Below are 72,089 nucleotides of genomic sequence, written 5' to 3' on the forward strand. Positions count from 1 at the left end.
GGCTTAAACTGACATTGACCTACAGAGGTTTACAGACATCCGAGAACTATTCCAAGAGATAACTCAGCATCCTTAGCCATTATGCATGTCAGAGTTGATGCAGTAGCGAGGATGCCCGTTAGACTGACTTCAGAATACTGGCAAGAACACGCACAGAGGCTGTCCTCTGACCGAAGCATGTGTCCCCCGGCACGTGCACAACCGCACATACACTGCGTCTCCCCCACTAATACAAGAAGACAAAGAATATATGTGTAAAGGTGGTTACGATGGTGGATTCTCTTGGGGTGGCGTTAATCTTTTTATATCTCATTAGTACATATTAACTATACAAAATAAGTGGTTTCAGTGTGGCGTTTATATTTTGAGACTTTTAACCATGACTATATATTACACGTGTGTGTATATTATGTGTGTGTATTATATATGTGTATACACACACACACACACACACACACACACATATATATAATTTGTATGTGTACACATGGGTGTATATCTGCTGAATTTTACTTTAGGAGCCAGATTGCCACGTGTGTTTTTCTCAGGACACCATCTAACACTATGCTGGCATGATATTCAGTTGAAACGGCCTTGCTTATCAAGCAGTCCCTGTAGTCGTTAACTGGCAGACGTCTTATAAGAGACTTAGAACAATTGCTTGGTACCAGGGCAATGCTCGGGACTTGGCTGTGGTACTTCTGTTACTGCGGACACCTTTGTCCTCATCCCCTGTGGGTAGAATTCCTTCTACTTCCGGTGATGAGCTTCTCGCCAGATGAGGGCAAACATGCTTCCATGAGATGTGTACGGTCCCCACCCGGACACCCAGTGCCGACGTTAACCTCCTCTCGGGCATTTCCTGTTTCCCCCTGGTTTGACTTGTGCAGAAAGCAGGCTCAAAAAGGACTTGTTCCTCCCTGAAGACCAACCCTCCCCACAGACTTGCTGGTGGCACCGCCAAGCCCTCCCCTTCCCGCAGGTTTCTTGTTTGGTGATTTCAAGACAGGTGCGATGGGCTTAGCCACTTCTCGACTGCAGCAGAATGAAGGGGAAGAGAACACAAGGCGTCCCGTGCCGGTGCCCTGGCTTCATCGCCGAGAAGGTGGTCAGAGACTGGACTGAGCGGGTCCGGTCTTGACGGAAGTGTGAAACTCAAGTATGATTTATTTGAACCGAGGGAGCGAGAGACTGTTGCTTCATGTTTTATTGTGCAGTCATCATGCCAGCCACTGTGACCTTTAAGCCAGCAAACAGACAGATATTTTATTTTATGTGCATGGGTATTTTTTCCCCCTGCATATACATATGTGCGTCACATGTGTGCTTGGTTGCTGCCGAGGCCCGAAGAGGGTGTCAGGAACCAGAGTTACAGATGGCTATGAGCATCCACATAGGTGCTGGGGATTCAACCTGGGTCCTCTAGACGAGCAGCCAGTGCGTGCTCTTAACTTCTGAGCCATCTCTCTGGCTGGGTGTTTTCTCTGGATCATCAAATGAGCGATGTGTTAGACCACAACTAAGAATAAAAAAACCCCACACTATCTGGAACCTTCTATGAAGTTTTAACACTGTAGCTGGGACGACACCATGCAGACACACAAAACAAGGGAATAATAGTACGGACTAGAATTAACAAGCTGCGTGCTGCGACGTGGACTTCATGAAAGAGGTGAGTTGGAGACGAGGTGATGAGAAACGGAAGTGCTGAAAGTCTTCTCCATGGCTTTAGCGCGGCACTTCTCAACCTGTGGGTCGCGACCCCCTCAGACCCTTCCGTAGGGGTCACCGAAGACTATCGGGAAAACCGGGATATTTACATCATGGTCCCCAACAGTAGCCACATTACAGTTACAAAGTAGCAACAAAACTAATTTTACGGTTGGGGGGGGTCGTCACCACAGGGGGAACTGTGTTAGAGGGTCGCAGCACTAGGAAGGTCCAGAAGCGCTGCTTTAATGTTCTGCTACGCGGGGCTCCTGAAGTTCACCCTGAGTACCGACTGTGATTTAATTAGCATCCTGCTCCTCCAGCACCCAAGCTGAGCCGGACACAGTCAGCGGCAGTGTGGTGAGTATTTATAATGGCAGTCAATGAACTGTGGGCAGATGCGAGATTGATCAGTGTGACAGATAGCTGGGGGAGGGAAGGAGAATTCTCTTCAGCTTTTAAAAAGGCCCATTCATGAGCGCTCCGTGGCAAGCTGCTGTGGAAACTTCTGAACATTTTTTTTTTGGTTTGTTTTCATAAATGATGGGAATTCTGTCTGACGCCTAGGGAGATGGGAAGCGGGGGTTGTTGAGAAGAAACTTCAAAGGGCAAGTGAGTTCCTCTTTTTGATAATTTGCCTCAAAGTTGCTTTCTTAAAATAAAAGAGGAAGGAAGGAAGGATGGAAGGAAGGAAGAAAAAGAAAGAAAGAAAGAAGGAAGAAGAAAGAAAGAAAGAAAGAAAGAAAGAGGAAAGGAAGGAAGAAAAGAAAGAAAGAGGAAAGGAAAGGAAGGAAGGAAGGAAGGAAGGAAGGAAGAAAAGAAAGAAAGAGGAAAGGAAAGGAAGGAAGAAAGGATGGAACAAAGGAAGGAAGGAAGAAAAGAAAGAAAGAGGAAAGGAAAGGAAGGAAGGAAGGGGAAGAGTGGGGAAGAAAGGGAAGAAAAAGGAAGAAACGGAGACCAATGAAAAGTATGTAAGACTTTTGAAGCTCACAGGCCCCATATTCCTACAACCCAAAGCCTAAAGTTCTGAGGCAAGTTCAGAATTCGTGGCCAGGCTTTGTTTTTACCATCTCTTGGTAATATATGAGTGAAATTAACACTTGTTAAAAACAGTTGAGTAGCAATGAATCAGAGCCCATGTTTTAATTTCTTTGTCTTTCTATAATCGAAAAATGTATGCATGTGTTAGTACAAGTGTAACACAGTTCGGTCACCCTGACAAAAGCGTGCCAAGCCCTTTAAAAATGAAACACAGAGTTACCATACGATCCAACAGTTCCTTAGAATTGAAATCAGGGACTGGAATGGATGTTCATACACCAGCGTTCCCAGAAATCATATTCACAACAGGCAAAAGGTAAGAGCTACTCAACTGTGGCAGATGAATGAATATACAGAAGGGTCTTCATATGCATTGGGATATTATTTAGGCTTAAGAAATGAGATTCTGACATCTGCTACAATATGGATAAACCCCGAAGACATATGAAGTGAAATCAGCCAGACATAAGGGCAAACATGGTATGAATCCTTTTATGTGAGCTCCCTAGGGCACTCAAATCCACAGCTAAGCAGTAGGAAAGTGGGCCAGGAGCTGGGAGGACTGTGGAGTAATGATTCAATGGGTTCACATTTTAGTCTGTAAGGGTGGAAAGTTCTTGGAAATAGAGGGTGGTGACAATTAAATAGCAATGCAATTATGTGTAAGGCCACTGGATTGCATGTTCAGAAATGCCCCAAATATGTATCTAATCACAATAAAAACCCAGACCTGTTAAAAAATAGGCTGGTGAAATTGTCTCTTGGAGGAAAAAGCTTCCTTGTTTACCAAGCATAGTTGAAAAGAGAAAGAAAGTTTCTTCTAATTTAGTCAAGCTTTCATCGGCAATGCTAGCAAATGATATTTCAGTGTCCAGTGAAGCAATGGTTACTGTGGTAGCAGAGAAAGGAACACTAGGAATCATAGCATGGGCAAGGCCAAACCTAGAGGTGCTCAGGGTAAACGCACAACACCTTCGGGTGTATCTGTTTATGGATTCATGGATGTTTGAAGGATTCCAGGTGGACAGAAAACAGCGGGTAAAGGCATTCAGACAGGGGTAAGTGTGTCCTGGTGACTGGAGGGGGTAAGAGGGTGGTGGGGTAATTGGAGGGGGTAAGAGTGGTTGAGAAAGCCCTGCAGGGTGGGGATGGTAGATGACAAGTAGTGAGATAAATGTTGCATTGTGTGAGGTCAGACCGTGTGGAGGAAGTTTGGACTTCAGGATCAGGAATCCACAAGGACTCTTATTTGCATTGGAGATCTCAAAGCAGAAGGTTTTGGTTCTCCCTGGGTGGTGGTGGTGCAGGCCTTTAATCCCAGCACTCGGGAGGCAGAGCCAGGTGAATCTCTGTGAGTTCGAGGCCAGCCTGGTCTACAGAGCGAGATCCAGGACAGGCACCAAACTACACAGAGAAACCCTGTCTCAAAAAAACAAAAGAAGAAGAAGTTTTTGGTTCTCTGCTTTTTTTCTTTTCCTAATGTCAATTGCCTTCTTTAGGGAAGAGAAGTCTAGCCTTAAGTTCTCCATGTCATTTTATCAGAGGTCTGCTATGTGCAGAATTTCTTTAAAATGCCAAGCATACAGCGTAGAGAACGGAGTCATTGCACAGAAGGAAACTGTGTTTGCGTAGCGCACAGCGGCTCCACTCCAGTGAGTTTGGTAAATGACAAAACTGATAACTGGGCCCTTGAAATCCATTCTGCAATGAACTTGACACCGTTTCTGGTTATTTGACTTGTTTTCTTGGAAGCTGGGGTGAGGGTCATGATGTACTGCCTCGTGACATACATCATAATGTTTCCTTCCCCACTTACCTCCGCTGACCTTACTCGCTTGCTGGAGAACACGGAGATTTCTGTTTGATTTGGAGAAAGCAGTGTATTTACCAGTGGCTGAAGGTGATTAAGAAATAATGTCACGTCAAAGAGTATGTGGAGAGGGGCTGAGATAAAGATTGCCTGGATTGCCTCTTGATATTGTGGGAAGTTGACTTCGTTTCAATATGAACATGTTTTATTGGATAGGCTGTTGAAAGAAAAATTCCAACTCAAGTGTTGCTATAGTAAAAATCAGTGTCTCCAATGGCGTCCTTTGCATAGCTTAAGAGACGACCACTGCTGTTAGGATCTTGTATGATGCTGAGATCATGCATCCCAAGACCACAAGAAGGTCTGAGGCTTCTTTTGGATGTGTGTGAGGCAGGGCTCGCAATTATCAAATACCGAAATTAACAAAGGCAGAGTGACTCGTGTGGGCATGGGCAACAAAACTCACCCACCGACCATGGTGAAGCATTTCTACAGGGGGGGGGGGTATGTGTTGGGTCCCCCTGCCATTCCCCTCCAGGGCGTCCTGAGGAGGCAGCTGCATCAGATTCTTTTTGGGCTCACGATGAGCTTTCATGAATTATGATGGTGCCGAAAGAAAGGTCACGCTATAGTTTCCTTTTTTTTTTTTCCCAGCTAAGCCACAGAAACAAATGTGAACAGGGTCCAGAGTCCTCAGAGTGTGTCGTTTGTTACGGAGCCCGGGCTCTGTATGACACAGTCGGAAAATTTTTGCTAAAAAAGTCAAAAGGAAGCCCTTGGGATGAGGCTCACTTGAGTGTCCAGACATTGTTGGCACTGTCCATGACGGGAGTACCACCCCATGTGTGACTGTCGAGAACTTGGAATTGAAAAGGGCTATGATTTTGAAGACTTGGTATCTGTCCCCTCAAAAGGGGGTTAGTTCCTCATAGTGGTACATAGTGGTACATGCCAGCACACAGGAGGCAGAGGCAAGAGGAACTTGAGCTTGAGGCTGGCCAGCCTAAGCCACATAGTGAAATCTCATCTCAGGAAATCGAAACAAAACGAAACAGAGTGGTCAGTGGGACCGCTCTACAGGTAAAAAGGATTTGCCATAAATGCCTGACAACCTGAGTTCAATCCTGGGAACCATGGCGGATAGAGAGAGTGGACTCCTAAAAGTTGTCCTCTGACCTTCACAGGCATGCTGTGGAATGCCCTCGCTTATGTGCGCAAGCACACACACACACACACACACACACACACACACACACACACTCATACACCCATCCACCTACCCACCCACCCACACCCATTCACCCATCCACCCACCCCCACACACCACCCCCCCACCTCCCATACACCCCGAATTTTTAAACAAGAAATAGAAATTAGTCCCTTTAACTCCCGAATTACTATCCTTGAAATGAATTGTTTTTATCTTACAGTGGTTTTGAAAAATGTCCAAAGCAATTATCCTTCATATAATTTCTGCAGCATTTGTTTAATTATTTTAGTTCAGTATTGCTGTCATAATGATAACTTTCTATTGTTTGGATAAAAATAGATCAAATTTAATTATTTAGATCAAATAATTAAATCCCCCTCCAAGCATTTGGTGGGGCGGGGTGGGGGGAGGAGAGTCAAAGAAAACTGATTTGAATACGGAGAATAAATAATAATTAAACTGTAAATGTTGATTTTTTTGTTCCCCTTTGAAGTCGACTGGTGTGTTGGGTGTGCATAAAGCTCACATTGTCACTTATTATTTCTGTCACAGCGATGGTGCGTGAGAATCACTACAGCCTTGCGTTAAACTGGGGAGTTTCCCAGGGCAGCTGAACTGAAGCTTTCTTTGTTTACATTAAAGCTGGATTATTTTTTCCCCTTCAACAGTACACATTGGTCCTAGATAAAAATCTGAGAGGCTTTTTTTTCCCCCTCCTCTTCCAAACTCTTCTACTGCACTGTATTCTGGAGAGGAGCTCTACCCTCAAACCTGGAAACGGAAAGGGACTTGCTTATTTCACTCTGCATTCTCCGTTTTTTTGTTTTTAGACTTAGAAATAGCAATTTTGGTCCAGGCTGCTCATTAGACTCATCTGGGGAGCTTTAAGGAAATCCAGGGGTCTGGGATACACCCCCACCCAACGAATTGTATTGGAAGCTGAGCTACAGGATCAGAGCTCATCACCGCTCCGGTGATTCCAGTGCAAGGCTGAGGCCGAGAATCGCTGCTGTGTTGGGGGAGGCAGAGCTGTGTTAGCCAGTTTCCCCAAGAGAACTCACACACTCCGGCTTATGGTGTGTGGGTGATTTAAGTGTCTAAACAACATTTCCCCCATATGACCGGAGATGAGGCCTGGAGTTTCTCATTCAGAATACTCCTCTTGTGTTTGGTTATAAACACCTAAGAGAAATGCACATTTTCCTTATGCTTTGATAGATATACCAGTGATCATAATTCCTCGGTTCGGTTAGTTAATTGGGTTTGCTTCATTCAGGATGTGGTGCAGGGAGTTTGTCTCTTAAAACCATGTACACCCAATAGACACATGTGTACACATATGACGTCATGGTATTATCCTCTACAGATCCATTTTACAGGCTGTTCATCACAATAAAGAGGATGTTTGGGACCAGGTGGATATCCTACAGACTTTGTTTAATTATTTTGGGTTGAGCATTACTGTCTTCACAAGTATAATTATTATCATGGGACCCAAATTGTTCCATTGTGAAAACTAGCTGTTGCCCTCAGATCTGAGTCTATGAAATGCAAGGCCTTCACACAGATTCAGCAGTGAAAGTATTTTGTATATAAAAATGCATTAAAGTAAGTTAAATTATATGCCTTTTATGAAGTTTGAGGTTTAAAATTGGTATCAAATGAGACAATTCTTATTGTCAGTAACCAAAAACTGATGATTGATCTGGAGTTACTCTGTTTTTTTGTTTTGTTTTGTTTGTTTTAGTTTCTCAAGACAGGGTTTCTCTGTGTACCCATTGTGGTTGTCCTGGAACTTGCTTTGTAGACCAGAATGGCCTCCAACTCATGGAGGAGCTACTCTGCTTTGAAGTAATTGCAAAATGGTTAGAAAATACAGATTAAAATCATTGAATCAGAAAAATTTGTTATTAGAGATTTAGCCAAAAGCTCTGGGAGGCTTGCTCGTCCATTCATTCATTCATTCATTCATTCATTCAACAAAGATTCATTGATGGTTTGCTATTATCACATAATGCTCTAGGTGCTGGTTTACAGCAACATCCAAAGCAGATGGACAGAAACCCAATCCGGCCCTTGTGGGGTTTATTTCTACCCTTTGGCTGGTTGAGTTCCAGAATACATAGATACTTTCTGCTTGGAGAAAGATGTTTAGAGAGAGGAGGAATCTGATTTTGCACCACTAAGAAGCTGATGTTTGAGCAGATGATTTAAGTAGATGAGCAAGTGTAGATCACATGAATGTAAGAAGGGTACTCCATACAGCAGAAACAGGTCTAATGCCAAAGGGCCAGAGGTGGGGGGAGGCTGGGGCTTGCCAGATAAAATACAGTAAGCCGAGTTAAAGATGAATGTCCCATAGACAATACAGAATTTTTTTTTCTTGTTTTATTTATTTATTTTTTCAAGACAGGATCTCACTCTGTAGCTCTGGCTGTCCTGGTACTTACTTTGTAGACCAGGCTGGCCTCGACCTCACTTAGCTCTACCTCTGCTTCTCAAGTGTTGGGATTAAAGGCGTTCATCACTACTCTGGCCCAGATTGGTTAGCATAAGCATCATGTAATGTTTAGAACATGTTTATACTAAAAATTTACAGAGGGTCTCGTCTTCTCGTTCCCTCAGCCTGGCAAAGTTTGGTAGCTCTCGCAGAGTTAGGGGATTGAAAGGAGGCCAATGGCTGGGCCGGATGCAGGAAGCAGGCAAGACAGAGATGAGGCCTGAGAGGTCCAGAGTGGTGGAGTGAACTTGGAGGGCCTGTTAGACCATGGTAAGAACTTGAGGGCTGGTGAGATGGCTCAGTGGCTAAAGATGTTTCCCCCATGCCCGATGATCTCATTTCGATCCCTGCAACTCATGTGATGGAAGGAAGGAACTAATTCTGGCCAGTTTTCTTCTGACCTCTACATGCGGGCTGGAGCATGAGCACAAACACACAAAAGAAGTTCTTTTCAGCTAAAGTCAAAGAAAAACTTTAACTTTCCCCCTAGGTGACATCCTTGGAGAGTTTGAGATGACATGTTCTTGAAGTTGGGAAGCAACACTAAGTCTGTGTTGTATGGAGGACAACATGAGAAGAAGCAAGACCAGGTAGGGGCTATCACAATACCAAGCAAGAGATGGTGAGGTGCTAAGATGAGATGGTCTAGTTATTTTCTAAACAAACACCAGTAGCGTGTTCTGGTGGGCTGGGTGTGTACTGTAGGTAGAGTTGAGTTTGGAAAAGGGTGGAATTGCCAGTCAGTGGGGTTTTTTGTTTTGTTTTGTTGTTTGTTTATTTGGTGGTAGTGGGAGATATCAGAAAAATACATGCTCACATTTGACCTAAGTCAGAGATATTTAATAGCTAAGTGGAAACATCAAGTTGGAAATTCATGCTTTTTTTTCTTTTTTTTTATTTGTTTATTTTTAATTATTTGTTTGTTTTTCTACGTAGAAAAGCTAGGAATCCCATCACTGTATCCTTGTCAAAAAGAAAAAGAAAGTTAGGATGAGGGATGGGAGGTAAAGCCGTTAGGAAGAAAGTAAAGTTCTTTACCCAACACTGGGAGACTGAGGCCATCTTAGGAGACCGTGGGGGGCAGCTGTTGGCGCTTGTTCATCTCTTGGGTCTGAAGGCAGCAGACCGGTCTCCAGAGCTCTCAGTGTGTGGAAGAGCTGATCCGGAAACTTCCTCTCCAGGCTCTCAGGTGTCAAGGACTGGCTGAGTCACTCCATGCCGTCCCTGCCAGCTCCCTTCCCCCACTCCTGTGTGGTGTGGCAAGGTTAAATTGTACTTGCTCCGTCGTCTCCTCCTCATAAAGCGAGAGCGTGTGGGAGTTACATTTGCTCCAGATTACCTCAGAGGAGAAGAGAGTCTTCCCATGGAGAAGGGAAATAAATCCTTATTGTGTTACTGTGCACCATTGCCACCATCGGCTCAGGGTTGTGATGTCAGAGAGGCTGGTCCTGCCTGAGGCTGCTCCACATATCCTCCGAGGTGGGGGGGGGGTTGGGGGGGTCCTTCCTTTCCTCGGCATCTGAACAGACTCTTGGTTCTTCCATTCAGAGCTCAGCGGGCAGGATGTTAGCAATGCTTCTCTCTGCCGCCCACAAAAAACCAGCTTCTCCTCAAGGCACTTTCGAATTTCCCCACCGCTTCCTTCCTGATTTCCTGTCAGCGCCTGGGTTCTCTCCTCCTGTCGCTCCTTGGTCTTCTCTTGCTGGGTTATTTGCTTTACCGCCCCACCCCTGTGATTTCTTATGACTTGTCCTGTGGGGAAATTTGTTTTGCATTTGAGTCTGACTCTTATTGATAAGGCTCAGAAGGGGTGGTTGCTCAATGCTCACCAAGTTCCTGGTGGGTTTCCAGTTTCATTCAGGAAGCAGTTGCATACGTTCTTAATAATGAAACTTCGTTTAGACACGTTGTGGTGCCTTTCTGTGTTGTCTGTGACCTCCAGTGGGGTGAGATACAGGACAGTCGCCATTAGTGTTTATGTCGAGATTATCAAATGTTCCTCTGGACTTCCCATTGGTGTTGGTTTGCAAAGTCGTCACTTGATCTGGGTGTGGGAGGCCTAGAGGGTTCAAATCATTTGGTTCCAGTTTTGTCATAACTCTGGGCCAGACAGTAGCCTTTTCTTTATGCCTGTCACAACGGCTTTACCTTGGCATGCTGCCCCATGAGTATCCAGTGAAGGGCCGGCTCTGCTCTTCATTCCCAGATATCCTGGGTATTTTTCCTTTTCTGGTGTGTGGGGAATGGGATACGGGTGAACTTCCTTGCAAAGATGTGCCATGCTGATCACTGTGTTGTGTCCCAGCCCTGGCCGCTCAGATGCGAATACAATGACATCCCGAATAAAAACACCTACTGGACTGCGTAGCATCTCACTATGGGGAACATGTGCTTATTAAACCCAGACTGTTGAATGCTTCGGAACTTCTAGATGGCGACTGTCACAATCCTAATGCTTTTAGGGGCTGCTGCCAACACTGTTCATTGGTTGTTCAAGTTCAAATGCCGGTGGAAGGCGGGATCTTGTCTCGACTGCTGTTCACAACAGAAGGTCAGAAGATGAATTCTGAGTGAGAACCTGAGCTAAACTGGCCCCTTTCAATGTGTGCTTCGATGAGGTGTTTTGGATGGAGCTTTTATTGGTCAAGCTTGAAAGGTCAGTCTGTACTCAAAGGTCACATTTCCCATATTGGGGAATAAGGAAATAGGCTAGAAGCTGCTAGAAGGTTTGCTGCTGCCTTTCTTCCTTTTTTTACTTCTTATACAAAAGAAAGAAATTTTTAAAAAAATGTATAGGGCTGGAGAGGGGGCTCAGCGGTTAAGAGCACTGGTTGTTCTTCCAGAGGTCCTGAGTTCATGTCCCAGCAACCACATGGTGCCTCACAGCCATTTGTAATGAGATCTGGTACCCTCTTCTGGTATACAGACAGACTGTATACATCATAAATAAATCTTGTAAAAAAAAATGTATAGATGACACGGTGTTAATTGTACTGGCCAAGAATAAGACCACCGGCACAGTTTAAAGCCAAATTTGAAGCAAGCTTTAATTAAATACTGGCCAGATAGATGGGCTCTGGTCAGGTCCATACCCAGGTTTCCAGGAAATGGCCCCGAGTCATGTTTTTACAGGGACTTAAGAAGGCCAAACTCACAATTCACATTTCCCATCAGGTCCAATCAGGGCTAAGCAGACATCCTGACATCCTTTCTGCCTGTGAACCTCCCACCCGCACGTGATCAGGCACATCTGGTACAGATGGGTCAAACAAACTTGTTTAGGGGAGTGAGAAGATGTGGCTTGTTGTCTCCCCCAAACAATAGCCTCCAGCATTTCAGGAACTCTCTGTCCCTGGGCAAGAGGCTTGCACATCAGAGGCATTTTTGTTTCATGGATCTCCTAGGCATAGCAGTTAAAACTTAAAATGTAACTTTGGCTCTCGCGATGGAAACAAGACTTTTATTTTTCCCATCTATGTTCCACTATGGTTATTATGCACTCAGAAACAAGGAAAAGAGACAGAAATGGAGCTTGCAACAAATATACAAACCCACTCCTACCACGTCTACTTCCAGGAGTCCCTGGAACGGAAGGTGAATAGCCCTGGGCTTGAACTCTGGTTTCTTCACTAATTGGATTGATTTGGGGGCAAGTTATGTAAGCTAACTCATGATCGCCCATCTATTAGGAGGGATATAAACAGTATTTATCTAATATGATTACCATGAAATTAGAAAGACAGATGCTTGTAAAAACAAAAACAAAAACCAGCAGAAAACCTGATGTCTGATAAGTGTTGAGTAAGTGATGATAGTTACTTAAAATTTTTTTCTTTTTTTTTTTTTGGTTTTTCGAGACAGGGTTTCTCTGTGTAGCTTTGCGCCTTTTCCTGAGACTCACTTCGTAGCCCAGGCTGGCCTCGAACTCACAGAGATCCGCCTGGCTCTGCCTCCCGAGTGCTGGGATTAAAGGTGTGCGCCACCACTGCCTGGCTAAATTTTTCTTTTTTGAGCCAAGGTTTCATGTACTCCAGTTTGTTATGAACTTGATGTGTAGTGGAGCGTGACCTCAAACTTCTAAGCCTCCTGCCTCCAGCTCCTGAGTACTTGGATTGCAGGTATGTGCCACCATGCCCAGTTTAAAGAGGGCTGGTGATGGAGCCCAGGGCTTTGTGCACATTAGCAAGCACCCCAGGCTCTAAAAATGGCTATCATTGCAAAGAGAGACTATTTCATTACTAGAAAAATACTGATAGAAATGGGGTAGAGGGTCATAGGAGGTAGAAGGGGTTACTGGTCTTCTTGAATACTCACTGTATGTCTGTCTCTGAACTATGAGTCAAGGACTGAGGTAGGATAGAAAGACAGACAGGGTAATTTTATCAGATCAACGGGAGGGGAAGGAGCCCCTCACCTTGAAGTCAACAGTTTAGAAATAATATTTGCTTTGTACACAGATATTTTATTATTATTATTATTATTATTATTATTATTATTATTTGGTTTTTCGAGACAGGGTTTCTCTGTGTAGCTTTGCGCCTTTCCTGGAACTCACTTGGTAGCCCAGGCTGGCCTCGAACTCACAGAGATCCGCCTGCCTCTGCCTCCCAAGTGTTGGGATTAAAGGCGTGCGCCACCACCGCCCGGCAAGATATTTTATTATTTTAAAGTAACCGTAAACAGGACTTAAAGCGTGAATGTATATAACCTTGGGTAGAGCTTCATTTCTTTCCCTGGACATTTCCTGGGAATCTTAAATAAAACCTTAACTTTGTTTACAGTAAATGCAGTCTGCCTTCCTGCATTCCTATGATCAAACCAAGGGTTCTCAACATGCAGGTTGTGACCCCTTTGGGTAGCGTGGGGGCCAAAAGACTCTTTCACAGGGGTTGCATATCAGATATCCTGCATATCAGATATTTATTTACATTACAATTCATAACACTAGCAAAATCAGTTATGAAGTAGCAAAGAAATAATTGTATGGTTGGGATCACCACAACATGAGGAACTGTATTAAAGGGAATGTTGCTATTAAATGCTATTAAAGCATTAGGAATGTTGAGAACCACTGCTCTAGACTTTTGCTTTATCAGTTGTCATCCACGAGTGAGTGACCTCCCTTAGGGTTTCTTAGTAACTCTTTAAAGATACTAACTTCAACCATCCTCCAGATCCTATATATGAATATTATAAAGAAAATAAAGTACAACCCCCTCTCTAAGAAGCTAGATATGTCTTTTCTTCTGAGTGTTCCCTCTCTTAATGTCTGTATTAAAGTAGTCAGGTGATGGTGGTGCATGCCTTTAATCCAAGCACTCAGGAGGGAGAGACAGGCAGCTCCCTCTTGAATTCGAGGCTAGCTTTGGTCTACAGAGCGACTTCCAGGGCAGCCAAGGCTACACAGAGAAACCCTGTCTCAAAAACACAGACAATGGTAACAACAAAACAAAACCAACCCCAAATAAAATATAAAATACCTTCATTAAACCTCAATCCTGCCTCATACTGGCCTGTTCTGTTCTAGGGTTCTTTTCTGTATCAAAGTAATGAATCTTGGTTTGCCTGAGTTGAGATCTCTGAGAGGGTCAAGGAACTCCTGACGCTGCTAAGGGGGTCACCGTGAAGCTGCACCTCTGTTCCTGACAAGAGCCCACTGTGATTCTGTACTGGGACTGGAGGCTGAAGAATTTCCATTCCCAGCGATAAACGCTGAGGGTGAAGACCGATGAACGCTACCTGCCCTTACCGGAAGCGACGATGACCTCTGCTCTCTACCTTAAGGTAGTAGACTGCCATTGGAGGAGTAAGAAAAAGAAATGCATCAGGCCCTCTGAATAGGTGAGACAGTTGATTGGCTTGATCTGTTTGGGAGGCATCTAGGCAGTGGGACCGGGTCCTGTGCTCATTGCATGAGTTGGCTGTTTGAAACCTGGGACTTACGCAGGGACACTTGGCTCAGTCTGGGAGGAGGGGACTGGACCTGCCTGGACTGAGTCTATCAGGTCGATCTCAGTCCTTGGGGGAGGCTTTGCCCTGGAGGAGGTGGGAGTGGGAGGTGGGCTGGGGGGAAGGGGAGGGGGGCAGGAGGGGGGAGAACAAGGGAATCCGTGGCTGATATGTAGAACTGAATGGCATTGTAAAATAAAATAAAAGGAACCCCCCCCCCCAAAAAAAAAAAAGAAATGCAGAAGTATCCAGAGAGGGGAGGGGGGATGGAAGAGAGAATGCATCTAAGGCCAGGTCCAGGCTTCCATTTTGAGAAACGGCCAGAGCATCATCTAGCATCAGTGCCCCTGTACCGAGCACAGAAGAGGGCCGTGAACTGAGCTGTGGGGGCGTACGAGCACCCGACTCCCGCTCCCGAAACCGTGACGTGTCCTTAGTCCTGGTGAAGCAAAGAAGACGAAGGCCTGTGTGCTGCTTCCTGAAGGATGGTGTCTTCTTTTATTAACAGGGAGTTTAGGAAGCTGGGCTGCCATCCGTAGAGCCAGATGGGGAGAGAAGTGACATTCACAACCTACCTCTGGGGGAGGGAAATACTTCCGAACTCTAACTCAGCTAACCATTCTCCAAGTTGCGGTCTGGAGCCGAGGAGTTGAGCGCTCTCACCTCCACAGGGACTGAAATGGACTCGCACAGGCCAGTGAAGTGACAATTTAAAGATTGTCCTTTTGATCTTCACTCTTGGGTGCACTCTTTTGCTCGGTCTGTGCTTTTTGGACAAACCGTATTTAGCTTTCCTAACAGCATCTGGAAGACATTCATTCCGCTTTTGTTTAGGGCTCCAATCACCACGGCACGTGTTGGAGTCCTCTTGAGATGGCATTAATGCCCCTGCCTGGTTACTGGAAGCTCTTGGCCTTTTCAGAGGAAAGGCCCTGGGATTCCTTCTGAGCCCGTGAATCAACTCTGTCAGATGCCCTCCCACTTGCAAGCTGGCATTAGTTCAGTGGACTTCCTCTGAGCAAGCCAAGCAAATTCTCGAAATGCCAGATGGGAGATGGAAATGCAAAGGTCACCGTTCTCCTCGCCGCTGCCCCCGTTCCCACCCCAGCTATGAGTGTGAGAAGTTCAGATTACTGCAGAAGACATCAGGCCGCTGGGCCGCTCAGAACTACTGTGGTCTGTGCCCGCCTATAGGCTCTGTTTTCTGTATCATAAAACGAGTGTTTGTGTTTCCAACCCCGGAGCTCGCCTCTCCTGACCCCAGTCCCCAGCTCTCCACCGCCGATGAATGCACATCATTTCTGCGTGTGCCTTGTTGGACGGCCCCTTCTCCAAGCGTCTGTGGGTGGTTTCCCTGCGCAGAATGACAAGGGCAAAGGTCAGAAACTTCCATGATTCATTTCCTCTTTGCTACACGCAGTGGTTAGCTTTCTAGATGAGTCACTCAGATGCCCAAATAGGGGGGATGGGAACTCCCAAGGCTCCACTGTGCCCCCAGTTTGGACAACAGCGTTCTGAAGAGCGCCTTACAATTCTGTTTTCCTCCTGTGGTTTCATAGGCCGGTCTGTGCCCCTGGTCTCTGATTTGTGAAGGCAGCCTGTCTGCGTGGAGAACTTTCTTATTATCTTGTGTTCTCTCTCTCATTTCTGACTCCAGAATTGTTGGGCACGTTAAATAGACCCCAGGTACGCTCTCATATTAAAATACTTTCCAGGGGCTAGAGGAATAGTTCAATGAGTCAAGCGTATGCCACACTAGAATAAGGATCTAAGTTCAATCCCCAGAATGTACATTAAATAAAAACAAAACAAACAAACAAACAAACAAACAAAAAACAGATGTGGCTGGGCGGTGTTGGCACACGCCTTTAATCCCAGCACTCAGGAGGCAGAGGCAGGTGGACTTCTATGTTCGAGGCCAGCCTGGTCTACACAGTGAGTTCCTGGACAGCCAGGACTACACAGGGAAACCCTGTCTCGACCTGTCGTGTTGGGGGGGGGCGTCACCGCCCCCAAAAAAGCCCAGATGTGCTGGCTGGCACATGCCTGTAATCTCAGTGCCAAGAGACAGAGAAAAGGCGATCCTCGAGGCTTGCTGGAGAGCCAGCCTAGTCTAATCTGTAGGCTACAGGCCAATGAGAAACTTTGTCCCATAAAACAAGCTGGGGCGGGAGAGACGGCCCCAGCTTAAGAGCATGCATGGCTCTAGCAAAGGACTTAAGTTTGGGTCTCTCAGCACTAACTTGAGGTGCTTCATAATTGCCTATAACTTCAGTTCCAGGGCATCTGACACCCTATTCTGGTCTCCCCAGGCACCTACCCCACATATGAACACACCTATGCAGAGATACACACTCACATAATTAAAATTAAATCTTAGAGATAACAATAACAAGGTGGATGGTCCCTGAGGAATGATGCCTGAGGATGATTTTGGCTTTACACACACACACACGTATGTACATGGGTACACATACACATAAAATGAAATAAAATATTCCCTAATATGTTGTTTGAACTAGACTATTGAGGGCAGTGTAGTCATGACTCCTTAAAAATCCACCTTCTAGCCAGGTAGTGGTGGCGCACGCCTTTAATCCCAGCACCCTGGAGGCAGAGGCAGGTGGATCTCTGTGAGTTCAAGGTCAGCCTGATCTACAGAACGAGATCCAGGACAGCCAGGACTGTTTCACAGAGAAACCCTGTCTTGAAAAAAAACCCAACACTTGAGAAGCAAAGCCTGGTCTACAGGTCAAGTTCCAGGACAGCCAAGGCTACACAGAGAAACCCTGTCTCAAGAAACAAAAACAAAAACAAAATCCACCTTCCAGAATAACAATGTATGGGTGGGAGGGGTCATGGAGGAGCAGACATCAGCTAAGGAAGGTGAGATCTGAATCCCCAGCACTAAGATCTGTATCAGGGTGTTATTTTTCTCAGTGCGGGGAGAGGTTACTGTTTTGTTTTTGTCTTGGAAAATTATGAAATCAAATATACAAACAGCCAGCATAAATAAATGCATGTGCAAGAAATAATTACCAAGCGGACACCCTCCATCAAGAAGCAGAAACAGGGCCAGCCCAGAAGCCCCTCCTTTGTTTACCTTCCAGACCACTTCCTCGACACCCCTCAAGGCATCCCCATCCTGACTTCTGTGGCCGCCACTTGCTTGCCTTTGTTAGCGCCTCTGGGTTCCCGGTTGTTATTATTTTTAGAGTAATATCACCTCCTATCTCTCCCCATTTGGAGCCGCACTGTGTAATTCATCTGTGTTAAGTAATGACCCCTGGGTGACAGGGGGCTAGCACCGTGTGTGTGTGTGTGTGTGTGTGTGTGTGTGTGTGTAGTTCTTTCCTCATCTCAGAATTACGCTGGACTGCTAACCCCTGTCTCCAGCCATGAACTAACAGCACTCTTGTTGAGACATATACGTTTAGCATGATGATGGCCGGGAGGGGAGGCAAGCTCCATACTTGCCATGGTCCCAGCAAGACACTTCTGGTGGTCTTTGTCAAGTGTTCCGCAGTTTCTAGGCTTCAAGGAGACTTTAAATAACTCTTGGTAGGAAGACTCAAACGCTCCTTATCCTGCCTCTTTAATGTCGGTGGGAAATAGCCCCGTAGTTTCTAAAATCAGAAGAACTCGGCCGTGAAAAGGGTCCATTTCCTAATTCTGGGCTCCCCGAAACTTTCTAGTCGCTATTTTTACGTATTTCTTCTTCTCGGGTGCTCCCTAAAGGGACTTTTAGGCCTTTGGTCTGGCATATTCTCCACTGAACTAGGAAGAGCAGGTAAGTGGGATGGGACATAGAACCTGATTCTTCTCCACCTTTACCTCTGGGACTTTGTTATTCACTAACGCAGATTCGTGAAGGGGAAGACAGTTCACAGTATTTTACAGATGCCAACAGTACTGTGAGATCATGGCCTGCTGTCTGTCCTGTGCAAGTGAGGTCACTGCCACTCAGGGAGCTTCAGAAATGATCAAAGGCTGACCAAACTAGACAGCAGGAATTCAAAGGTGAGCTCAAAAGCTAAGTCCTTCCTCTTCCTCTTCTTCCTTCTTCTTTTCCTTCCTCCTCCCCTCCCACCACCCCCTTCTTCTTTCCAAGACAGGGTTTCTCTGGGTAGCCCTGGCTGTCCTGGAACTTGCTCTGTAGCCTAGGATGGCCTCTGCCTTCTAGTGCTGGGGTTAAAGGTGTGTGCCACCAACACCCACGGGGCAGCTACCCCACGGGGGCCCCCCCCTCCGTATTCATGTGTGTGAGGACCCTGGAGTTCCTTCACAACCACTTTACATTTTTTAAAATTTGTTTTAGGAGTTCTTATTTCTGTTTGACAGAAAATATGATGCTCTTGGGTTTGTTGGTTAAAAAAAAGGGGCCACGTTTTTGTGCTTGAGACACTGGCTTTGACTTGGGAATCTTTAGGATAAAGGGCCTCATGGTACGGTGGTTCCCTTTCCTTCCTCCCCTACAGGGGTGGGGTGGTGGGGGGCCAGACCTTCAGTCTTTGAAGCCCGTGGCTTTGATCACAGGCCGGTTTCTGTGTTTTCTGACAGGTCTGGCTGCCTCTGACCTGGTGCCCAGAGTCTGCAGTCCTGCGTTTTGAGCAGAATGGAAGGAAATCTAATTAGAAATCAAGGAAGGCAGTTGGATCACCGTGGTAACAAGGATGGCGCTACAATGTCGTTGACTATGGAGTTCAAACACCTGTCGACCTCGGACCTTATCCAAGCACGGAAATCAATGTAAGGCTGCCCTGCGTTGGTCTTGCCTGGAAGGCAGTCTCCCCATGTGGTTCCTGTGGCCAGCGTTTCCCCAGGAGAGGACGGGCCCCGGGAAAGGCTTTGCGCAACAGTTGCTCAGTTGAGGAGCAGGTGTTCAGAAAACAAATGAGGCGGGGATTTAATTTTGGAGGGTGTCTGGCGGTGGTATTTATGGAGCACGGAGAACATATTTTCAGAGGTGATTATGAATTGTCCCAATCTGCGTCACACTAAATGTGGAACCTGGACGAGACTCAGAGCCGGTCACAAGGGCGGGGATCCTGGGCCAGGAGTTTTCATTCATCAAGTGATTTTGGCTGAAGCGCTAAAGGGCATTTGCAGGGGAGGAAGCTCGGGGTGGGGGTGGTCGGTAGCAACCCTGCCCTACAACCTCAGGGGCTCTGACCCCACAGAGATGAGGATGGGTTTTCTGTCTCCTCCTCACTCCGGGCTGGAATGCACCTCTTCCAAGTGAGGAAGTGACTGAATTATTGCTGTCTTCCCACGAAACACTCCCTCAACCTGCCTTCCTAAGGAAAGAACTTCTGTGGGCATTCTTTAATAAACATTTCTTAAAGCTCACATTGTCAGGCACTATCTTAGACCCTGGCAATATTTAACAATCCAGCCCTATAGTGCAATTTGTTTAATTTAGGGAGACTTTCTTTTTTAAAAAAAAGTTGTTACATTTATTATTTATTTATTCTCTCTCTCTCTCTCTCTCTCTCTCTCTCTCTCTCTCTCTCTCTCGTGTGTGTGTGTGTGTGTGTGTGTGTGTGTGTGTGTGTGTGTGTGTGTAAAATACAAGCGTGCATACCATGGTGCACATTTGGAGGTCGGAGGATACCTTCTGGGGGTCAGCTCTCTCTTACCATGTGGGTTCCAGGGATTGAACTCAGGTCCTCAAGCTTGGTGGCAAGCCTCTTTACTTGCTGGGCCATCCTGCTAGGCCTTCACTTTTTAATTTTTTTTCATGAACTTTGAAAACACCATTATATAATTGGAAGTGCTATGAAAAAAGTGGCCTGTGTTGGTTATTAATAGAAATAATAATAATAATAGTAATAATAATATAATAATAAAAATAAATGTTTTATATATAAAAATTGACAGTAAGAAAATACTGCGGATTTTACTGAGTGATGGAGCCCAACCTGGGAACAGACACAGTCATCTCTCTTGTTCTCACAGCAGTATGGACACGGGAAGCCAATTCCTGAATTAGTTTCTTATGATGTTAGTTTCATCTCCAAGTCCCGAGGAAACACCGTGGCTTTGCTTCTTTGTTCCAGTGTGAGCTGTGAGTTATTTCCATAGATCCAGGATAGCACTGTATCTCCATTAGACATGGAAGCAGCAGCCCCCAGCATCCATCTCGGAGAAAACCAAGCTCCAGATGAAGAAATGATTGGTTGGTGCTCGGTTACTGGTAGAATTAGCCTTGATCTTTTTTTAATCTCAAAATGGGATTCTTGCCTGGTTTGTCTTCTCAGCCTGGGTCAGTGAATGGCCGTCCTTCACTGTGCCCCATCCCATCTTGGACTCTGACACCTACATTTCTGTCATAGTAATATGACATATTTTATTTCTCATGGCAATATATGTTGAGAATCTGTAATAAGCAATGGATTGAAGCTTATTAAACATGATATTTGAGGTTAAAACATTAAAAAAGAATTGTTCTTCAGTATCTTGTTTCTTTTTAAAATATCCAGATATGTAGGGTTAGGGACTAATTGAGCCCTACACTAAACTCATGTTTTTGACTGTATTTTCCAAATCCATATCCTCTTATTTATTTCAAATAGGTGGCATAATTATCTCACCCAACACCCTGCATGCAAGTATAAAGGCAGTGCCAGCCCTTTTGCTACAGAGAAACCTGAAAGTATAATTGCAAGGATGGCTACCGCAAAATAAAAGACTGTCTCAAGAATCTAATAATAGACACGCTTTGGGCTAAATAAAGAGTGACATCACATTTTTATGATCCCATGGTGGCAAAAAAAAAAGGCAAGGCCTGTGTAGTGTCTTCTTTCTCACTTGGCCAAGTCCAAATCCCAGATCGCTGCAGGGTCTGGCAATAAGTTTGCAGCAGTCTGGAAATACCCACCTTTGGGGGCGCTGCTTGCCAAGGGCGTGGCTAGGCAGGCTGTGAAGAGGGCTCTGTGCCCAAGCCTTCTTCCTTCTCCGGGACTTTTGTGCCAGGCACCACATCGATGCCTAGCTAGGAGGATGGTGACGGCACAGATCCCAGACTCCAGGAGACTTCCGTTTTAGTTTGAGTGGAGGTCTTGTGTACCGCTCCAAGTCGGAGGCGGGACAAATGAAAACAGAAGGAAGATTGCTGTGGGAACAGCAATTCAGGACTCCCCTAGAGAACCGACTTTACCCAGGTGTGACAGGCACGTTGATTTAGAGTGGGCTCAACAAAGTCCTTTTTGGTGACTAATGGATCTCTTCTCGATCTCATGGGTAGAGCTGTGGACTGAAAGCGGAGAACAGTGCTTTCTGCTCTGAATAAGAAAGTACTGGGAACTGGGGACCTCAAAGGCAGTCAGGAGCAAGGAGGAGTGGGAGGTGGTGGACGGCGTGCAGTACTTCAAGGCAGGAAACGTTTCCAAATGTCCCCGCATTTGTCAGGTTAAGGAGAACCTCAGAAAGTACCAAATTGATACTTTCATTAGCATCTCACCTTATGGTCAGTCCACCACAAACGGAGGTGAAGAATCAAAACACGACCCAGTAGAGTGGCACAGTCCCTAGAGATGGGACCCCAGAGTTCTGCCTAAAATTGATGGGGCTGAGACGGGGACTTGGAGATAGGAGGGTCACAGCACACATCGTGTCAGGTGTAGGGGGATGCAGCGTATGTCTAAGGCTTTCTCGAGAAAGGGCTCATTCTCTGCTACTCCTTTCCTTCTCCCCTTTAGCATTTTTTCCTTTGAATACATACTGTCCCCGCATAGGGCTCCTGGAAAATAAAAGTAAGTTCCTGGCAGGGTATTGAAGGCTTACAGCCTATATTTCAGAGAAATACTCTGGCTGAGATTTATTAAGGAAAAGAAAAAAAAAAACAACACACATGTAATATGACCCCTGTTTCTACCACTAATTTTGCTGACGTGGTATCTTATACAGCTAGAGGACCACAGGACAGTGAAGCATAAGGGTGTGTGTGTGTGTGTGTGTGTGTGTGTGTGTTGTGTACATGCTTGTGAATATCAAAATGGGAAACTGGATAAAAAAGACACTTGAATCAAATATTACATATGGAATCTGTTTTTTGACAAAATGGCTTTTGTTACCCTAGTCTAGCTAAGAGACAATTACTAATCGGACCATTTTAGGTAACTCCTACATTTAAAATGAGCAAGATGGAGAGAGAAAAATAGAGTGAAACCCCACAGTAAAATGGCTCATCATATAATCTACATATACACACTTTCTTATTTAAATGGTCTGCTATTGTATAAAATTGATACTTTTATTAGCATCTTACCTGAAGATGAAGAAACAATAAAGGGGTGGAGTAACTTCCCAGACCAGGGAAATGGCAGGGTATATCCTAGATCCCCAGAGAGGCTTGCAGCCACTGGCTGGCTCTATCTCTGCTACCGGAAAATTTAAGCTGAGATCTGGGAATAATCTCCGTGGTTGTATGAGCAAAAGATATCTCCTGTGAGTTTCTTTCTGGAAACAATTCTTTATCATGTTGGACCATCCTACAGAGAAGCACCAGATTTTGCTCATTGGTGGCCACTCACTGTTACTGCTTAGTGTGTCTACCCATCCCCCTTTCCCAGTGACTGCTGGGTAAGAACTATGGCAGGATCAACAAAGCGTTACTGGAATGACTCAGAGCTGGAAAACAGATCATGGGTTAGAGCATAGATCCTTTCCCCCTGGAAAGTAGTTCTAGACGTTTGCTAGAACTCCAAAACCTCCAGGCAAGTTTTTCAGGTGCTCTAGGTCAGTTTTCCTAAGCAGAAGAATGAAGTGGTTCCTCTGATCTCTTTGGATAATGGGAAGGGGTCAAAGACTCCTCTTACTTTGGGAACGCTTTAACATGGGGTTTGAGGTCCAACACAAAGAACAATATGGAGGAAGACTAGCAGACAGAGAACTCAGTGTAGCCAGGTGAAAGAGGTCCTCAGCCTATCACACCACAAAGTGACAGAAAGCTCGGCTCTACTCAAGAGCACTGCATGGTCAAGAACACTGGTGTCTTTGACCTGTTAACAGTGTCAGCATCCCAGGCTCCACCCCAGCCTGTGCATCACTCTGCCTCATGGGTGGAGTCTCAGGTAGTTCTCATGCACAGAATGTGAAGGCCTCTGGCAGTGAAGCCCACAGGAGGGCACATTGCAGTCACCTAGAGAAGGAAAGAATAACTCTAAAGGCAGGTGGGTTCTTTCAGCAGGCAGAGAGAGAGGAGGGAGGGAGGGAGGAAGGGAGGGATGTAGCTAGAGTTTTCCTGCCTTGCCCACAGCCAGGACAAATCTCTGTCATCCACCAGTCCCACAGCCACTCAGACCCAACCAAGTAAACACAGAGACTTATATTGCTTACAAACTATATGGCAGGCTTCTTGCTAACTGTTCTTATAGCTTAAATTAATCCATTTCCATAAATCTATACCTTGCCACGTGGCTCGTAGCTTACCGGCATCTACACATGCTGCTTGTCATGGCGGCGGCTGGCAGTCTCTCTCGCTTAGCCTTCCACTTCCCAGAATTCTCTTCTCTCCTTGTCCCACCTACTTCCTGCCTGGCCACTGGCCAATCAGTGTTTTATTTATTGATCAATCAGAGCAATTTGACATACAGACCGTCCCACAGCAGAGGGAGGTGGAGGAGTTTACTTACAGGAGCAGAAATGACTCAAAGACAGCTGCATCACCAAATCATATCCCAGCAAGGGTGACAAAAAATCTGGGGACCTGGAGACCTGGGGACACTGGGCAACCTACAGGCAGCTCAACAAGTTGGAGACTATGTCCTGGTGGCTCAGCTGGTTTGAGCCTCTTATCGTTAGCTCAGCTGGTCTCTACTTCTTCCAGGGACCTTGTCTGATCTCTCAAGTCTGCTTTTCAACCTGGCCTGTCTGAGAGTGACTCTCAGCAGTCTTTAGTGTTTACTACGCAGAGGGAGGGGCCCGGTGAGTCTGGTCAGTTTCAGGGACTTCCTGAAGCTCTTTTCAGTTGTTTGCTTTTGCTTTTAAGGAGCTTCCGGGCAGGATGCAATGGAATATTTCAATCTCAGAGGAAACTGCTACCCAACAATTTTTTTTTTTAAAAGATCATTTGAGATTGACCAGACTTACCCCATCAAGCATGATGTGGGCTCAGGTCTTGCTTCCTGTTATGTGGCTACAAAGAACATCTGCAGGAGGGTCAATGCCATCCATAGTGACACCTCAAGTCCTGAGCCACCAGAAGACTTTACTCCTCGTCTTTTTCATCCTTGCCTGGTCTTTGCTGGTCATGTGACCCTGAGCAGTCCTAACTCTCCAGGCTTGGGTGGCCTCACCTCTGCAACAGTGGCTGTACTATCATTGTAGCCTCTGTGAGGGTGCCGTCGGGATTGAGCAGACATGCTTGGAACAGCAAAATTGGAAAATCTTAGTTACTATCATTTATTTTTTAAGACGGCATCTCAGGTAGCCCAGACTGGCCTCCAACTCACTAGAGGCTGACTATATATAACCTTGACCTTCTTCTAATCCTCCTGCCTCCTCCTCCTGATTGATGTGACTGCGGATGTGTGCCACCATATCTGGTTTATGCTGTGCTGAGGCTTGAACTCTGGACTTTGTGCTTGCTAAGCTCATTCTACCAAATGAGCTACACACCCAGCTCCTCCTCATGATCATTTTTACTCTTTCCCCAAGTTAAAATTGAAACTGAGGCCGTGTAGGGAAGGTATCCCTCCGTGTCAGATCTAGACTGGGTTGGATTTGCACCGAGTTAAAAGAGAAACCGAGGCCATGTAGGGAAGGCATCCCTCCGTGTCAGATCTAGACTAGGTTGGATTTGCACCAGTTCCTGCTTTCTCCTGGCCCTCAGACTTGATAGAAGTTTGACTGGGTTGGTTATTAAGCCATGTAGACTAGTACAGGTGCGATACCTCTCATATGAACAAGACAGAACATGGGGTATGCGTGGCTAAAAATAATCTTTCCATTAAAAACAGCCCATTCTCTTGTTCCAAAACTTTTTCACACCTATCCTTAGCAGTCCAAGCTTCCATAGTCCGTCTTGGGTTTCTGTTATTCCCGCTGGTGATCTCTTTACAAGGGACACAGAGCGAGTCAGTGCAGCTATAGACATGTGTGTCTATCTTTTAAACCCTTGCGGTTGTTTGGAAATTGCCAACCACCCAAGTCTCTGATTTTTCTGTCTGCCGGGCTGGTTACTTCGCCGCTACCTCCCTTTTCCATTCCGTTTTCATTCCTGCTCATTGTACTTCTTCTCCCACGAGGCAAAAATAGGACACCTGCTGTGAATCTTGGAGGGCTTTGTTCTGGGTTTTCTTGGAAAGCCAAACCAGAACCCCCCCCACCCCCCCACACCCCCATCCCCCCACCCCCCGCTGGCAGAAGCAGCTGTGCTACATATTTAAAAGAAAACTCTAAAATGTCAAGGGAGAGGGGAGGCGACTTGGCCAATGAAAACATTACGCTTGGGGGGACAGGAATCTGTTTTTGAGATTTATGAGCCGAGAGCATGTCACACTTTAATGACTGGTAAGTGAAACCCGTCACATCTGTGGAAGCCAGGCTGCGTTTTCTTCGGAGCACCCCCAGGGAATGCATCTCTTCTGAAACTCGAGTGGTTGCCTCAAAGTAGTTCGCAGGTCAGCGTGTTACAGTCAGTCTGAGAACTAGATTATATAAGAAAGCTTAATAAGGAAATCATGCCCCCCCCCCAAAAAAAAAGATATGCAGAGTTTTATGTATGGGCTATATTGCTAGTGAAGAGCAAGGTAAGAAAGCAGTATTTTTGGTTTCAGTTTACATTGTCCTCAGCTACAGTATTTATTTAAGCATTTTGAAAGCTGCGTCTGAATTTCATCTGCTCAGCAGATGTGGACAATGTCTTTCCCTGTTGTTCCCAGCACTTTGCCCACATCCTCCATCAATTTTGCCTGCCATGTTGAGTCCTTTTCTCTTACCCCACCACTGAGTGTCACCAGGCAGAGATTCGACTCTTTTTTTTTTTTTTTTTTTTTTGGTTTTTCGAGACAGGGTTTCTCTGTGTAGCTTTGCGCCTTTTCCTGGAACTCACTTGGTAGCCCAGGTTGGCCTCGAACTCACAGAGATCCGCCTGCCTCTGCCTCCCGAGTGCTGGGATTAAAGGCGTGCGCCACCACCGCCCGGCGTGAGATTTGACTCTTAATGTACTCTTTGGTAAGACCATCTGCATTAGAAGCATTCTTTTTTTTTTTTTCGAGACAGAGTTTCTCTGTGTAGCTTTGCGCCTCTCCTGGAACTCACTTGGTAGTCCAGGCTGGCCTCGAACTCACAGAGATCTGCCTGCCTCTGCCTCCTGAGTGCTGGGATTAAAGGTGTGCACCACCACCACCTGGCAAAGATTTATTTATTTATTATGTGCCAGATCTCACTACAGATGGTTGTGAGCCACCATGTGGTTGCTGGGAATTGAACTCAGGACTTCTGGAAGAGCAGCCAGTGCTCTTAACCGCTGAGCCATCTCTCCAGCCCCATTTGAAGCATTCTTACCAAGAGCAGGAGGAAGGCTTGGTGCACCTGGGGGTACACAAGGGATTAGGGGGGGGGGTCTAAAAGTGTTGGTGGAGAAGGAGAGACAGATTCCTATGCCAGGAGCATTTTGGTATCCTTTCCCTGTGCCCTGAGGATGAGCAGGGCTGAAGCCCTGGAGAAAGAGGTGGTGGAGTTCTTCTCTCAAGAGTTCTAAAATCATCCTAAATGATGACCGCATATGCACCGGTCCATCTGGTCTGATGTGTGTGTGTGTGTGTGTGTGTGAGAGAGAGAGAGAGAGATACAGAAGCAAGTGTGGAGGTAAGTCAAAGCTAGTCTGACAAGGCAGTGAACGGGGACATCTGTTAGACGTACTGCCTGGGGCAGCTAAAGCACCGTCCCTCGGGAGGGGATGTAGTCAGCTCTTTGACACAAATTGATTTCCCCGTTAGCGCCAAATCCAAATTGAGCAGAACTTGACCGGAGAGGTCGTTTATTTATTTTTTATTTATTTGGCTGGCTGTGCTGGAACTCACCCTGTAGACCAGCCTGGCCTCGAACTCACAGATTGAAGTTAACTTCCCAGTTAGGCTCTTCTTCGGTTTGGTTTGGGGTTTGGGGTGGATATGTCTAAAGCTTCCTTTTTGTTTGCACAGAGCAATGCCAAGGGCCATCAGGCCATAGTGTCCGGGTGAGTCAGGTTGCTGTACCACACTGGACAGCTATTTGCTCTCTAATTTGGGAGTAGTAATTATGAAACAGGACATGCAGGTGGATGGAAACAGGAACCACTTCCAGCTTGTTAGCTGATAACCAGGACCTAGCTGTTTCTGGCATATAGATCATACTTGATAATGATGAATGAATGAATGAATCTGTTGTATGAATGAATGAACATTTTCACAATTTCAGAGCTTCTTATTTTACTTCCATGGCTTTGGACTGATGATCCATGCTCCTCGAGACTCTGTTTTCTTATTTTCAATATTTTATAGAGTTGTTGGAAGGAATAAAATGATATAATGTATCTTTACCCTTAGCATAGTGCTCCCTAAAGGCATTGGGGGAGTGTACACCATTATCCAGAGTTGATAGTGAGGGAGAAGAGGTGATTAAAGCTTGTATCGATCCTTGTGTTGATCTCTGTTGAGAGAATCACCAGAGAATTGTGAGAGAGAAGCCTGTGGGCAGGGATGAAGATAGGAGAGACTGTACATGCCTTGGTCCTGCCTAAGAAGGTAGACACGATTGGGGTAGAGTCTTAGCAAAAATGTCAATTTGAAGATTGGCCTTTGGGAGGTCACAGGTGCACCTGGTTTCAGAGCTCAGTACATCTCTACCGCATATACGACCCACATAAGGAAAGGATGCTTGTGGGCAGCACTCATTGGACTCGGTGAGTTGTAAGTAGAGGACATGATGGTGAAGCGGGGATGGGTTAGGAGTCTGGAGGGAGTGAGAGGGGAGAGTCGGGGTGTCTAAATGTAGGATACGGTCTATCCATGTATAAGACTGTCAGCAATAGATTTTAAAAGTTTTTGAAATAGCAAAATGAGTGTTAGATCCAAGAGTCAGGTGTGTATGTGTGTATGAGCACACGTGCGTATGTACATGTACCTACATACATGAGTTATAGGCCCCCAGGACGTTGCCTGGTTAATAATGAGAATAAAGGAAGTGATGAGGAGGTGTCGGGAGGAAGGGAAATGTGGTGGTGTGAATAGGGATGGCCCCCCATAGGCTCATATATTTGAATGCTTTTTCATTAGGGATTGGGAGGTGTGACCCTGTTGGAGCAGGTGTGGTCTTGTTGGAGGAAGTGTGGCCTTGGGAGGAAGTGTGTCACTGGGGGTGGGCTTTGAGGTTTAAGGGCTCAGGCCAGGCTTTGTGTCTTTCTCTTCCTGTTGCCTTTGGATCTGGATGTAGACCTCTCAGCTACCATGTCTGCCTGTGTGCGACATGCTTCCTGCCATGATGATAATGGACTAACTGCCTGAAGCTGTAAGCAAGCCCCAATTAAATGCTTTCTTTTATAAGAGGTGTCGTGGTCTGGGGGGGGGGGTCTCTTCACAGCAATAGAACACTGACTAAGACAGAGAGGATGATAGTTAAAGTTAATTCCTGCTTTCTCCATGCCGTCCGGGGCCAGCCAGCTCTGTGGTGTTACCTGTGGGAAACATGGCTGATACACTGATATTCTATGCTGTCCTAGTCAGGGTTTCTATCTCTGTGAAGAGACATCATGACTATGGCAATTCATATAATGGAAAACATTTAATTGGGGCCGGCTTACAGTTTCAGAGGTTTAGTCCATTATTGTTACGGCAGGAAGCATGGCTGAATGCAGACAGACACGGTGCTGGAGAGGTAGCCGTGAGCCCTACATCTGGATCTGCAGGCAGCAGGAAGAGAGAGACTCTGGGTTTGGAATGGACTCTTGAGACCTCAAAATCCAACCCCTGCCCTCCCCAGGGACACACTTCCTCCAACAAGGCCATACCTCCCAATCCTTTCAAAGAGTGTCACTCCCTAAGCATTTAAGTATATGAGCCTGGGGGGGGGCGCATTATTCAAACCACCATATATGCTGTTTCCTGTGTGGGATTACTCTTTCCGAGAAAAATGCCAATGTTTATCGTTTAAATGGGATTCTGAGGATGTATGAAAGGAAAATTAATAGGTAAAGTTGGTACCACACACGTCGCGTTAATAATGGTAAATTAGACATTGAACTAGGTACTATAATTGGAGAGATGGCTCAGCAGTTTAAGAGCACTGACTGTTCTTCCAGAGGACCGGGGTTTCCATTCCCAGCACCCACATGGCAACTTACAACTGTCTGTAACTCCAAGATCGGACACCCTCACACAGACATACATGCAGGCAAAACACCAATGCACATAAAGTAAAAATAAATAAAGAGGATACTTGGTGCTTTTCCAGAGGATCTGAGTTTGATTCCCGCATCCACATCGGGCAGCTCACAACTGTCTATGACTCTATCTTCAGGAGATCAGATACTTCTGGCCTCCATAGATGCTTGCTCTCATAAACACATACCCACATGAAGGCATATACACATGTACATCACTTAAAACAGTACATATCAATATTTACAAAAATAAACACAGTATATATTACTTTCCCAACCCCTTCCTTCTTTCTAGAGACGAGAACACTGAGGTTTACAGAGATCAAGTGACATAGTAAGTTGCAAAGTCAACATCAAAAAAGCCTTTCTCTGTGCTCTTCCTGACACTGACATGCACGTGAAATTCAAGGCTGTGCGTACAGTTAAATCCTGCATAGTATAGAAGGGCTAGCTGAATGACAGGAATGGACGTGTCCACGGCACGCAGTCCTCTGCTATTCCAGACCATGGTTCCAGCTAAACACAGTAAGAGCCGCCATGTTGGTGCTTTCCCTATCCACGGGTTACTATGGTTACTGTTCTCAGGTGGGACATTCAGCCTCCCACTTAATCCCAGCAAGAAACTCAGGAGCTGAGCAATCCGAATGGCATGCGGGCTGTTGGGAGGAAGCGGTAAATTAAACTGAGGACTTTTTCTGCTGGCTGCTGAGCTTCAGCTGGGTGAGGTCTGCTGCTCTGTGTTTCCCGTCCAGATGCTATGGAAAAAAAAAAAAAACGCAGCAGGGACTCTGGTTCCGCACAGCAGGGGCGTTTCTCCCCAGACCACAAACCCCTGGCACAGGACTTCTCTTCCTCCAGAAACAAATGAGTTAAGAGTGCAGATACAGTTCACCGACAGTCAATGTGGTCCATGGGGCTGGGTGGGACTGTGGGTTTTGCAGGCCCCTTCTCCTCCGGTTACCGTCTTCCTTTTCAATAAGGAGTCACAGTATTAGCTAATATTTGTTGAGCTGTTGCTAAGGGCTGGACACTAGCCCAGTCACCGTGCATGCGTTCACTGACTTAATCCACATAGCTCCTTTTGGAGGGTGGAACTGAGGCAGAGACATGACATCTATTTGCTCAATGTCTCACAGGTAGCAGACTCTGATTCGAACCAAACCATTTTTTTTGGGGGGTGGGGTGGGTTAGAGGCAAATGCTGGGTAAAGAGGGCCACAGCTGGGTGTCCGGATCACACCATAAATCCTTGAGGACCATGTCGTCTTATTCACTTCCTGACACCCACACAGATAGAGTACGGACCGGCGGTGTCATGGGTGTAAGGTATGGCCTGAGTGCTGTCTAGCCAGCTTGGATGATGGCCAGGATTCCTTGCGTTCCGTGTCTGACCTCTATGTGGTCCCTTTGGTTGGTTAGTGTCCGCTTTTATGGTGGCTTACATTTCCATTTACAACAGAACATAGATCCCTAACTTTCTACTCTCCCATCACTTTTACCCAAGTCTGTGTTAACAGCTGGTTAGAAAAACAGCTGTCACACCTCTTGCTCGTGTGAATGGGATTTGACTTTTCACACCGGGCACTTACCAGTCAAAGTGCCCCCCACAATGCATCTGTGCTGTGAAGAGCCTTAGTAGAGGAGATTTTTTTTTTCCTTCAAAAAGAACATATTTTGACACACTTAATTCATCTCTTGAAGTGATGCCAGTTAGTCATACCTCATTAGAGAGCCCCTTTGCTTAGACCAGTGGTTCTCCACCTGTGGGTCATGACCCTCTCGACGGACCTCTTATCTCCAAAAGCATTTACATCACAATTCATAACAGTAGCAAAATTATGATTAGGAAGTAGCAACGAAATAATTTTATGGTTGGGGGTCGCCACCACATGAAGATGGAGCAGTGTAGTAAAAGGTCCCAGCATTGGGAAGTTTGAGAACCACTGGCTTAGGCGTCTCCCGCCCTCCATCTGCTGCCCTGTGGTTAGCAGGTACCAGGTGTGTCCGGCAAACAGACCTGCCTGCCTTAGAGGCCTGCGCTTTCTGAAGTGCCGCCCCAGAATGCCACACTTCAAAGAAACCACCCTGCAGCTGTCACCTGGCTATCTGGGGGGGGGGGGGTCAGAGAGTTAATATGCAACCTTGCAACCCACCCCCACCCCCCCACACACACCTGGGACTCGGGGAAACATTTTTTTTTTTCTGGTGCAGAGCATTTGAATGCGCCATCCGATTCTGCTCACTATTGTTCCTAATTTGCCCCAGCAGGAGCTCGGGGCCTCTTGTCTTTAGATAAAGTGCAGTGTACATCTATCTCTCTCTAAACACAAAAGCAGTAACATTGAGGTTTTCTTCTCCGAATAAGAATTATGGAGTCTTTGCAGCTACTGTTGGCAGGAGTTTAATTATGGGACTAATTTGTTATAAGAGAGAGAGAGAGAAAGAGGTTTTCTAACTTGTGGCGCCTTTTATCTGAGGATTCCAGTGGTTCACATGCAAATAAGTCACTTCTTTCCTTGACTGTGTTTGTGTGCACTCAATTACAGTTTTACCTTGTCCTTGGGCATCCAGGTCTCTAGTTATGGGGTGGGAGGTTAAAGCTTATTTATAAGTTGCTGCCATATGGATGTAGATTAGATCTCCAAGAGGACTTCCTGGTTATGATGTGATTAAGTGAGCTGCTGGGGGAGTTCTTTCTCAAGAGTGGCATGAGAGGACTTCCTGCCTCTTTGACGGTGCCCTTTTTGGGATGAAAACCTAGCCACCATCCACTTCTCGTACAGAGGCTCGGGCTGACTTCCCCAGAGATAATAAAGCATCAAAGAAAAGAAAAAGAGGTTTGAAGCGAGTGACGAGGGAAACCCAAGTTCTGTGAGATTCTGCTTGACTCTTTGGGCCTAGACTCTTTGAAGCCCAGGGCTGCAGGCCAGTGTACCTCAGCTCAAAGGCAGCACATGAGTTTCGTCTGGAGTAGTATTTGCTGCTGTCCTATTCTTTTCAACTTTATTTTACTTATTGGTGTGTGCATGCCTGTTCGTGTGTGTGTGTGCTGGTGTGTGCATGCCTGATCATGTGTGTGCTGGTATATGCATGTGCATGTATACCTGTGAATACCAGGCTTGTGTGTTGGTTCACATCTTTCACTCACCTTTTTCTTTTTCTTTAGATAGAATCTTTCATTGGCCTGGAACTTGCCTGCTAGGCTAGAGTGCCTGGCCAGGCAGTCCTAGAGATCTGCTTACCCCTGCCATCCCAGTCCGGGAACACAAGCAGATGCCACTTTGTAGGCTCTGAAGATCGAACTTGGAACCTTGTGCTTGCAACACATGTACTTTTACTAACAAAGCAAACTTCACAGCTCCAGGTGTGAAGACCTCTTAATGCCCCCGACTCACTTTTTCATATCTGTCAAATAAAAAATAGCAATATACTGTAGTGGGTAGCCATTCCAGCTTTGGTCTGGAAGTTCCAACCCCCATTGAGGCTTCGGTAACTGTCACGTCTACAAGGCGGGGCCAAGAGAGGACCCTGAAGACCCGAGATCTGGATGGGCCAGCTCTCTTGTTTTTCTGGACCCTGGACGCTAGAGGTAGACTGAGCAGAGTTCTCCAGAGGACACCGCTGGACTGCGCTGCAAGTTATGCCACTAAATAAATCTCCCTTTTAACTACGTGGAGTGGCCTTAATAATTTCACCAATAATATACTTCCACCTTCTAGAAAAGTCATGAGCACTAGATGAAAAAAGGAATGTAGCCGGGCAGTGGTGGCACACGCCTTTAATCCCAGCACTCAGGAAGTAGAGGCAGGTGGATCTCTGTGAGTTTGAGGCCAGCCTGGTCTACAGAGTGAGATCCAGGACAGCCAGGGCTACACAGAAAAACCCAGTCACACTCAAAAAATGCTATGATCATAACACCGCTTAGTTTTTAAAAGATTTAATAATTTATTTTTATGAGCATTGGTGTTTTGCCTGCATGCATGACTGTGTAAGGGTGCCAGATCCCCTGGAACTGGAGTTACAGGCAGTTGTGAGCTGCCATGTGGGTGCTGGGAATTGAACCTAGATCCTCTGGAAGAACAGCCAGTGCTCTTCACCACTGAGCCATCTCTCCAGCTCCACACCATTAATCTTGACTAGCCACACCCCGGAGACTCCTAGGGAAAGGTATGTAATAGTGTCTCTTTTCTGGATCCATAGCGTTTTCAATTAAATTATTAAGGTGCTTCTTCAACTGTGGGTTGGGTCTTATCAATGATTTATAGACTCAATTTAATTTTTATCAACTAGCCCAAGAAGGAAAAATATCTACCTAGAAGGCAGATATTAAGGATAGTTGTTTTGTAAACAAATGCTTCTATTATAGAATATGAATATTAACTATGCACACATACATCTCCATACAAACATATTATGATGTGTTTTGTTTTGAGCACTGTCTAAAGAATAAAAGAGAGGTTTTGGAATATGTGAGACCCTAGACTTGGTCCTGAGCATTGAGTGTGTTTGTGAGAAGGTGCGATGTATTTTGTGGCTAAAACCTGTAATTGCCATGCCTCATGGACCATCTGTCAAAATAGTGTAGTCTTTTAGACATGTGATTAGTTGTAAAGGCAACCCACAGGGAAAGGGATACTATGTATGATTTACAGGGAAAACAAGACAAAAACTGTCAGGCACAGTGTATAAGTTGTAAAAGCTCATTCTGGGGTTGGAGAGATGGCTCAGAGGTTAGGATCAAGAGCTTCTTTAGAAGACCCAAGTTTAGTTCCCAGTGCATACATTAGGCGGCTCATAACCACCTGTAACTCCAGCTCCAGGGCATCTGATGCGCCTTTCTGACTCCGAGGGCTCCCGCACTCCAGTGCACATACCCTCACACACACACACACACACACACACACACACACACACACACACACACTTAAAATTTTTAAAAAGCCCATTCTTTGCAAAATATAAACAAATGGAATGTTAATTGCTGTATGAAGAAAACTACATGAACAACTAATTCACCTAAAAAAGTACGTGGCACACAGACATCAAACTATCTCTAGCCCCAGTGGCTATAAAGGAATCCACAGAAAGAGGTAACTTACTTATTCGTCTATCATATTAGCAATTTTATTTTATTGTAGTACTCAACAGAGAGACAATTACAGGGAAATAAATACTTCCACTCAAGACTTGTGGGAACCAAAATAGCTCTTTCTTTGAGGGAGCGATTTTATTTCCAAAGCCATAAAAATGTATCTCTCCTTGGAGTCGAAATTCACCTCAGATGTTTACCCTAAGGCCATAAGAAAGCAGGTGCACAAACATTTAGTAACCGGGCTGTTCACTGCAGGCCTGTTAGAGGAGGGAAATGGATAATAAGGTTTTTGTTTTTTTGTTTGTATTCCAGAGGGTTGGGGGGGGGGAGGGGAAAAAAAGCAACTGATAAAATTTGGTGAACTTAAGTAATGGGGTAAGAGATTGTTAGTAGAAATTATCCTGCAATGTGGTTCCTGAGAAAATTCCCCTCTGAGGAGGGCCTCCAACTTCGCTTCTCAGGAGGCTTGCTCCCTAAGGCACCAGACTCCTCTTAAGCGAGCTGAAGACTTGGTTCCTAAGTGGCACGCCATGGCCAAAGTGCAATAGGTTGAATCTAAATGAAGGCGCCGATGAGTAAGAATCTGGGCGGCTTCAAGTCATGTAAGCTGCGGAAGAAATGATAGGTTAGGTATGCAGGCGCTGAGTAGCTCATACCTGCCCTCCTGTTCTCTGCAAGAGCTCCAACCCACACCCAGCTAAGCTTGGGCCTCCCTCTCGAGGAAACTGGAGTGATGGTCAAGCATTATCAGATGGCCACACCCGCTGAGGAAATGTCCCTCCCTCGCCTCACCCAGGTGTACCCAGGGCTATAAACGGGTCCCGTCGGGTCACTGTACACGTGCAATCCCACAGTCAGCTGGGAGCTGTGGAGCCATTTTGCTCTAGGCTGCCTTGCAACCCATGGGGGTAAGGGGAGCTTCCGGGACATTTAATCCCCACCCCATTCCCTAGTCTGGTTCACTGGTTAGAAATAAGACACAAGCTCCTACCCCCTACAACTTGATGAAGTGTGGCAAGTGAGAAAATCAGCCACAACTCAGTGTTTTACACACACACACACACACACACACACACACACACACACACACACACACACGCTGGGAAAAGATAATGTGTACACACGGTGCTGTGGTTTGGATGTGGCTGTCCCCTGAGTTCATGCGCAGATGTTTGGCTTTGAGTGTAGTGATGCTAAGAGAGGGGGACCTTTAAATGGTGGAGCCATTGGTTCAGGAAGAAATGAACTCTTTGGGGGCTCTGGGTATTTCCACTGAGAATGAGTGGGCTCTACTCCTCCCCAGTCCCTGCCTTACCATGTGGTCTCTCTCTCACTAATATCGAGACAAGGTCTCATGTAGCCCAGGCTGGCTTCATATTCACTATGTAGCCAAGAAGACCTTGAACCTCTGAACCCCCCCCCCCCCCCACACACACACACCTTCTGAGTGCTGGGATTACAGGTTTTTGCCACCCTGCCCCGTTTATTCAGGGTTAGAGGTCAAACCCTGGGCTACATGATCTCTACCCACCTTTTCCCATCTTATTTCACCTAGCCTGGGATTTTTTTCTCAAACGTGTGGCCCTTCCTCTGCCTCAGCTTCCTAGTGCTGAGATCCTGTGTGTGCCCCATCGGGGGGCCTGACGTCTCTTTTGTTTTATTTTGGTCCCACCATGAGGCCATTTGTTGTGAGTCTCCCCGGAGTGAGCACTACGCCGTTTAAACAATCAGCCTCCCAAACAGAGAGCTACACAAACCTCCTTAATAAAATGCTGGTGCATTGGCTTGTATCTGTCATCCCAGTACTCAGGCAGCTGAGTGAGGTAAAGGGATCAGCGAGAGTTCAGCTTGACCTACACCATTAAGTTTGAGGCCATTCCAGGCCACAGTGTGAGACTCTGTCTTCAAATACACCCTCCAAACCAACCAACTAAACAAACCAGCCAGCCTCAGCTATGGTGGTGGTGGAAACAAACCAGTTGAGACCTATGTATTTTGAAAAGGAGGCTGAGCCGAGCGGTGGTGGCGCACGCCTTTAATCCCAGTACCCGGGAGGCAGAGCCAGGTGGATCTCTGTGAGTTCGAGGCCAGCCTGGTCTACAGAGTGAGTTCCAGGAAAGGCACAAAGTTACACAGAGAAACCCTGTCTCAAAAAACAAAACAAAAACAACAACAACAAAAAAAAAAAAAAAAAAAAAAGAAAGAAAGAAAGGAAGGAAGGAAGAAAGAAGAGAGAGAGAGAAAGAAAAAGAAAAGGAGGCTGTGTACTGCTGAAGATAACTGTGTAAATGGAGGGCATGACTATTCCCAGGTATGGCTGAGGTTTTTACTGTAGACTGGAGGGAGCAGACACCAGAGGCATCTGGAAGAGTCCAGAGCAGGGAGAGAAAGCAGTGGACTGAACATGGCCTGAAGACTAGACTTGGCCATGGGGGGGGCAGTGAGAGAGGAAGAGAAAGAGTTGACCAAGAGAGAGGGACAAGAGAGCACGTGGCAGGCATGCGGGAGGGCGGGGGGGAGGGGGAGGGATTATAAGGGAATTCGAAGCTGGGGCCGGGGAGGGAAGCCTGTGAGCCTGTGAAGTTTAGGGGAGGGGGCCGGTGAGAAGAGTCGGGATGCCAGCATGGACGCGGAAATGTGAAACAGGTCCTTGTGACCCTGAGGGAGCCTGGAGACCAGTAGGAGCTGCGGTGTGCTAATAGGTACCACAGATAGCATTTGTCCCCTCTGTCAGGGATGAAGAAACGGCTCCTTTGGTAGAGGTGAACGTAGCTAGAGTTTTCCTGCCTTGCCCCACAGTCAGGACAAATCTTTGTCACCCGCCAGTCCCACAGCCGCTCAGACCCAACCAAGTAAACACAGAGACTTATATTGCTTACAAACTGTATGGCCGTGGCAGGCTTCTTGCTAACTGTTCTTACAGCTTAAATTAATCCATTTCCACAAACATGTGGCTTGTGGCTTACTGGCATTTTCACATACTGCTTGCCCTGGCGGCGGCTGGCAGTGACTCCTTCTGCCTTCCTGTTCTTTTATTTCTCCTCTCTGTTAGTCCCGCCTATACTTCCTGCCTAGCCATGGCCAATCAGGTTTTCTTTATTGACCAATCAGAGCAACACATTTGCCATACAGACCATCCCCCAGCACAGTCAAGTGCAGACCATCTCAGACACCTGCACTCAGGCTCGTGGTCCTGATCATCCTCTATGCGGACCTGCTGGGTAAAGCCACGAGGAACCCGAGAATGGGCTCCCACAGGATATACAGAACACCCCACAGCAAATGAACCAGCATTCTGAGAAGTGCTGGCTTTGGCTAACTGCCAGGATCTGGACCCCGACATTAACAACATAAACATTATTCCTGGTTCAAACTCAGATGACTTCTCTCTAGTTTAGCTCCATTTTTGGATTTTTCCTCAAGCAAGCCAGGTTTGCATGGTTGACAGAAGACTATATTTGCCATTGCTGTCCGGTAAACTAATGTTCGGCTCCCAGAATGGTATGATGAGATTGATGAGCCCTGTTGGGTGGATACCTGAGGGAATGAGTATTGAAGGCCACGCACACCTCAGTTGGGGATGGGACAGAGTTAAAAAGGGTTTTAAAATCATTGCTAACATCACATTTCTCCAATATCCTCAGCGTGCTGGGGTCACAGGTTAGTGCTGTGAGCTTGTGTTGAAAGACATTGTGTCTTGTCTTTTTTTTCTTTCTTTTTCTTTCCCCTCCCTCCCTTCTTCCCTCCCTCCCTCCTCCCTCCCTCCCCCTCCATCTCTCCTTTCTTTCTTCTTCCTTTCTTTCTTTCATAAAATCACCCATGACTTTGGGTGTCCTGTTGTATTCGGGCTATTTTTCTTCCAGCACAGATGGTTTCATTTGGGATGTTTTCAGTTTATTCTTTGCCCTGTGACGATTTGATAATTTAGTCTGAAATAGACTGGCAATAGACAGGTTGACAAAGAGAGAGGGGAAAAGAAAGACATTTATTAAGTGCCTATCCATAGAACGCCACACACCCATGCACCCCCCTCCACCCTCCCCACTCCCCCATTAAGGAGGTCCAAACAGATAAGGCTTACAGAGAGCTAAGTGAATGGACAAAGGCTTGGGCTTCTGAGAACAAGCCCAAAGCAAGCTGGGAAAGCAGCTGGCAGAGGTACACGGTGACTAAAGCCATTTTCTCACACAGATAATCTCCCGAGTAACAGCCACCTGTGGAAATCTCTGAGCCAACTGTCAGAGCGCCCAACTTCTTTTTTTCTGTGCAAGGATCCTTCCAAGGTAGAGTGTTTTCCGTTAGAAATGTCTCCTCACACCTGGTGGTTATTCATTCACTAATATGAATGCTGAAAATTGCTTCTGTAAATGAGCAGCCTTTGGGAGTTGATTTTGTCATAGTCCGTCGGAATAGCTAACTTGAAATATGCCAAAGAAATATTTTTGAGGTCTCAAAGTTTGTTTCTGTAGGCTCATTGTCCTAGCTAGTTCTATGTCAATTTGATACAAGCTAGAGTCATCAGAGGAGGGAGCCTCAACTGAGAAAATGCCTCCATAAGACTGGGCTATAGGCAAGCCTGTAGGCCATTTTCTTAATTAGTGATTGATGGGGAAGGCCCAGCCATGGTGGGTGGTGCCATCCCTGGGCTGGTGGTCCTAGGTTCTATAAGAAAGCAGATGGAGCAAGCCATGGGGAGCAAGTCAGTAAGCAGCACTCCTCCATAGCCTCCGCATCAGCTCCTGCCTCTAGGTTCGTGTGCTTTTTAAGTTCCTGTCCTGACTTCCTTCAATGATGATCAGCAAAATGAAAGTGTAAGCCAAATAAGCCCTTTGTTCCCCAACTTGCTTTGGTCATGATGTTTCATTACAGCAATAGTAACCCTAACTATGACACTCATGATGGCTGGCTAGTCAGCCCAGCATAAGGGCTAATCTTCATTATCATTTTGACTGCGTTTAGAATTTCTGTAGAAATATACCTTTAGGTGTATCTATAAGTGAATTTCCAAGAGGTTTAACTGGGGATGCAAGACCCACCTTGAATGAACTGGAATCTCCCATTGACTCAAGGCAGAGAGAGCAAGCCAAGCCGCAGCATTCACCTTCCTGCTTCCTGAGAGCAGGTGCTCCTGGGATCATGTCTTCCTCTCCATGATGGACTGTGCTCTCAAGCCATGAGCCCAGACACACCCTTCCTTGAGTTACTTTTGTTAGGCATTTTGTCTCGGCCGTAAGAAAAGTAACCAATACATTCTATCAATCTTTCCCCGGAGGGTACGGTAACCATGAATGTGGCCAGGATGCTGGCCTCTGATAGTCACCTCAAGTCTGACAAAGTGTGAAGAGTGAGGAATCTTCCATGTGCCGCCATAACTGTCTATGAGGATATCTGTCTAGGTAACTGGCGGGGGGGTGGGGGGAGGACGACACTGTGGTACTTCTTAGTTGGAGTTTCTATTGCTGTGAAGAGATATCATGACCATGACAACTCTTATAAAGGAAAACATTTAACTGGGGGGGCTCCCTTACCATTCAGAGACTTAGTCCATTATTGTCATGGCAGGAAGCATGGCGGCATGCAGGCAGACGTGGTACTGGAGCTGAGAGTCCTTACATCTTGATTCACAGGCAACAGGAAGTGGTCTGTCTCGGTGGGTGTGGCTTGAGCATATATGAGACCTCAAAGCTCACCTCCACAAGACCACACCTACTCCAACTATTAGTGCCTCCTAATGGTGCCACTCCCTTTGGGGGCCATTTTCTTCCAAACCACCACATCATGGTGGTTACTTTTTTTAAAGTGACATAATCAATTCTGTCACTATCGTTGGCTTCCCAAGTTTTTGTGCATAACCTGGCTTTGTCCATTCAGTTAAGGCGAGGCTTCTTCTTTCCCATCATGCCTCATGGAATTTTCTCAAGGATAAATCAGCTAACAGCTGGTATAGAGTCAGGAACACGTCAGTGATCAGTAAATGGCCTTCTGTGTCTGCATTCTCTGGCCCCCTGGGGCTTGCTACGCTGGAAGAGGTTTTTCCCTTGGAGACTGGCTGCTAATTATATCAGGCCGGTGTGGGAATTTAGCTTGAAAGACTGGTTGATCAAACTTGGATCGTTCTGGAAGAGGGAGGCAGGCTTTGCCCCTCATTAGGTGTCTTTGTCTTTCCTCCCGGTTACTCCGCTTACACCTCTGTTAGACACCGCCAATGTCCAACCTGCAGTTTTCATAATACCGTGGGGCTTGTGAGAACCGAAGAAATCGCTTCCAGATCTAACACAAATAAGTTCTGGCCGCAAGCCTGAAAAGAGGTCCCTGGGAACCCAATCAGGGTCGGGCAGTAACCCCAGTGCAGCCTAATGAGACATTTGCATGCTAGGCCTATTTTTTTCTGTTTGGTCCTCAAGGACTCATTCTTGAGTGGGTTGAGTATGTACTGCAGGCGGTGCTCAGGATCAAAACACTGAAAACCCAGCACATCCTACCAATCTCCAGCCCCAGTTACTTGTGGGTTCTTACCATGATTTTCTTTTTAGAAGATGAACGATTTTATGTGATCTGAGAGAGAAACCATGTTATTTATTTATCTGTAGGTTTCCAAGATTACATTTACTTTTTTTGTTTTTTTGTTTTTTTTTTTCAAGACAGGGTTTCTCTGTGTAGCTTTGGTGCCTGTCCTGGATCTCGCTCTGTAGACCAGGCTGGCCTCGAACTCACAGAGATCCGTCTGGCTCTGCCTCCCCAGTGCTGGGGAGGCATACGCCGCCACTGCCGCCGCTGCCGGGCCTACATTTACTTTAGGTACACATGTTTGTGCGTGCAGAGTGTGTGCAGCAGCGCATGTGTGGAGATCCAGAGGACAACTGTAGGGGTCAGTTGCTGGGAGAATCTGATACTGGCTTTCCAATGATAAGGGAGTAGTTCTGGAGGAGGGGTGTCGATTGGAAAGGAACAAAAAGTAAACCTTAGATGTGCTGAGAAGAACCTTCTCTGCTCAGGTGAAGCCTGCCGGGGTGTGTGAATGGTAGAGTGTGATATGTCCTAATTTGTGTGAGGAAAGAACTGGGTGGCTTTGCCAGAATCCCCCAGTCTCTGCCATAGTAGGGGAACCACAGAGAGGCAAGCTTGCTGGTTCCCAGGTGGAGACTTTTTTTTCGAGTCAGCAGTGAGAAGAAACTAAGGATTGCTGCTTCCTCCGCAGGGTCAGCCATGACGTCATTGGTAACCTCTCCTCGGCTGCCTCTGTAATACCAAAGTCTCATTGTTCAAAGTAACTCGCCTTGTAGACCAGGCCGGCCTCGAACTCACAGAGATCTGTCTGTTCCTACCTTCCGCGTGCTGGGATGAAACGACTGCGCCTAGCTTTAATTTCATTTTTTTTAAAAGAAGTTGTTTACTCGTTGTCTTGTGTGAGTGCAGGAACATGCCTGTGTGGAAGTCAGAAAACAAGCTTTGGGAGTTGGTTCTTGTCTTTCACCTTGTACAGGTAAGGATGAATATGATCAGAAGGCTAGCCTTTGATACTCCCTGTTAGAATTCCTAGACGCTTCCCCAGCTACATGACCGAGTGTGCGCTGGAAAGATGCTTAGTCATCCCAGGGCCTTACGTCTTACTAATCCATGCACAGTGTGATCACATAATCTATGTGCATGCATGGCATAGCTAAGCCCATATGTGTGTGTGTGGCGGGGGGCGGATCCTATAAAAGTGGGTTCCACTTATTCCTGCCCGGTCATCCCATGGGCCTATGCATATCTTTCCTATTCCCTTCCCTTAATAAACTCTTATAGTGGGTTTTGTTGTACCTCGTGGCGTTTCTGGAATGGTAAACAGCGCCGCTTAATGAATAACATTGCACCATTTAATAAATAACAGTCACCCCAAGTCTCCAAGTGTGGAGAGTGAGGAATTCCTCCATGAGCCATGACTCTCTATGAGGGATAGATATCTGTCTAAGTAACTGGGGGAACACTGTTGTACTTGTGTCTTAGGGTTTCTATTGCTGTGAGGAGACACCATGACCACGGCAACTCCTATAAAGGAAAACATTTCATTGGGGGGGGGGGCTCCCTTACAGTTCAGAGGTTTACTCCATTATCATCATGGCAGGAAGCATGGTGGCATGCAGGCAGACGTGGTGCTGGAGCTGAGAGTCTTGTTTCTTTTTTTCTTTCTTTCTTTTTTTTTTTTTTTTTTTTGGTTTTTTGAGACAGGGTTTCTCTGTGTAGCTTTGTGCCTTTCCTGGAACTCACTTGGTAGACCAGGCTAGCCTCGAACTCACAGAGATCCACCTGCCTCTGCCTCCCGAGTGCTGGGATTAAAGGCGTGCGCCACCACCGCCCGGCTGAGTCTTGTTTCTGTTGCCTGTGCTTGCTCCATCCTCCTGCCTCTGCCTCCATCTCCCCACGGGAGTGAAAGGATTACAGGCGCCTATCGCTGCGTGTGTCTGTGTTTCATTTCATTTCATTATTTCCAGGGACTGAGTTTAGGTTATCAGGCTTGAATACCTAGCACTTTAACCCACTGAGTCATTTCCCAGCCTCTCACATTTGTTTATTTTAAACTCAGCATCAGGGATGTCAAGACAAGCAAACTCAAAATTTAAAATATGGAAAGAATGTTGGGGCATGGTGATGCATGCCTGTAGTGTCAACATGTGGGAGGCTGAGGCAGGAGGATTGCTACAATTTCAAGCTCAACCTGGACTGACCTTGTCACAAAGAAAAAGAAAGTGGGGAGGGACAATATATCTTATCAACCTCACACCGGAGAAATATTTAAAAGGCCACCAGGAATTATATAATTATTTGATAGTTCTGTGTATGATTTGCTCTTGTCAATGTCTGGACCTTGTGATGTTACATATTAATTTGTAAATTTAGATCTGGCTTAAAAGATGACCTTAGAGTGCCAGGCATAGTAGCACAGGCCTTTAATCCCAGCACTTGGGAGGCAGAGGCAGGTGGATCTCTGTGAGTTAGAGGCCAGCCTGGTCTACAGAGCAAGATCTAGGATAGCCAGAGCTACATAGTGAGACCCTGTCTTGAAAAAACAAAAACAAAAACCAACAATAAAACAAAACCAAAAAAAGATGGCCCTAAGATTACGATTTCATTGTCCTGTAGGATGTTGACTAGATGGGTTATCTTCTGGTGATTCCGGTAACACTCAGCATCTAGGGCATGCTTAGTGCCCACTCCAGCACTGAGCTTGACCCCAAGCCCACCAGTTTGCATTTGACCTAAGTAATATTCTTCACGTAGTCTCCTTTACAGATATCTGTAAACACCCCCATTCCCAGTTGCCCTTTGACCCGCTAGGCTATTGCTGCCTCCCCATCAATAGGTTGAGTGTGAGCTAAGGTGAAATTTACATTCATTCATACCAGCTGTGTTTGTAGCTGGTGTTTATTCTTCAACAGTGGAACACAATCTTTTATCGCTTATCATGATTTCTCCCATTAACTTTTCCCTGACTGACTTTCCGTGAGGGATGCTGGGTAGAGTCAGGATTTTCCCATTTATTTCTGTGGAGGCCTCATGTATAATCCTATCTATGTACTTAAAAAATATTTGTAAACAACTAATAAAACCTCTTTCTGATGCAAATTGATGTGCCAATCTGTCCCTTTTCTTAAAGGAAGTTAGCATGAGATTTCTTCACAACAATTAAGGGCTTTTATGTAAATGGGAAAATCAGTAACTGTCAATGATTAGATCATGTGCACATATCATTTTTTTCTGGTTTTGTGCTAAAAGTTTTTCTGTAAATGTAAACAGTTTGAAGAAAAAAAAGAGACTGAATTGATTTGAAAGAAAATCATCTGTTTAAATAATAATAATAATAATAATAATACATAACTTCTGAATTAGATATAGATGAATTCAATCAGGAGTTGTTTATTACCTGAACAAATTTGACCTCTTGTCCTGAAATAATGAGCCACCTGAGTTCCACTACATTTTGGTGTGATACATTTGTGTCTTGGAAATTTTGGACATCAACATGAATTCAAATAGCTTTAACTGATTATTCAAAAAAAAAAAACAAACACAAAACCCCACAAGAACAGGCGTGAGAGCTGTAAACGCAAGAGATGTGTGTCTAGGACCATGAAAATTCTGCCTCAGTCTCTCCTACCCAGAGAGGTAAGGGTTACCACCCACCAAGGGGTGTATAGCACTGTTATTCAATAATTTTCCTTCCTTCCTTCCTTCCTTCCTTCCTTCCTTCCTTCCTTCCTTCCTTCCTTCCTTCCTTCTTTCCTTCCTTCCTTTCTTCTTCCCTTCCTTCCTTCCTCCTCTTTCCTTCCCTCCTTTCTCATCCTTCTCTTTCTTTCTCATGGTGGCACTGGGTTTGAACCCAGGGCCTTGTGAGTCATAACCAGAGCAAGTACTTGCTATTCTTATATTATTTCTGACCTGGAAGTTGCATGTAAAAACACATGACAGAAGACCTCCAAATGATGACCTCGATGTTTCCATAGTTCAAGCCAGAGTATTTTAAATCAGATTCACAGTTCAGATGATCTTTATAAACGTAGATATATTGAGTCTCTTTAGAAGGTGTCTAATAGTTCAGTTAATGCGGTCAGAGACCATTAGCAGGAGTTTTCCTTTTCTTTGCTGAGGGAAGTGGACAGTGATGAGAACAGCAAGCAGGGTCTGCATTCGAAGGTGGTACTCATCACTTCCTGTCCTCCACACCTACCGGCTCACAAATGTAGCATTGCTTTTGTTGGAAACCTTTTTTCTGTGGCTATAGTGATATCCTCAGCAGCCCGTTTCTAAGATGGAACACTGACCTGTGTGTGGTAGAAGAGAGAATGTTAAAATGCTAAAGTTAATATATTAAAAATCCAAGATCCGGCCAGCAAGATGGCCCAGTGAGTAAAACAAAAACAAAACCATGCCATGTATGTTTGGTGACCTCTGTTTGATCCCTGGAAACCACATAAAGATAGAAGGACAGAAGTGATTCCAGAAAATGTCCCTTGACATCTACAAAAATGCCACAGCACAATACCACCCCTCAGTCATGCACACACATCTACACTAATAGTCAAAATGTTAGAAATCAAAGATTGGGGCTGGAGAGAATAGTCAAGAGTGCTTTCTGTTCTTCCAGAGGACCGCAGTTCAATTCCCAGCACCATGTTATGGCTTACAACCTGCTGTAACTTCAGATCCAGGGGCTCTGACACCTTCTTTTAGACTCTGAAGGTACCCACATACATGGCATGCACACACACACACACACACACACACACACACACACACACACACGCACACGCACACGCACACACACACACCATATAAAATAAAATCTGTTTCTAAAAATTCAAGGTCAAGAGAGACATCCTATTTGCCCATTGCGTTAGCCAACTTTCTGTTACTCAACAAATACTTGAGGTAAAAAAACAAAAAATATAAATAAAGAGTTTCTCTTGGCTCATGTTTTTGGTCCATTGTTGACTGGCTTTGTTGCTTTTGGCCCCGTGATTGAGATAGTACATCAGCATCAGAAACGTGTAGAGGGAGCTGCTTGCTTCATGGTGTTACCAGAAATTTTGGGGAGTCCCAGTGGAGCTGTCATATGATACTGGGGAAATTAGGGTCTCCTAGTAGGGTCCTTAGCCTCATTAATGAAAGAATTTAAGAACCAACTCAAATAGAAACTTAAGGACAATTAGAGTTTAAAAGAAAAACACCCAAGGCAGGCAAGCTGTAAACCTTGGCAGCTGCCCAGAAGAGGAGAATGGGTAAGAAAAGAAAAAAATACCCATGCCTTTTGAGTTAAGCTGGCATGGAGGTCAGCCATGTGGCAGGAAGGGGAGCTTAGAGAAAGATCAAGGAAGCCCAAAATACCAGAAAAAAAAAGCATCCTAAAGAAAGAGACAGAAGAAAAGAAAAAGTAAAAGCTACATCTTTCTGAATCAGGACTTCATGGGAGCTCGTAGGATGGCACTGGAGACAGGCATTGTGGGAAGGGACTATACATTATCTCATTAAAGAGACAATTATTCCTTCTATCTCATTGACATGGCTTCAGGTGAGCCTGCCTTCCTTGGGATGACCTCACCCACCTGAAGAAGGGTGGTCCCTTAGCCATGTCATTGACCTGTCCAACTGGCAAGTTATAACGGTCTCCACCCAGGCCAGAGATTTCACTCTCTTGACCAGAAGAAAGTAGTTTCCTTTATGGGCCTTGACCATCACTATGACAGTGACAGACAGAAAGCAAAGAGAAGAGACACCATCTCCTTCACTGACACTCCCCAAATGACATAAACTTCTTTAAGGCCCCACCTCCTAGAGGTTTCCGTTACCTTCTAATGTACCAAGCCAAGGACCAGGCCTTTAGCACAGTGATCTCTGGGGAAAACCTACCCAGGGTTGATTTAAGAGTGGTGGGTCAGAATTAAGGCCAAAATTTGAAAACACGATTTTACTGATCAGTGTGAAAGTGACTGATGTCTTTACTGTTAGTGTTTCTCATATCACATTATATTTACAGTCATCTGAATTATGATTTATAGCAATTTAAAACAGCCAAGCATGTAAGTTCAGATTTACAAACATATCTTTAAAACTAAAAGGAAAAACATTTATTTATTTGTATGTGTGTCCATGGATGTGGGTGCACGGGTTTCATGGCTAGAGTCAAGAGGTTGGAGGATGACTTTTGGGAATTGGTTCTTTCCTCCCATTATGTAGGTTCTGAGGAGCCAATTCAGGCCTTCAGGCTTGGCAACAGGTATCTTTATCATCTGACCCATCTCACTAGCCCCAACAAACTGTATATTTTTTTTTTTTTTTTTTTTTTTTTGGTTTTTCGAGACAGGGTTTCTCTGTGTAGCTTTGCGCCTTTCCTGGAGCTCACTTGGTAGCCCAGGCTGGCCTCGAACTCACAGAGATCCGCCTGGCTCTGCCTCCCGAGTGCTGGGATTAAAGGCGTGCGCCACCAACGCCCGGCATATTTTTTTAATTAAAATTTATTTTATGTCTATGAATGTTTTGCTTGCATGTACGCATGTCTGTGCACCATATGCATGCCCAGTGCCCTTGAAGGCCAGATGAGGATGTTAGATCCCTTGGAACTAGAGCTACAAGCAATTGTGAGCTGCCATATGGCTGCTGGAATTGAACTGGGGTCCTCTGGAAGAGCAGCCAGTGCTCTTAACCACTGAGCCATCTCTCCAGCCCTCCCCAGTGAAAATGTCCTTGAGGTTTGTCCAAAGTTCCTTAAAGATATTTTTTGTTTCTCTTTAGACTACTAAGGGTTCATAAACAAATGATATGAAAAGCCTTTGCTCTTAATAATAAAATGTCTTCAAGTAAAAAAACAAATGTGGGTGAGAAATCACATACACACGTATGCCAGGCTTCAGCGTTCTCCTGGTCTTCAGAACACACATGCCATGCAACCAATTGATAACAGGCAATTGTCCAACTTCTCTCGGTGTTCACAGCTGCTTATCTGGATGCTAGGGTGTTGTTCAATGTTATCGGGGAGGCTGGATCCTTTTAAACAAGCGGTGTTTACATAGTCCTTTACTGAATGCTTCTCATGTGGCTTTGATCTATTCAGGAGAAGTGGTAAGGTCTTAGAACAAGAAAATTGGAGGGGTATTACTTTTTTTTTTTTTTTTTTTTTTTTTTTTTTTTTTTTTTTTTTTTCTTCACACCTGTCAGTTAGGAAAAAAATTATAGCAGCAATATGTGTTTGTAGCTGTATGAACAGAGTAAGAGGTCTGTAAAAACTCACTCTAGAGGTTAGGCTCTTCTTTCTATTAGCCAGGAGACACTGTTCTCTGCCTTAGGGAGCTCTGCAGAGGGCTGGTCAGCTGGATCTCTGGTAACTCACTCATCCTGTTGAACTGTCAGGAGAACTTAATACCTTGAACTAAGTGACCTAGAACTCATAAAGAATTAGGGAAAAAAAAAACTATTGGTACAGGCTTAACCTTCACTAAATGTGCTGTTAGAGTTTTTCATAACTCTTTTCTTGTGTTCTCAGGCTCATTTTTATATTTCTTTCAGTTGTTCCTGTGCACGTAACATCTAGGTTGATGTCTTCTGCATGCAACAATCACTCACGGAGTCTTCAAGGCACACTTACAGCGTTGCAAATGGGTGAAGAAGACTTTTAGGAACAGAGGGTCTTCCTAAGACTCAGAATCTTGGGCTAGAGAGATGGCTCAGTGGTTAAGAGCACTGGCTGCTCTTCCAGAGGACCAGGGTTCAATTCCGAGCACCCACATGGCAGCTCACAACTGTCTGTAACCTCAGTTCTAGGGAATCTGGCACCTTCACATTAATGCACATAAAATGAATTTAAAATAAATTATTTAAAAAAAAAGACTCAGAATCTCATCACAGAATGCTGTCTACTTTAGGCTCACAAATTACCTGAAAAGCAAGGTGGTGATGTTCCCATTTACAGAATCATTTTCCCTGTGACACATGCAGAGGGTTTCTATAGCACAAGAAATGGGAAATGTACCCTGTTCTTCAGAGCTGTGGGTTTTATGCCCTTCACGGGACGGATTGAAGAATTTCTGCTTCCTCTCCAGTCTATTCTTCTGTTTGGTCTTCCCTTTCGTTCCCACTCTGTGGTATTGACCTTGGACTCCAGTTCTTCCGAGAAGACCTACCCTCACTTCCCTCCAATTTTGAATGGCAATGTGTTCCTGTGTTCCTGACTCCCGCCCTCCAATTATAGCACTAGCCCTTCTCTGGAATCACCGGCCACCTTGCAAGTCTCTCCCACTGGACCCCAGCTCCAGGAGGACAGATAAAGCATTGGCTTTGCTTGTTCCTGTAAGCTCAGTGCCTAGTGTTGTTTTAAAAAATGGTGAGTGGTGCTGTTACCGGGTGAAAAGGTCATGAGACACCACAAAACCCAGTATGAGAGCTTTATTAGGAGGAGTGAGGGGGAGGGGACGGTACAAAAGAACCAGGCCTGGGGAAGAAGCATGTGCAGAGAACAGAGAAGAGAACAGAGAAGAGAGAGGAGGAGGAGTCTGTGTCCAGCTTTTTAAGGATTCCTGTGCACATGCGCAGGTGGGCTTACAAAGCTATGCCACACATGCGCTGATTGCGTGACCTCGCTGCACGATGATGACGCAGCACACTAATGACATAGCGCACTGATGACGTAAGACCCTTTACTTAGCCACTGAACTGCGCATGTGTAGTCAGGTCATACAGCTAGAAGAGCGGCAGAATCCCAACACCTGGCACATGCTAAGCAAGACATTGCTAGAGGCTGGAGGCTGGACAGAGACTTTTAGGGACAAGGACAGCTACCAGTCCCTTAAAGGACTAGCCGTGTGTTTTCAAGCCTCTCCCTCCCTTCCCTCTATCTTTCTTTCCATTTTCTTTTGGAGACAGGATCTCTGGTAGCCCAAGCTGGCCTCAAACTCCGTAGGTAGCTGAGGGTGACCTTGAACTTCTAATCCTCCTGTCTCTCTCTCTGCTGAGTGCTGTAGATTATAGACATGTGCTACCACTTGCTGTGGGATGTTCTGTATGTCTTGTGGGAGCCTGTTCTCGGGTTCCTTGTGGCTTTTCCCAGCAGGTCCGCATAGAGGATGATTAGGACCACGGGCCTGAGTGCAGGTGTCTGAGATGGTCTGCACTTGGCTGTGCTGGAGGATGGTCTGTATGGCAAATGTGTTGCTCTGATTGGTCAATAAAGAAAACCTGATTGGCAATGGCTAGGCAGGAAGTATAGGTCGGACTAACAGAGAGGAGAAATAAAAGAACAGGAAGGTAGAAGGACTCACTGCCAGCCACCGCCATGACAAACAGCATGAAAAGATGCTGGTAAGCCACGAGCCACGTGGCAGGGTATAGATTTGTGGAAATGGATTAATTTAAGCTATAAGAACAGTTAGCAATAAGCCTGCCATGGCCATACAGTTTGTAAGCAATATAAGTCTCTGTGTTTACTTGGTTGGGTCTGAGCGGCTGTGGGACTGGCAGGTGAAAAAGATTTGTCCTGACTGTGGGCCAGGCAGGAAAACTCTAGCTACAGACCACTTGTGGTTTTAGGTAGTTTTGTTGCTCAAACCAGGACTTTGTGCGTGGTAGGTGAAGACTCTAATCAACGGAGGCAGCTCACCGGCCCTACAGTTTTCTTTTTATTTCAGTAAAGGCTCTTGGGAGAAACTTGCAAGAAACCAGCCCATATCACACTGTCCCCTCTCCATCAATGGTTTTAGCTGACCTAGAGACAACTTTGTTCCTTATTATGCTGACATCTCTGTCCAGGGTTGTTTGTACCAGCCATCCATCGTGTGTGTGTGTGTGTGTGTGTGTGTGTGTGGTTATGACCCTAAATTGGTCATGTTCAGGAATGCGCCCACTTCACATGTGAAAAGGAGGCTTCTGTGTATTAGCCTGCATGCATGCATTGCCCCAATGGAAGCTCCCTTGATCTTTGTTCAAGAGGAAATTGCAAGCTGGGTATAGTGGGCACACACGGATGTTTCCAGGTTTTAGGAGGCCAAAGCCTGAGGATCTTGAGTTCGAGTACAGCTTGGACTGTACAAGGGGATCCTGTCTCAAAACACCTGGGGTGGGGGAATGTGTCCAAAGGGAACCCGGTGCCACTCTGCAAATCAACTCCAGTGTTCTCCCCACTTGCTGCAAGCAGCACACCTGCTTTGGCTCCTTTAACGCTTGGTTGTGCAAACTCACATCCCTTGGATATATGTTCAGCTGGAGTGTGCAAGGATGGATGCATTGGGTCTCGGTGTTAGTTTTTTTGCGGTGCTCTTACCCTGCAAGGAAATGTCACGAAACACGACAGAATCTGCTAACAAGGGTTTTATTAAGATAGGAAAGAGAGACAGACATGACAGGCCTGTGAAAACACACGTGATTAAAGAGAGGACCCGGGAATATGGTGCAGGCTTATAAAGGCTGGGCCACGCCTGTGCACACTGGCCCATGTGGCTATTTCATGCATGCATGTAGATCACATGGTTGCACCCATGCAAAGCCACAGGGTCCTGGTCATGAAAGACATTTTGACCGGGAAATGGCTATTTTGACACAGAAATGGCTAGGTGGAAGTGTCTAGGTCGGCAACCATGGGGGCATATTGTGAATCCCTATCACTGGAGACTCCCAGGGGAATGGGAATGCTTCCATTTCTACTTGCTTGCTTTCTACCCCATTCATTCACATTCAATCTTTAGCTCCTGAAAGACAAATCAAGCCTCGTAAGTGTGTCGTGGGGGCCAGGAGAGAACCTACAGAAGACATTGAGAGGAACTGGCTCTTTACTTTTTTGGTTTTGTGTGTGTGTGTGTGTGTGTGTGTGTGTGTGTGTGTGTGTGTACTGGCACACCATCCCAGAATACTACTGTATTTTTGTTGAACCAGAAGGTCAAGTCCCTGAGCAAAGCCCTCGTCCGGAGAAGAGCCTGTGGATTGTTTTTCCATTTCTGGGTCTCTGGAAACTGCCTTTCTCCACAGGTTTCTAATTCTTGCTGCTTTCCAGGGGAAGTGGGCTCAAGGTTCCCCAGGAACACCTAAAGCAGCCCTGAGCTGCTCAAGAGGTTCTTGCTATTGACATTCCTTGATGGCTCGCTTTCCCTCTATATATAGCCCGTGGCTCTCCATTCAGTTCTCCTGAAAAATGGCAACGCTCTGCTGGCTGTTTTCTTGGAGGAAGAGCCTCGCTCGCTGGCTATCTTTAGGCAGGGCTATGAGGCAGGTATGTGCTGTGTAATGATTATGGGACTTGATCTCTTTTAATTCTTGCTTTAGAGAGGAAATGACTCACACTGCAGATAAACTGGACTTGAAAGAATGTCTGGCTTATGCAAAGCCCTTATTTACATACGGCCTCTCATTCATGAGGAAATGGTTACTCAAGGACTCTGACTCTGGACTTCCTTTTTCTTCCCGTTCTTTGATAGGCCTTGGCCACACTGATCCTTGGGAGGAATTTCTCTGTCTAACAGGAGCCTACCCCCAGCTTCTCCTCCCACTGGAGAACTGGAGCTTTGTGACTAATAACGGAGACCTCTCCCCGCTTCCCTTTTTAATTCCCTCCGTCCCAGAGCCTCTGCTAGCCTGGCTCTATCTACAGCTTTCAGGTGTGTCTGGGTGGGGCTCGTTCACACAGTGCAGTCTCCCTCACAGGGTTTAGTAAAAGCACTGTGGAGCAGAGGTGAGGGGAAGGTGACCCAGTGTGTCACCTCGCCCTGGCTCCTTTTTCTCATGAGCCATGGGGTCTCTCTGTGAACCTCTCAGCCTGCTTTCTTACCTACCGGGGAAGCAAGAGACCGGCACCTCAAACAGGACGCCCTTGTCTGTTCATTAGTTGGAGCTAAAGGGATTCTGGAGCAGGTGCCTCACCGGCATTCCCTGCTCCTTGCCTGCTCCAAGTCCCACCCACTAAGGAAGAAGGCAATTACCACTGGTCCCTCCCTGACTTTTCATTAACTCCTATCACAGGAAGCGAGGCCGTCTGTCAACACACCTGGACGGACTTTGCCACACACAATTGTCTTCTATTTTTAGGCCCGTTCAATATTCCAAAGAGATTTATGCCTCACTGCCATGCGGGCCCCGGCCTCATTCCAACGTGTCCCTTCCCAGTCCCCGAAGTCACCTGAAAAGCATTTACTGTTCCTCTAAAAATTGTCTACAGTTTCTGTTCATCTCTTCCCCTATAGAAAAGAGATGCTGTATCAGGTTGAAATTTCCAAGTCCTATTGCGCCAGAGGTTAACTGTATTATGTATGTGTGTGTCTTTCTTCCAACTAATTCGTCTTTGTCAGTTTATTCCAGCCAGTTCTTGAATGACAGATGGGATATTTCCTTCACCATTCCACATGTAAATGGAAATCATAATAATAGAGGATCTCAGGGCTGCTGGATGGTGACAAGAACATTTATACAGTGTGTATGTTGTGGGGTATTCACTGGAGAAGACTGCTCAGACATGGCTTTTAGCCAATAGAAAGTCTTTATTAGGGCTGGAGAGATGGCTCAGAGGTTAAGAGCACTGGCTGTTCTTCTAGAGGTCCTGAGTTCAGTTCCCAGCAACCACATAGTGGCTCACAACCATTTGTAATGATATTTGGCACCCTCTTCCTGCAGGCAATACATAAATAAATCTTAAAGAAAGAAAGAAAGAAAGAAAGAAAGGAAGGAAGGAAGGAAGGAAGGAAGGAAGGAAGGAAGAAAGAAAGAAAGAAAGAAAGAAAGAAAGAAAGAAAGAAAGAAAGAAAGAAAGAAAGAAAGAAAGTAAGTCTTGATTAGCTGGTAGGCAGCTACACTGAGCATTTGGGATCCCAGTGTAGCATTGAGCCTTTCTGAAGGTGAGCTTTTAAGCACAAACATCATGTTCTGGGCTGACATACTTCAGTTAACAAGAATAGTTAGTCAGAAACTACAGAAGCTAAAAATCAAGGTTAGTGCATTTAGAGACCTTCCCAGAGCTGTGGTCTTGGATGGATTAGGTCTTTGTTTTCATTTGGGCAGGTGGTGCTGTCTATGTGCTGAGTTTTACAGCCGGCATGGCACTTTCCATCATGGAGTCAGTTGTGCTAAGGTCCGGGGCCCTGTTACAGTATATATGCTCCAGTGTCTGTCCAGTGATAAACTCACTTGGTATCTGAGATGATTGTTAATAAAATGTTTACTTGTAATGTGACTTGGTGTGTCTTCTCTGGTTTTTTAAAGTCCCCTTTCTGGCCTTTCTAATTGTTTCTTCAATGTAAATTTTTTGTCTGTCATAATTTCCTGCATCCATGGAAAACTCATCTAGGTAGATGGGGCACACCATTTGCTAGATGGGGAGAATCTTTGGAAATATATATAGGAAGTAACAAAGAATGGTGATGATTTATGTGTCCAGCAATAGGATCCCACTCTATTCTCAAAAATTCAATTTTGTTCCTGAGACTCATGAGTAGACAGACCAGAAGCAGAGAGAGGAGTTCACTCTGTTTAGCTGGGCCTAACTGGCTTCCTTCAGTCATGGTTTCCTGCCTTGCCCACTGGCTTCTGAACCAGAGATGACCAGAGGCTGATGCCATCTAAAATGTCTTCCACTCGGACCTGGGCAATCTTCCCAGAGAAACAGCACCTAGGCAGAGTGCTAAGCAAAAGTCTCCTTTTTAAATCTCATTTAATTTTATTTTTGGTTTTGTTGAGACTCGGTTTCTCTGTGTGGCCTTGGCTGTCCTTGAACTTGAGCTGCAGACCAGGCTTTGCCTCCCAAGTGCTGGGATTAAAGGCAATGGCACCAATGCCGCCCTTCGCAAATAGTCTCTTGTTCTCACAGGTCTTTTAGCATCTCTCAGTCCCTCCAAACCAGTCATTAGCCCAGTCCAGCTTGTACAGTAGTTTAGGTCCCGACGACTGTGGAATGAAGTCTTTTGAGGGTTGTTTTGTCGACTTTACTTGTATTCCTTGAATGTTTCCTTTGTTTTCTGAGTCCTACTTTGGCACATGTTCATTCACGTGTTTTCTCAGTCCCCCTTTTCCCACTCTCGCTTAACCCACTAACTAGTAATGAGTGGAACTCACCTAACCCACTAACTAGTAATGAGTGGAAACATGAAGGCTAGATGGTAAGGGATTAGTAACATGTCTTTTCATGAATGTTATGCCTTTAAAAGTTACATGGAAGCATGTCTATACTGCATGCAGTACTGGATGGAAGATGCCAGTTGATGTGTGTGTGTGTGTGTGTGTGTGTGTGTGTGTGTGTGTGTGTGTCATGTTTGTGGGTGTCCATGGAGTCTAGGGGTGTTGGATCCCCTGGAGCTATCGTTAGAGGCAGCTCAGTCATCTCACATGGGTGCTAGGAATCGAACCTAGGTCCTCTGGAAGAGGAATACATGCTCTTAACTGCTAAACCATCATCTAAGCCATCATCTCTCCAGCCTCGTCACTTTCTTGATTCCTTTTGAGGTTGACTTCCGTTCCTGGGACTTGGTAGGTAACCAACCATTCCCAGCAGGTAACTGTAGCAACTGTAAACAGCTCTACCTGCCCTTGCCTTCAGGCAGAACTGAGCCTGGTTCACTTGCCCCTCCTTCCCACCCTTCCAGATTTTTCTCATTCTTACTTTCTGGTCCCGCATTTTCTTTGAGACTCCCGTTTCTTTTTCTCTGTGTCCATCGGTAGCTTCTGGGGTTCCCCTATCCCGGCCTTTCCGTCTAGTCTAGGCAGGGTCGTGATTTAAAATTTCAGTTTTTCTCCAATTTACATCCTAATCCTTTGCACCTCGTCTGTCAGAGTCTTAACCTTTACCCCCATGTAACGTCTGTCCTGCCACATCAAGGCTTCTCTCCAAGTGCTGCTAGATAGAAGGTCATTCAACTTCGTCACAACTTTATTGTCTCTGATGTTGGCTAGCCTTCCAGTACTCTATATAAACCCCTTTTGATTTCTACAATCACCTTTTTTTGTGTGTGTGTGGGGGGGGAGGGACTTAAAATTATTTTAGTATGGAAAAATCCAAACATACATAAAACCACAGGGAATATAGGCTCATAAATCTCCTGGCCTAGCTCTTCACTTACTTCCTGTCTTGTTTCACCTACAGTTTCTGTTTCACACCAATTATTTTAAAAGTAATTGTATTATTTTATCCGTCAGTGTTATATGCTGCCTGAATGATAATGATGCTTAAAAGTCAACCATGTCAGAATTATAGGAGCAAAACACTAATAATCATCTCCCAGGCTGGAGAGATGGCTCCGTGGTTAAGAAGACTGGCTGCTCTTCCAGAGGACCAGGGTTCAATTCCCAGCAACAATACGGCAGCTCACAACCCTCTGGAACTCCAGTTCTGGAGGATCCGACACCCTCATACAGACGTACATGCAGGCAGAACATCAATGTCCATAAAATAAAAATAAATAAATTATTAAAAAGTTAATAATCATCTTCCTTTACTATTAGACAGGTAGCTTACATATTCTCCTGATTGCCTTTTGACTTTTGGCTTGAATCGGATCCACGCATTGTGATTGGCTACCACCACGTTTCATAAACCTCATTGGATGTAAACATCCCTCTTCCATTTGTTTTGGTACAGCCAGCTTCTCTGAGTCCTGTCAGAGACTTGTCTGTACCCTCTTGACTGTAAAGCTGTTAGTATCTATATCCCCCCGCCCCCCCCCCCACACACTGGTCTCCTAGCAACACCGTCTCCTCTTCCTCCCAAGGTAATTTTTCATGAGTCCCTCCTCGGTTGCCTCGTCAGCGAATGCCTTCCTGTTTTTCGTCTTTTTTTTCCAGTGTTTTCAGTCTTTCCCTGACTGTTTTCATCTCAGTATATAAACATGTTCAAGGCTCCGTCAACTGTAAAAACAAACCAACCGGCCAAACAACACATACCAACCCCCGAACGTTTTTCAGGCTGTGTTTCATTTTGCTTTCATCTCCCATGTTCCTGTGAAAGTTCAGCTTCTGGAAAGTTCTCTGCCTTCCTTTTTTTTTTTTTTCTCTCTACTCGTTTAGTCCACTGCTGGCCGTGGTTTCTATCACTTTTCAGTGTTTTGTTTCCCAAGGTCAAAACTCCCTCTTGCTAAATGCCATGGCTGTTGTTGAAGCTGTTATCTCACTTCCTATCTCCCTAGCGTAAGGTAGTGGTGGTTTATGCCCAGGGCCAGTAGGCAGGAGGTGATCCCTTTGCCACTGAGATACATTCCCAGGGTTCCTGCTGCTTTGGGACATTCTCAGCTTTCATGAGTTGGTCTTTTCCTGGCTTTCCATCTTTCTTTTTGATTGGAACTTCAACATCTTTGTCCTTACATTTTTTTTTAAATATTTTATTTTTATGTTATATATACACACACGAGCGTTTGCCTGCATGTATGTTAATGCCTAATGCCCTCAGAAGACGGAGTTGAATCCCCATGGAACTGGAATGATAGACAACTGTGAACCACCATGGGGGTGCTAGGAACCAAACCCAGGTCTTCTTCAAGAGCATCAAAGGTAAACTCCAGGCCATTTCTCCAGCCCTTGCTTTTACGTTGAAACGCGTTGTGAGTTCTGCAGACCTTCCCTGGATGATCTCATCTATTTATACTAATCTCTGGCTCTGCAATCTCACTTCTGAGATCTGGGCCTGTGTTAACCGAATACCTATCGGACAGGTGCTTTGTCCTCAGATAATGGACTTGATGGCTATCTTGGCATGTAAACATCCTGTTCTCTCCGGATGGCCTATCTCTGTGACTATCTCTTCCTACATGGTTGAAGCATGCTAGGCCTTCCTTTCCTTCCCTGTTCTCTTTCCTCTAACAAATCACCAAGTGATACTCATCTTCCTACTCCAAGCTCTCCATGTTTTACGCAAGGTAACTGCAATGCTTCTGTGACAGGGTACGACAGCGTGGGGGGTCCCTCCATCTTGTCTTCTTGCTGAGGCCATTCCAGGTTTAATTAGAACTTGATCTCCTGGATGGAGAATCCCCACTTCCCAACTCTAGTCTAGGAACTAAAGGTCAGGATGTCCTAGCTAACTTAACATAGGCTTTGTTAAAAAGGCTTGTTTGTGCCAACCGTTTATCTTAGCTGCCTGTGTGTGCAGGGAATGCCCCTCGGCTGGCTGGCTTAACCACTTAGCTTCTGTTCAAACTGTTAACCCTGTGAAGCCTCCTGACTCTCTGCAGCGGATCCCTCCCTCCAAGGAGATGCCAAGATGAGGTCTTTGCCTTTAAAAACCCCTGTTCTGGATATTCCCGGGCCACAACTAGAGGCCACAAAACTTCCACCCAGCTGGAGTAAATACTTTCAATTGGTTATACACCGTGTCTGAGTGGTCCTCTCTGGTGAACTCGGGTAAGACTGCCATCGCCACACAGGTCATTCCACCCCCAGTCCGGTGCCCACTGATTCTTTCCCACACTGCCAACCACACAGTCCTAATCACTATAACTTGGTATCCTTTCATAACTGTGTTCCTCCAGGGAAATAACGGGACTTGGTGCAAATGGATAAATCTGTGATGGTGAGGGTCTCCGCCTTCCCAGCTTCTTCTTCCTACCATTCCTCAACCCATATGCTGCCCTCTAACATCTGTATTTCCAAAAAAAAAAAAAAAAAAAGGAAGTATATTTTAAGCCTCTAAATGTGTGTGGATGCTGTTCTTTTCAATGTCCTTCTTTCTCTCTCCTTAAGTCAATCGATGAACCTCAGGTCAGGGTCAGCTCTTCTAGGAAGTCTCCTGACCTCCAGCCCATTAGGCAACCCCCCCAACCAACACAATGGGTCACAAACAAACAAACAAACAAACAAACCAGCCTTCATTATAGGCCAGGCTCACCTTTTCCCCCACTTTTTGCTGCTCTGAGATAACCTGAGCCTCGGCTCCCCAGGTCATGGATACACCAGCTGGAAGAGCACACTGCCTTTTCATTTTGCAGGGGAAGATTTGCTTGTAGCTTCCTGTTTCGCTATGCAAACCACTGCTTACCACAGATCTGCAAGTAAGATACAAGGCATCTTCAGGTAAAAAGGGAGAAATCCATCCCCATGTTAATCCCCAGTGTAAGTAACTAGAAAACAGGCAACAGATACCCTGAGAGGCTGGGAATAAACTCTGTGAGACTTCAGACAATTAAGGGCTTGATTAAGGGCCCTGGTGCCACCAATGGGGGTGAGGAATGTCCCTTGTAGGACTAATGCGTGAGTTCAGCCTTGAACTTAGGTGGGCAGTGACTGCATATGGAGCGAGGGTATTTGAGGCAGAGAGGCCAGAGAGAGGAAGTCAGAGACTGCTTTGAATTGAAAACCTGGGGCATAATTACTGGACAGTTAGTAGGCCTTTTCAGAGGCAGTTTGTGAATTCCAGAAATTTCACAGTATCGACTCCCAGATGGTTTGCAACAGAAAAGGCATTTTTCTGGCACAGACCCGTGTTATCCCATGTCACCATGTTGCGTTGACTATCTGCTGTTTCCTGCCATTCAGAGGACCCGAGATGTAGTGACAATTCTTTTCTTCAGCACACAGTGATAGAGCCTCTGGGCTGTGGGCAATGGCATGCATGACAGCCAGTCAGACAGTTCATTGCTTCCAAGAAATCAGTGTCTCGGGTGCGGTCGGGTCACGAAGATGGGTAAAGGACAAGGTAATAAATACCACGCCGATGAAGAAGACAGCAACGTCCATAGCAGCTGTGTCCCAGGGAGCCCCGCCTTTGGCTTGGCATGGAGCAAATCATCAAAGCAAGTATGACAGCGTCTTAGGGATCGGGGCACACGGTGCCCTGAAGACGGAGATGGCATCTATGTGTCATGGCAGGTGATAAAACAACGGGAGGCAGCTTTTGTCATTTTGCGGATATTTGTCCGCGGATCTTTACTGTTTCTCGGAAATCAGTCAAGGAGGATGAGAAATAGAATAAGCAAGGGAAAAAAGGAGCAGGCTTGGCTCTGTGGTTCCAACACTGCAATTCACACCCCTCGAAACGAACTGACCGAAGTTATTTAATGCCTCTGGGTGGCTGCCAACTTGAGCACGCACGAGCCAGGTGACATTTAAAGCCTCTGGTGGCCCGAATGACCTAAGGTCCTGTTTCCTCCCTGACTATGAAGTGTGTGTATGGATGGGTGTTAGACCAAGACCTTTTCCTTCAGCATTTGCCGAGAAGAAGCGACAAGACTCGTTTTCAGACATCCCTCACCATGGCTGAGGGGTGTGAGGTTTTCATCCAGCAGCAGTGGCTATTTATGTGTTATTTTCCTTAGAGAGGAGAAAGCGTTACCTTTTTTTTTTTAAATGTCCTGACACCTTTTCTTGCTTCAGGATCAGTACTGCTCACGAAGCACACAATGCCGCGATAAGAACTGAAATTACTCATTGACATTATCACAGGGCTATTTTGAAAACATTATCTCATTTCATTTCCTAGAACATCATCAAGTCTCTGCGGCATCAGTTTCTTTAAAGAGAAGGGCTATTTTTGTTCTAACGGAAGCCAAAATATTTGAGTGAATTTTGCCTTCCGCATGGCTCGCTTCCTTCCCTGACTTTGTGGCTCACAGTGGTACTTTTAGCAAACTCTCCCGGAGCAGAATCGGAGTAGTACCCAGATTTGAAGTCAGCTACGGTCCTGATTCTTTATGCAGATTAACAGCACTGCCTAGTGCCTTCGGCAGGTTTCAAATCCTGCATGGAATTTCTTTCATCCTTATCTGTGGATTCGTGATCTTTGTTCATTTCCAACCCCACCCTGCTTGTGGAGTGATAGATAAAGCCTTGTGTCATAGTTGAATCTGTTTCATGAGTTCCCAAAGGCAGCTGAGAGTTTGGTTGGACTTGTTTCTAACCATGCTTCCTACCTCATCTTGAGTCCTTATTCAGGAGGCCCCTGCTCATTTGCATTTCTGTAAAACAGTATTTTAAACATTTGACAAGTTCCAATATTTTTTTTTTTACTCTACCGACAGAACCATGATTCATTTATCCCCTTTTATATTGCTGGCTGAACGGCAATGTAGAAAGCTAATTGCAGGCACCACCCTCCCACACACTTCGAGTGGTTAGCTCACAGGGAAGGGAGGCAGGCACAGCAATTTATGAGGAGCAGCGGGAGACTTGGGAAGACTTGGGGGCTCCTGGGAGAAGCAGGGTCTCCACAGCTCAAAAGAGTTTCCTAAGAGCTTGAGTCAGCAAGAGTCTTGCTTCTGTCAGATGAGTCAGCAGCATTAACCGAGGCAATCCGTTAGTCAGATGCACTAGACAAGAGGCTGCTAACGTGGAAAGTATGAGACGGCTGTTTCACGTACGTCAGTGTGACTCCTAGGCTTGAGTCTTCTAGTCCCTCTAATGACTTGGAGTGAATTAGTGTATATATGACTAAACCCATGACCCAAGTCCAGACCATCACTAGCTCATGAGCACAATTCCTGTAGGACAGATTGAGACATACCGGCTAAGGAACGGATTTACTTAAAGGATTATGTGGGAGTTTACATCCTTGTACTTAGAAAGAAACAATTCTCGTGTGTCATTTGTTTTTCTGACACAGAGTCTTGCTACATTGTAGCGGGCCTGGTCTGGCGCTTCCTATGTGGCCCCGGTTGCTCTAAAACTGTAAGCAATCCTCCTGCCTCTACATCCTGAGTGCTGGCACATGTCACCACACCCGGTTAACAACAAACATTTCCCTTTTTAATCTTCTCAGCCATAGCTTTTCTTCTGGTGTTTCTTTGAAATAATTCCCAATTAGAATTCAGCTACCAAGTTTTTGCTTCTTGTTTAACATTTTGTACAGATGTTTGTCTTTGTGCATAAGCTGTGTTTTTGGAAATTTCTGCATGGATTATGTTTTGGACCCTAAACTTCTCTGTAGATTTCCAGATCATCACTCTGAGGAGAGGAAGCTGAGAAATACAGAGACCGTCAGTGAACGTTGCCTTTAAAATTTTTTTAAAAACTTTATGAATGGTGGCATACAGCCGTAATGGCAGCACCTGGCTGCAGAGGAAACAGTATCAGCATACAGTTGACATCAGCACATTCAGCACAGCATGTTCCCGGCCAACCAGGCCTACTTAGCAAAGCACTGTTTCAAAAGAAAATAAAATCAAACTAATCTTAATTGATGCATATATATTTATGGCATATCCAAATGCACCTAAACATGTACATACTATGTCGTGAGGAGATACTTTAAAATATTTTGTATCTTATATTTTGGGAGGAACGGGCATCCTATGGATTTTTCTTTTGTACTCCAGCCTCCTTTTCTGGATCTAGAGGTTACAAACTGGCTGATAAGTGAGTGGGCAATGGAGGTGGGGGTGGGAAAATGTTATGGGGTACCCGAAGAGGAAAACTCCAAGATGTCTGAATAAGTAGAATGAGGCCTCTATTAACCACTGATGGGACTTTCCCAAGCAGGTTAGCAGCAAGCAGCCCTGACCTCCAGTTGGTTCTAGTTTTTAAGGGTGAAAAAACTCAGTTGTGATGCACACACACAGGCAGTTCTGGATGTCTGCAGCAAGCAAGCATCCCATTAGCCCAGGGGGAATAAATGGCTACATATGCTAAATGGTTTAACAGTGTCTTCCTCCCCCAATTCTCTTCACCGTTGCTTATGGAAACATACCTTTGAAGTTGTAGACAGGTTTCTATTTAGTACAAAAGATGTTCCACACTTAGGGGCAAGCAGACACGGACACATGGATGATTTTGTAGACACTGAACTTTCTGCTTTTGCTCTTTGCCCCTGCCCCTTCAGCCTGCATTTAATATTTAGTTTCATTTCTTTGTGCATATTTTGGTGTATGTGTAGAAATTAGAGAAAAATTTGGGCAAATTAATTCTTTTCTTCCACCACCAAAGTCCCGGGGATCAAACCCAGCTCATCAGGCTTGGCAAGAAGCACCTTTACCCACTGAACCATCTTGCCAGAACCCCACATTCTATCCTGCTGGAGACAACTCATCCCTAGAGCTTACTTTCAGCCATCGACCAGATACTCTGTAGACAGTTTCCCGAGTATGACTCAACAGAAACCAATTTTCTTGAGAAATCACAGATGATAAATTAACCCATGGTCTTTAGGAGGACATTTCAGGTATAAGCCGTAACAGAGATATTGATAATAAAATTTTAGTTCTCTGTTTTCGTATTTCTTTAGCACAGAGATTCTTCACCTGTCATTTCCCCTAGGTATCCCCCATTTAACATCTCTGCTTCTGAAAAGCAGTGATTCTCAAGGAAAGAAGATGACATAAACATCCCACAAGTGTGTCTGAGCCTGATTCCTGTGGGTTAGGTCGCAGGAATCCTGTGGCACTTGAGAAGGCACTTTTTGAAGACTTTATGACATTTCATGTTACCTCTCAGATCTGAAGTTTGCTACACCATGGGTTTTCACCCTTGAGTTATGACAAAGTTAGGATTATCAGGGGTCCAAAAGGATTCTTGGAAGATGGTCCCAACCTCCTGGTCAAGGGAGGATCTTGGTGTGTGTGTGTGTGTGTGTGTGTGTGTGTGTGTGTGTGTGTGTGTGTGAGAGAGAGAGAGAGAGAGAGAGAGAGAGAGAGAGAGAGAGAGAGAGAGAGAGAGAGAACAGAGCTGGAAAACCTCAAAGTCTATCCTCAGTGACACACTTTCTTCTACATGGCCATACCCACCCCAACAAAGCCACACCCCCTAACCCTTTCAAATGGTGGCAACTAGAAGAAGGTATACTTAAAAAAAAATACTATATTTAGATCAGTTTTAGGTTTACAGGAAAACTGAGAAGTGCAGAGATTTTGCACACACTCCCTGCCTGCCCCATCCACATGCAGCCCTCGCCCACATTTTACTCGGGAGGAGTCACACACTACAGGTGTGTGACTCCTCCCGAGTAAAATATACACACCACTCCCGAGTAAAAATACACACCACTGCCCTGCCCTTTCCTGCCTTGTTCAACGAATGAAACTCACATGTAAGAGCCTTTGAAAAGCTGTAAGGAGAAAGTAGCCGAGTTCAAGTGAATGAAAGTCTGGTTAGTTCCTAACCTTAAGGCTTTTCTCTCTCCCTTCTGTGTTTCTTCTTTTCCCTTTTTCCTTGTTTTCATTCTCATTACTGCCTCCTTTCCTTCCCCAACCCTTTCCTTCCTTCCTTCCTTCCTTCCTTCCTTCCTTCCTTCCTTCCTTCCTTCCTTCCTTCCTTCCTTCCTCTCTCTCTTCCTCCCTCCCTCCCTCCCTCCCTCTCTCCCTCCTTCCTTCCTTCCTTCCTTCCTTCCTCTCTCTCTTTCTCCCTCCCTCCCTCCCTCCCTCCCTCCCTCCCTCCCTCCTTCCTTCCTTCCTTCCTTCCTTCCTTCCTTCCTTCCTTCCTTCCTTCCCTCCTTCCTCTCTTTCCCTTCTTCCCTCCCTCCTTCCTTCCTCTCTCTCTTTCCCTCCTTCCTTCCCTCCCTCCCTCCCTCCCTTCCTCCCTCCTTCCCTTCCTCCCTCCCTCTCTCCCTCCCTCCCTCCCTCCCTCCCTTCCTTCCTTGTCAGGGTCTGGTGTATGATAGCTAGAACTCTCCTGCTGAGCTATTTTCTGAACTTATACATTTCTGGTCATAGATGATGTTAATGCTCTAGTAAGAGCCATTAGTAGATGCTCAAGAAAGATTTTTACAGGATTTAAAAAAAATTTATTTGTACAAGTGTTTTCCTACATGCATGCATGGTGCCCATGGAAGCTAGATAAAGGTTTGTGATGTCCTGGAACTGGAGTTACAGCAATTGTGTATAATGTAAATCTAATTAATCTTATCATTAAAAACCAGGAGTCAAATATTGGGGTAATAACCCAAAAGATCAGAGAAGCAAAGAAGGAGCCACTAGTAACTTCTTACCTCTTTGGATCTTCAGACTGAAAAGGGGCTGAGATTCTGTCTCCACCTGCCTTATATTCCTGTCTCCACCTCCCAAGTGCTGGAATCAAAGGCATGAGCCTCCTAAGTGCTGGGATTAAAGGCATGAGCCTTCCAAGTGCTGGGATTAAAGGCATGAGCCTCCCAAGTGCTGGGATTAAAGGTGTGAGCTACCACCATCTGGCCTCTATGGTTAACTAGTGGGTAGCTCTACCCTTTGATCTCCAGGCAAGCTTATTTGTCAGAACACAGACAAAATATCACACAACAGTTGTGAGCTGCCATGTGGGTGCTGGGAACTGAATCCAGGTTCTCTACAGGAGCAGGAAGTGCTTTTAATCTCTGAGCCATCTCTCTGGCCTTAGGTTTTGGTTTTATTTTGCCTTTCTTTTTTTAAAATGGATACTTAAAGCAGGATTTTGAAACCAACCTTGAATTTTCTCCCTGTAGTTGGTCATCAAGTCAGCATATTAGGTTTCAACTTTTAGGCACTTTTTTTTTTAAAGGAACATTTGGACAGAAAATAGCAAAGGTAGGTGTGTTTTGTAAAACTTGGAGCTGCACATCTATGTGAGCATGTATTTGGGTGTGATGTAAAATGCATTTCTTATGTGCTACAGAGATTTGAAGATATTGATGTAATGCCTCATGCTTTCTTAGTTCAATTAAAGTACCATGTGCTGTCTTTACAAGATCTTAACTTACCCTTTAAATTATTCTCCATTTCCATCAACACTACTGTACTGGAGTAAAGATTAGAATTTTAAATAAATGGTTGCCCTGGCTGTATTAATATCGAGGCAGCAGCTTATACAATAAACTCTCCACTTCTCCAAACCATCTTTTAGTCCATTGTGTTTTGGTAGCTGTCACCAGATTATTTTGAAAATCCACATCAGAAAGGTGTGGGGACATTCTGAAACTGCTGATGGAGACAGAAGGGACTTCTACACACCCAGGATATCTCTAGAACAACAAGGTCTTCTATGGATCAGAGTATTGGGATGCATAGATGCACAGAGTCTGTGATTCCCCCTGAAAGATGGTACCCTGGATGTTGGAGAGAGCACCTGGGATGCAGACAATACAGGGCAAGGCTTGTTATGGAATATTATTGTGTTACATTTGTTTATGTTGTGGACCATTTTGTTTAATGATGCAAAGATGTGTTGTATTCTTTGCTGTTGCATTTGTTTAACTCCGTGAGGCTATGTTACCGTGCCTGTCTAAAACACCTGATTGGTTTAATAAAAGACCCAAATGGCCAATAGCAAGGAGGAGAAAGGATAGGCAGGGCTGGCAGAGAGAATAAATAGGAGGAGAAATCTGGGGAGAGGGAGATCAAGGAGCAAGAAAAGAAGAGGCTAGCCACCCAGCTACCCAGCCAGAAATGGAATAAGAAGGAAAGAAAAGATATACAGAAAGAGAGAAAGGTAAAAGCCCAGAGGCAAAAGATAAATGGGATAATTTAAGTTAAGAAAAGTTGGCTAGAAACAAGCCAAGCTAAGGCCAGTCATTTATAAATAAGAACAAGACTCTGTGTATTTATTTGGGAGCTGGGTGGTGGGCCCCCCAAAAGGGTAAAGAGTAAAAAGAAACCAACCACAACAAAGGATTCCTTTGATCTTGCTTTCTTTTTAAAAATTCTCAGTTCTCCAGAAACCTTAGTTGGAACCCTTCCTCAGACATCCTACCTACCAGAGGAGATTGAAACGCACAGCAACAAGGAGACTAGAGTTGACATCCCAGCCAGAGGCCAGATGAAGCCTGTCCTGGCCTAATTGTCTTTTGGGTCTATTTATCTCCCCTAAAAATAATTTACTTTATCTTTAAAATTGTATCTTCATTGCTTCTAAATCTCTCCAGGTAATTATCCAATTGTGTATAATCAATGTATGCTTCTCTTGTTGATGGTTATATTATCAGCTCTTTCCGGAGACTCATTATTGAATCTTCACGGAGCAGGGGGAGGGTTCTCTTGCTTCTACACAGAATACGGTTTAAAGCATAGTGTAAGCCTGCTGGCCGTGTCCTTTGCTCCCTTCACAGCCACTCAGCTGGCGTGATGCAGGGCACAGGCTGGGCGATTGCTGGACAAGCTTATCTGGAGGCTGGTTATCTAAATGGGGTCCCTCTGGAGCTCCTAGAATTTGTGGAGTGGGGTTGTGTCATAGGAAATGCATGCTTGGCTGCTCACGGCCAGAGAGGGAGGGTGGGAAGGTGCCCGGCTGTGCTGAGAAGCCCATCTCAGGCTGCTGCTTGGGACAAGAGGCTAGGCAAGGTTGCGAGAGCACCATTGTCTCTTTTTGCTTTCAGGCACTCGGAGCCCTGATCTGATGGCTGGTTAGTCTAAAAAAAAAAAAAAAAAAAAGTCAGAGAAATCCATGATTTGTAGAGCCCCCTTTAAGAGCTCAGAAACAAAGAAAAACAAGAACCCCTAAGACCCTTAAGCTACAATACCCCCCACCCCAACATCTGAAGATGATTTTTCCTGGAAATATTATTTGTGTGGAGTCTGAGGTTTAGAGATCTCCCCTGTAACCCAAGGACCCACCTGCAGGTCAATAAATAGGTGAAGCTGGTTTTAATTTTATTCTTTTCAAGAAGCAGGCCACACACCCTTCTTTGACTGCACGGTGGCTCCCCAGATTCAGGAATCAGCCGATGGCTGAGGAAGATACATGGATGTCCCATTTGGAAACTGACTTTTTTTTTTTTGGTCCTTGTTTCTCCTTCTCTCCTCCCAATTTGTTATTGGATGTGACAGGCACAATAAAGTGCAGGAAGGAAGGTCACAGCTCGTTGTTGATCTTGTCCACCTCCTACAAGCCTCGGGATATCTCCGTACATTTATTTAAGACGCTTTGACTATCCGATCTGCCCTCTGGAGTCCTCTGTCACGTGCAGACCGGAGAAGGGCCAGACGCTGGCTCATCACAATGAGAGGGAGGGAGGAATTTACCCCAAGTTGGCCATCAGAGACAAGGTGCACGCTTCCTGTCTTCTCCCCCCTAGCATCTCAGAGATATCTCACAACCTTTGAGCTCTCTGTGTTGCTGACTGACTTAGTGAGCGAGAAAAGAAAAAGGAGACAATCACATGAAGTAGATGGGCTCAGCCCCTGCTCCCCCTTTTTTTTAGGAGCTGGTGAGGGAGGATGGCTGCCTCTACGGTGTCTCAGCCGTTAACTCTTCATTTCCTGTCATCTTTCTATTTAATCATCAACCCAGCTGCCCAGGGCAAGGAGACAAGACTGGAACAACCCAGCGTGTCCCCGAGAGAGTAGACAGGCATGATCTGACACAAGGATATCCTCACTTGATAAACGGAGGGACCCCCAGTCAGCTAGCTGCCCGCATCCTCCCGGCAACTCTGCCCTGGTAATGTGACTTCTCGGAGCGTTTGAGCAGCCAAGCATTTCCTGACCCCCAGTTGCTGAGGGCCACGGAGAGCTGACTCCATGTCTGCTCATCATTTTGCTTCCTTCCTAGTCTAAAGTTGTTCACCCTTCAGACTTGGGCCCTGGAAGGAGCGATCACAGGGAATGATTTGAGATGTTAGGGACTTTCCTATCTCCCTGCTTCCTCACCACCCAATCAGTCACGTCATACTATTATTCAACTTGTCTAAAACCTGCTTCACTTTTTCCAGAGGGAGTGTTTTGCTTTTGTCGTTTTCCTTTATAGTGGTAAATATATTATTTTTTTTTCCAACAAAACTTTATTACATTGACATTAGGCCTCAGACCTGGGACTGACGCTAACTGGGCTACCTACTAACATATCAAATAGACGGCTGTCTGCCTCACAGCTGTCTGTCTTTCTCAACATTGCCAGTATCCTGCCCCGACCCTAAACTTCTCCAGCCCAGGGAAGTAGGCTGGGTTGCTCTTCCCTGTAAAACCCAGCCATTTTGGCTACAAGGTCCTTTTGAACGTTTTATGGTCCCTTGTCCTCTCCACCGCCGCCGATACCCCTATGTTCTCCCTTTTCGCTACAATAAACCTTCTCCTCCACCACACCTAGGAGCTATCATGTCCTCCTTTTATTTCTTTTCTTCATTTTCTTTATAATGTACTTCAGTGGAATGTTGGATATATAGCACAAAAACCCCTGTTAGCTAATTATACTTCAGCATAAAATATTTTAGGATGTTTGTCCCTGATGAGCTACCTTAAAAAAAAATACACACACACACACACACACACACACACACACACACACACACACACACACGCATTTTTTTTCAAATGCTGGAAATATGAAATAACATTAGAAAACTCTAGAGACCCAGTGAGTGGTTGTTTGGGAAGGGAAATGTTATTGTTTTAAGTTCAGGTGATAGGGACCTGTGAATTAAACTAACAAAGACCAGTTAGTAGGGGAAAGGCATACAATTCGCTAACGATTATGTGTATGGTAGTTCACACACACAAAAAAGTACAATTCAAAGAAGTGATTAGAACTTATATGAAGGAAGAAAAAGAGTTTGAGGTCAGAGGAAGGGTAAATTGTGGGAAACTGACTAGAAGTTGTGAGCGGGGACCAATGGACAAGAATAAGCTGATCACTGAGGTCTACGTAAGCACACGTGTCTGGTGTAACTCCTATCTTCAGCGAGATTTTCAGACAGATGAGCAGGAAACTAAGAGTTTTGTCCCAAATATTTCCCCTTCCTCCTCCCTACATATTTTGATTCTACATTGTAATCAACTCAAAATAACCCTTTTGCCAAAATGGTGCTTTGAGGCAGCTGTTGAGAGAAGCAAGTGTGTGTGATGGGGTGTCGTGCCACAGCTAAGGGAGAGAACTTCCGTGGAAGGCTAGACAAGCTTGAGTCCCTCGATAATGGCCTCATTTGTTCAAAAGAGGCCAGCCATCCTCTTTAGCTGGCCTCTACCCCAGCAACCCTGTTGTAGCAATCTACCTTTATCGACTGTAACGTCGTGATTGGCCATTATGAAACTCAGTTCCCAGTCAGCACTATTATCATAGAATGAATAAAGGGAGGTTCATTAGACACTCACCTGAGAGTCCAGCTCACTGTCTCTTGCATCCAAGCTGCACATGGTCTTTGGGGGTGACGCTCGAATATTTCGGGAGTGGAGGATGACTTGGGGTGGAGCCTCTTTGGTGGTACAGCTTTCATGTGTTGTCACTCAGCTGGGGTGGCGCTCAGTGATGCCGTGGCCTGTGTATGAGACACCCATTCTTGTAACTTTATTTTCCTCCAGAAAAAGTAACACAACCAATTGGCATCTCAACAGGGACTCATCCGAAATGGGCCTTGCTTTGGGAGATAGCGAAGGCAGCCGAGGCTGAGCCTTTTCGGGGTGCAGTGCCTGTAGGAAGCACCTACAGGCTTCCTCATGCTTTGTGGGATGGAATGTGTCCTTGCATGGCCTTTGCTCTGGGTGGTGAGGCATTGCCTGCCCAGTGGGACCTGGCAGGGCAGCCTCTTTCATGTTAACCTTTGATTTGACAGGAAAAATGGGCTTTAGGGAGGTGAGATGGAGCTTGCCATTTCTTGCGGCCACTGGTGAGAATAAGAAAAAGACGGTACAAATTCTAACTGCACTAAAGAGCTCCTCAGATCTGAGTGAGAATGGGATATAGACAAAGGAAAGAACAAAGTACAAATCTTAGTGAGTGAATGGGGTATGAAGGAATCTATGCTTGATACCCAGACCATGGGCCAGATTCTGCCCATCTAAGAGTGAAGGAAAAGGTTAGGTCACTAGGGACCAGTCCCGAGCTCAGCAAACCTGCACAGCGGGGCATGATCTTTACCAGACAGGGACTCTGGTGGATCTTTGTTTGATCTGTGTGTAGATCAGGTTTGTCAAGAGTGAGTGGGAAAAGGGAAAGCAGTCAATAGTTTGGGTCCCTCAGATGCTCATATGACAGGGTTTGTGTTGGACCAGAGTTCCTAGGGAAGCCATTGACAAATAGCCAGATTCTGCCCTGTGAGTCTCGGAAAGGCTTGAAAGGGTGAATAGGGATGTGCAGGCAATCTCTGCAACTCCTGCTGTAGAGGAATGAATCCCCGTGGGGCAGAACTACTCCAGCTGTTCCCCTAATGGGGTAGCTGAGGTTGCCTTCAGATGAGGCATTGTTTTAAGTGCCAAACATTAAAAGAAAGAAAAAAAAAGACCAGGCAGGTGTAGCTTCTGTTCTCAGGAAGCTGTGATAAGCAAGCAAATGCACAGTGACATCATTTCCTTGAGTGCTGTGAGGAAGATGATTGGGATGATGCACTTGAGGGCGCCTGATTTGTGGGACATTGTGATATTGGTTTGGGGGGGGGGGACGGGACATAGACAGCACAGAAGCTTGACTTACAGCTTGGTGGCTTTTCTAGGTCACCCACGTTGGGAACAGGAGCTCTGGGTTTCAAGCCATCTCTGTGGAATTACAGCTGGGAAGGGCAGGGCAAGTTCTCATTCAAAGGCAAGCCACGGGAGTTCTCTGGATTGGCATCTGCAGTCCTGGAACAGAGCCAGCACACCTGCACTGTGAGGTCCCCTGCCACCCTCCCCCCTCTCCTGGGATCGCCAGGGACTTTAGAGGAGTTATTTCTTCTAATCCTTTCTGGAAATGTTCTTGGATAGTTTCTTAATCTGTTTGTGCGGTGATCACACTAGAACCAAACTGTTTGAAGGTCTCTCTTGATTGATGAACTACTAGCTTGGGGTGGGGCTGTAACTCTGCCTAGTCGTAGAAATATTTCTCTTTCTGTTTAACTGTTGACCTGACTTGACAGAAGAATGCCCTTTCAAAAGATAAACCTATGAGATTCCATTTCTGGGGGACAAGATCCTGAATTTGCATGGAGCATTGTTGTAAATGTCAGTTGCCCCGGCTCCCATTACCGGCTTGAATGGCCACCACTGTCTACCTTCCCAAGTTCATTGCATTGACCCATCCAGCACATGTGGGGGATTCTGCTTTTTGATAATCCAAGTTGTACCCCTCTTATCTGTCCTCTTTCCTTTTTCTGCTGTGAGCACTTCCCAGGCTGGCCTCGAACTTGTGATCCTCCTGCCTCCGCCTCCTTCAG

General features: G+C 45.6%; 1 long non-coding RNA gene across 1 annotated transcript; it reads left to right on the forward strand.

Moving 5' to 3' along the window:
- The first annotated feature begins 13,564 nt into the window (after positions 1–13,564).
- LOC107400901 (uncharacterized) lies at positions 13,565–18,987 on the forward strand. The gene is made up of 3 exons (XR_013045728.1): positions 13,565–14,112; positions 18,084–18,240; positions 18,781–18,987. It is a non-coding gene; the product is annotated as an uncharacterized LOC107400901 (long non-coding RNA).
- The last annotated feature ends 53,102 nt before the right edge of the window (positions 18,988–72,089 follow it).

The sequence above is a fragment of the Peromyscus maniculatus genome, chromosome 18, assembly GCF_049852395.1.
Source record: "Peromyscus maniculatus bairdii isolate BWxNUB_F1_BW_parent chromosome 18, HU_Pman_BW_mat_3.1, whole genome shotgun sequence".
Taxonomy (NCBI): Eukaryota; Metazoa; Chordata; class Mammalia; order Rodentia; family Cricetidae; genus Peromyscus; species Peromyscus maniculatus.